The sequence below is a fragment of the Melitaea cinxia genome, chromosome 5 (genome assembly GCF_905220565.1).
Source record: "Melitaea cinxia chromosome 5, ilMelCinx1.1, whole genome shotgun sequence".
NCBI lineage: Eukaryota > Metazoa > Arthropoda > Insecta > Lepidoptera > Nymphalidae > Melitaea > Melitaea cinxia.
The window spans coordinates 8,864,266-8,936,354 of NC_059398.1; the positions used below are offsets into that span (position 1 = coordinate 8,864,266).

General features: G+C 33.7%; 2 protein-coding genes and 1 pseudogene across 2 annotated transcripts; 2 read left to right on the plus strand and 1 right to left on the minus strand.

The window, feature by feature from the left end:
• Positions 1–1,739: 1,739 nt before the first annotated feature.
• On the minus strand, positions 1,740–5,599 carry LOC123653528 (TAR DNA-binding protein 43-like). The gene has a single exon (XM_045589517.1). It carries the CDS (start codon positions 5,245–5,247, stop codon positions 4,012–4,014), a length of 1,236 nt encoding a protein of 411 aa, XP_045445473.1. The 5' UTR covers positions 5,248–5,599; the 3' UTR covers positions 1,740–4,011.
• A 1,600-nt stretch (positions 5,600–7,199) lies between these two features.
• LOC123653529 lies at positions 7,200–50,338 on the plus strand. The gene is made up of 24 exons (XM_045589518.1): positions 7,200–8,265; positions 8,494–8,639; positions 9,172–9,338; positions 9,566–9,835; positions 10,364–10,490; positions 11,304–11,581; positions 11,855–11,866; positions 14,746–14,865; positions 14,952–15,061; positions 15,903–16,068; positions 16,811–17,300; positions 17,381–17,491; positions 17,861–18,085; positions 19,155–19,216; positions 23,452–23,603; positions 36,546–36,703; positions 36,913–36,986; positions 37,070–37,167; positions 37,370–37,526; positions 41,004–41,121; positions 42,461–42,628; positions 44,926–45,076; positions 45,791–46,147; positions 49,126–50,338. Exons 1-24 carry the CDS (start codon positions 7,200–7,202, stop codon positions 49,203–49,205), a joined length of 4,863 nt encoding a protein of 1,620 aa, XP_045445474.1. The 3' UTR covers positions 49,206–50,338.
• Positions 50,339–66,240: 15,902 nt separating this feature from the next.
• LOC123653806 lies at positions 66,241–69,102 on the plus strand (annotated as a pseudogene).
• Positions 69,103–72,089: the final 2,987 nt, after the last annotated feature.

Consider the following 72,089-nt stretch of genomic DNA (forward strand, 5'->3'; position numbering starts at 1 on the left):
GATTTTGATAATTCTTTTTTTGTTGGAAAGGAGATATCCCCAGTGTAGTACCAATATAAGGAAACCAGGATCTGATGATAGAATCCCAGAGAAATCGAGGGAAACCCTCGAAAATCGTAGTGACGACTAGTGCGTTTGTTAATTTTATTCGTCTACTTACGTTGTATTACTTGTCGATTGTAATTGAAGTCGGTTTTTTCCGTTTCCGAGCAAACACAATTATATTTGGAATTTTCAGCAGGGAGTAGTCTATATAGTTTCCTACCTTAGAAAATGACAACCGCGTGTGTATGTTAAAGATATCTATTTATTTATAGCAATTTATAAAGAAAACATGATAATTCCACCATCTTTATGAACATTCGATTTATTTAATACTACTAACAATTCCAAATTCTTGTTTATGAATATGAATGATTTTATTTATTGATTCAGACACATAGAAAATCAAAATACGATTTTTGTGTCATGTTAATTGTTATTTTACAATTTTATACTGATAGTTACAATTATTTTATAAATAATAAGTGTAACAGTAATAACAGCAGATATATAATGCAATAAAACCGGTCTGGTGTAGTGGTGTGTGTAGGCACCAGAAACACCGGTGGTTTGCGGGTTCGCTTCCCGCTCGGGATGGATGTTGATGTGATGAGTTTGGATGTTCTTTTGATGTGGGTCACCCAATCGTGCCGCAGAGGGTACATTTAGCTGCCGATCCTGTTTATTATCATATACAGCTGATAGCGATCGTCATAGCAGGGAATATATCCGCCAACCCGCAGTCAGCATAATAGATTAAGCTCAAATCCTTCACATAAATGGAAAAAAGAGGCAGGTGTTACAGGCTGAATCGTGATCGTGGTAATAGCAGTTGACAGTAGTTGCCAATGATCCATGACTAACATGTTTTATGTAGTTACAAAAAAAAAAAATAATAATAATTTAGCATAGCTTTAGTTTTTTATTTTTTATCACTTAATTAATTGGTACTGTTGTGTATTCACTGCAATATTTTTTGTATAAAGCCAATGTCGTGATAATTTATTCTTCAGTTTCAAATTATTATAAATATTAAACATACAGAGAGAATTTAAATTGAAATCATGCCATAACATGCCATCGTGTTTTAAGTACTTTATTTAATCAACGCAGACACAAAAACTAATTCAATAGAATCAATGAAACTGGTGTGTAGACAAAGTTAAAGTAATAAAAAGCTAAAAAGAAAAGTAGCATATCTAACATCAATAATGTATAAATTAATTAAATACATAACATATTATAAGTATGATACTACGGTTTGTAAGACATGGAAGATTTACTAAACTAATGGAAGAAACAGAAAGAACAATAGGTACTTAATTATACATATCAAAAGTCGATTGGTAAAATTGAACATATAGGTATTGTATTTTATACATAAAATAAAATGTATATTTTGTTTTCGTAATATGTAAATACCTTTATGTATAATACTACATATATATATTCTCTTAGAGACGAGCTATATTAATGTCGTTCTGTTTAAACTCTACGTCGATAAGTATTTCATACGTCATTTTACACATTGTGTTTTCCTTTAAATTAATTAATATCGCAGATGCTTTGACATTTTTGTAGATAATATGTACTACAAATACAGTTTTATGAAAAATTAATTCAGTAGGTACTTGTAAAATTATAAGTATGAAAAAAATTGGGATGTATTTAATTTCCGAATTGAAAAAAAAAACAAATTTATCTTTCTTTTTTTATTCCATTTAGGTACATTACTAAATTTTATTTAGTAAAGTTTAAACTTAAGAAGTTGCCAAATGCCTTTTGAAACAAAAGATTATACCTATGTTATCGACATTTAGCACCGCGTTTGTTTGATCCTATTGAAGTCAATGGGATTGTAATAATAATGATGATATAATATAACCATGACTAAGCACACACGTGAAGAAGGGTGATAAACATTCGATAAGAACATGTATTTGATAGCACTGTAGCTTTAGATATTTAAAGGCAGCTATATACATAGAGCACTTGACACTTACTTATTGCACTTTTTAATTGAACTTATAAAAGTAAAATGATTGGTTGATTTAATTATTGGTTAGTACCCAATACACACAATGTTTCGAGTTATCATTTCATGATTTTAATCTACTCTAATAATCAAATTGACATTTTACATTACAAAAATTATATTCTTTCCAGATATTAATTATCAGACATTAAAATCTATTTTTATAACAGGCACTAATAAGAACCACATTTGGTCCATTTCAAATAAGTTATTAGAACAAAAAAAAAACCTATAAAAACAAATCAATCAAAGAACTATAAATAAAAACAAGCTTATTTAAACACTCCAGAATAATATATAATATGAATAGGTACCCATATTTGTGGTTTACAAGATGAAGTAGATGTTTATTTATACATATGTGTATGTTGAGACATAGAAAGTTAGTCTCCTAAAACAAAATGAAAAGTAACACTCAATTTTAATAACTAAGAATCCACTGACTAAATTAGTAGTCAAATTTAAAACCTTAAGTGCAGTAGGTAATTTGAATTATATAAGTGGGGAATTATTGTATTTTTAAGTGTACCTTCCCATCATAATGTTTTGTAATCAATTATTGTTGTTGCATATAAACAACTATTCATAGTATAATTTCATATATAACAGTTATTTTATAATATTGCAATGTTTCAATACACACATATTGTGTTTAATGTCAAAATATTTTAATTAAATTATTATCTTTACAGAACAATTCTCTACAATATTTGGTTTCAAGACTCACTACTTTTAATTTTTGTACCAAATTGTTTATATAGGGTACTCGATTCACTAAACTACTGCTTAGCTTGATATAATCTATCTCATTTATATAATTTATGGAAAATTATTTACAGTCTTAAAATTTGTACCAACATCATTTAGATCTGCTCTACAATTACGTACACTTTTTTACATAATGCCAGTGGATTCAATATATCTACAACTAGGTACCCATTCTTTGAACAATTCCACAATGCATAGTCACAAAAATATCTAGCCATTTATTTAGTCAAAAATAGACATTTACTCCCAATTTGCACATATCGTGAGGAAACACACATAATAAATTTATAATAATCAACATTATTTGATAAACAATGATAACAATCAATAGAGCTCTATCATTTACTATACAAGTATGAACTTTCAACAGTCTGTTGTAAAACATATATCTATTAATGTACAAAGCACAGTACACTTAACCTATGATAGGTACAACTTATTTTTGGATATATAAAATGTTGGATAAGAAAATATGCCAATACCAATGTATATAATTATAATTGTAGAACAAAATGAGCTCATAAATGTTTACATTAAAAAATGAATAATTAAATGAAGGTCAAAAAAATCATAATGACCTAAAACTTGAATTAATTTTAACTTTTTCAATTTAAAATAAAATAATGTGAAAAGCAAAACTTTCAAGATTTAAATTTTATGAACGGATTGGGCAAGTTAATGACATAGTAGAAACTCAGAAACTAACAATTATCGAAGAAAATAATAAGGCACATAAATTAAATAATCCACTTCATTTTTATGCAATAGGAAAATATTTTAGGTATTAATCCAACTTTCGTTTTATTCAAATAATATATTTGTAATAAATTACTTTGCTGCAAAATTTAAGATTTATGTTAGTGGGTTAAAGATCACTAAAAGTAAAAATCACTTGAAATTAAAAAGCACACAAACAATTACTAGATAATCCAAACAAAGATACTACCTACAACTTTATATGTATCCAACGCATTATTTATAGTTTTAACAGTAATAGTTTCAAGAAAACAACAAAACACAAGCAATTCCATAATAAATTAATAACATCAAACCACTCTTCACCGACAGAACAACCCATTTGTTTTGTAGATAATGACAAATAATAATTATCTAATTTTTGCTACAATCACAGAGATTATTGTGAGCTTATCAAATCAGACACTGGATCAAACTGAGTGGCCTTGGGATTGATGTCTTTGTCCCCACTGACTAGAAGGTCCCTGTGCAGAATTACCTTGTTGCATCCATGACAGAAAGTTGGGTGGAGCTGGAGGAGCTGAGGATGCTGGCCCCGCGAATGCACCTTGTTCCGAGCCTCCAGATGGTATATTGTTGATTAAACCCCATCCAGCTGCCTGATTTAAAGCAGCTGCTACTAGCGCTTGATTAACTGGTAAACCACCCATGCCAAGTGGCATACTGCCCCCTTGTCCCTGACCCCCGCCTCCAGCTACAGCAGTTTGGCCATGTTGCCCCGACAAGCCTAAAGCTTGCATGTTCACCATATCCATATTACGGCTACTCCAAGAGTTATTGTTTGAGGCATTATGAGGATGAGCTTCATCATAATTTCTACTAGGTAAGTTTCGTTGGTTTGAGCCACTTTTGTTTTGTTTTGGTGATGCATTTGATACATTAACAGATACTCCCTTTATAATATGATCTTGACCACATAGACTTTGTGCGACTTCAGGATCCAAAAATGTAATGAAACTGAATGCTCTAAAAGGTTTTGGAATAAAAACATCTGTCACTTCACCAAATTGAGAGAAATACTCTCTCAAATCATTTGCTGTTAAGTCTTCAGTGCAGCGACCCACAAAAACTTTACAAGGCATTGATGTTACCGAGCCTTCCTTAGAATTGGGTATCCGAACATCACACCAGCGACCATCAATCATATGTCTCTGAGCCAATACTCTCATTTGCGATGTGTACGACGAAAAACGTATGAAAGCAAAACCTTTCGACATGCCTGTTTTAGGATCACGCTTTAATTGTGCCATTAAAACTTCTCCAAATTTCGCAAAGTACTCACGTACAGTTTGCTCAGTAGCTTTCCATGGCAAGCCTAAAACTATTAAATCAGAACAAAGATTATCGTTTCTCTTACTTTTGATAGAAGATGTTTCCGAACTTTCGCCAGACTTTCGTTTATTTTCCTTCGGAAAGCTACAGATGTATAAGTAGTTGCCCCAACCTTCTGGAGGAGGATACAATCTGCCATCTCTTAATCTGATACCTCTAAATGTTTTAGTCTCCGGATGCCGATACTTAAGCCCACAACATCCAGGAAACTGCGCAGATACTGTTGTTAGCATCAACGTTCCATCTTCTTCGATTGGAAGTTCTATGGGTTCTTCATTTTCATCTTCGGCCACGGGCAAGTACTCGAAGGACATTATTTCTTAATCATGAACTATATTAAATAATATATGATAAAAACAAACACAGGTAATTTCCTTATATTTTAAATCTGTACAATTTCTATTTCTTATAAATATAAAATACGTCAGCTACGGGTTAGGAACCCATTGCAATTTGATGGTTGAAAACATAGCTGAAACAATAAATTTTGATCTTTCTTCTTATTATATTTCCTATAATTCCATAGAAATTCCAGTGTCAAAACTAAATAATCGCACTACACTACAATTCTAGACAACTTTCTAAACGAGACAGTCTCAAATCAATGTTACCCGAAAACATATTTAATGAATTATATAATATTGCATAAGGTTTACCTTTTGCGGTGAAAAAATGGGTAGTAGATACTAGCACTATGGTTATACGGTGTATGAGAAAAACAACTGGTATTATTATTAATGTATTAATAACTTCTTAGCGTGTTCAACTGTTTGTACTTTGTACAGTCAAGGAAAAAAAATTGCAATTTTTAAGTATACTTGTATTATGTGAAGTGTTGTATTGTGTTCAGTTCGGAGAAGTAACGATGCATGTTAAAAAAAAAAACTTCTAATGTGATTTCGTACTACAATTTAAAGTGAATATAAAAATATTATAAAATATAAATAAACATATTATATTATATATGCATAGTCAATTTTTATTATCAGTAACCATAGCTCATCTAGACAAAATGCCTAATTGAAAATTTATGACCTTTTAAGAAACCTTTCGACTCCAAACTATTGAAACTGTGAATTTTTCGGAAACATACTAAAACACAATTAAGTGTTACATTCGTATCGTTATAAGTCTTTCACTTTCTCGCATAATCTTAATATGAAGGGTAGTGGACTGGCGTACACGAAGGGAAAAAGTGTAAAAGAGCTATATTTTACTCGTTTAGCTCGTCAATGCATTTATGTGGCAATTTTTAAAAAAAATTGAACAAATCCTTGTTTGAGTTCAGTTTTGCTGAATTATAAGAGCAGATTGCAGTGACTCCATAGATATGTAATCCATAAATGTGTATTTAACTATATATAATTATGTAGGTGTTTATTGTAAAAATAATATTATAATTACACTATACATAATAAACTACATATAATTTTACGTACTTATGAGTTATGAGGTTTATTTCTTTCTTATGTCTTTATATTTTATTTTTTACCGACTTCAAAAAAGAATAAGATTGTCAATTCGACTGTTTTTTATGTGTTATCTTATAACACCAAAAATATTTATATCTTATATTTCAATTGGCCTTATTTATTTTCAGAAGAAGTGAAGTGGTAAACACGCTGAATCACGAGGATTGTAATGATATCCCGAAAATTGTTTACTTTTCTTTTTTAATTTTAAATAAAATCAACATAGTTTCCTGTGTGTATGTCGCGCTAATTATGATGTAAACGAATATGAAATCTTACAAAAAAATTAAGTCACTGTTTCAATTTCCTGCACCTCCGAAACTGAATAACATTAGTATGTTAACGTATGTATATATTTATACATAATTAGGAAATTTCTATTACAATAAGAAATTTCGAAAATTGATGATACTAATACTAACAGTCTAATAGTGTAAAACTGTAAATGTATTTCATGGCAGTTCTTTAATTCTGTTTTAAAAATATTTTAGATCTGTGGACAATGGACATAATACATACAAACGAAAACGTATATTATTTGACGCATTGTTTTCATTATAATTGTATTTATTTTTTGATAATAGATTTAAACGTGGCGAGCAACTACATTACAAAATCGTTAGTAAATTCAAAAGAAAGTGAAATATATAATTTCGATTATTGAGTTTCTTCAACATAACCTTAACGTCTGTGGTAAATTGTTGAATTTATAACAAGTATATCTCAAGTTAAATCACAATTTTAAATTAAGAAAATGTTATAATTTTTAAAGATTCCTTTAATGTGTCATTGATATGGATGATGATTGTAAAGATTATAAAAAAGTGAAACGTCAACAAAAACTTTATAAACCAGGTAGTGGACCTCTGAGACGATCTAGGTATGGTTTGGATGCTAAAATGGATTCTTACGATATAGATAACGGCTCGAAAGAAAGAGAACCTCATTACGGATCTCAGCACTCTGTTAATGGTGACGATGTCAATGTCACATGTAGAGAGGTAGCAAACCATCGAAACAGAAAGCCAGAACAACAGCTTTATGTGCCCAGGACAGGGGATTCGTACTCAGATATTGACAAGCAATCTAAAACATCTTATAAATGTGATAATTCTAGTCAATATAATAAAAGACGAATAACAACTGGCAAACAGGATAATCATACTTCTATCGGTAATTCAGGGTCTTATTCGAGAGATTCATCCGAGAAAGATTCGCATTATAAAGATGTAAGTTGTAACGATATTAACTATAATAGGCATTACAGACAAGGCTCAGAACCAAGATCAGCATCACCAAGTCAAAATTTAGACCAAAAATCTCTAGACAGAAATAGAGACAGTAGGAGTATGGAGACTTGGGCAGGACGACACAAATCTGGTTCTGGTGGGAAGCCTCCTTCGGGGAGAAGAAATTCAGCCGGATTTCCTTCTGACTCACGACCTAAACACATCAATTTAGATAATATACCACCTAGATTTAGAAAAAAATATTTAGAACAATCTGGTCATCAAAGTTTTGAAAGTGTAGACCAATTGAGTAATAAAGATCGTTACAGCAATAATGACATGAGCCACACATCATATGGTTCTGGGCCATTTTATAGCTCTAATAACACAAACTGGTCGCACACCTTACCATCCAGAGGAAGAGGCCGTTTAAAAGAAAATGAAAATTTTGATAGAGAGAAATTTATCAATTCATATTTAAAAAACTATGAAGTGCAAACTTCAAGAAGATCTACTCCGAGTAATTCGTATATGAATTTATATGAAACAGTTTCATTAGATAAGAGTGCCTGTGACAAATCTGACTCTCTAAACAGTGATTATCAAAATAAAAAAAATTCAAATGATAGGGGTAAGTAATTGCACTGTAGTTATTGGTTCAAAAATCAATCTCAAATAAATAAAAAATTTTTTAATTTCTGCATATTAAACTCTATCTCTATTATTAAACTAGTTTTTGTTGTAAGAATGGTGAAATGTTAATCAAAAGCTTATCCTTAGATTAAAATCTAATTTCACTTCTCATATATAAGTGTAAGGTAATTTGTTATTTGGTATATATAAAATATTGCAATTACAGGTTCAAAAAATGGTCTTAATGAAAATGATCAAAGATGTAATCATACTGATTCAGATGATAAACAGGTAGAAGAGAGTAGTGAAAATCATAATGATAGTGAATCTATCTCTCAGTTATCTACAAACCTATCAGATATGACTAATTTGGTAAGCTTAAAAAATTAACAGTTAGTTTATTTCCAATTTTATTGATGTTTGATGATTACAAGGTTTTATAATTCCACATATCCATCCACCATCCATATTCATATTTTTCAAAAGAATAATTTAAAAACTGAGATAAAAATAGCAGCTTATATTCGTTAAATAAACCTATCTGTAATCACTTTAATGTTTAGCGAGCTTGGCCTTAACTGACTTAGTAATTATTACTTAAATATGAATCTAATAAAATGTGGTTGGTCAATTATATTTATTAATCCTCACCTTGTTTTGCACAATTACATGTTAAGATTTGACAAGTAGTCCAGCATTAAACTGGTTTAAATTTTTATTGTTTTAAAATACATGTTTTGAGTAATATTTTAAATAATATTTAAAGGAATAGCCAATACCGTACACTTCCTATGCAGATCACTTGGATAATAAATAAATAACTTGCATGTTCTATTTTTGGTTAGGTTAGCTCTACAAAGCTCCCAATAAAAAGATAGACTTTTAATGGTTTATATGATTTTAGGATTGGACTGAAGAGGTTGAAAAGAATATAAAACTAGATGATCTCTGTGATTCCTCTGCTTCGTTTTCTCAAAATATGAAAAATTCAAATTCAAATTATCAAGAAAACAAATCAGTTGAAACACGTGATTCAAAAAGAAATGGCAGATCTCGTCGTAGAGACAGAAGGTATTTTTGTTTTCATATTACAATTTTATTTTTAATACATGAAATTGTAAAATGAATTATTTTATTATTATAAAACGTCTCTACAATGCTTATTCCCTTAAACTTGTTAAGTATGGAGAGATAAGTAGACATCTGATAACTGTACATAATGGGTTTAAAATCGATCCATCTGTGTTAAGATTTGGTATAATAACAGTAAACCATTTATTATTTAATAATTTTTACAGGAGTTCTAGTAGAGGGAATAGAAATTCGGAAAAGAAAGAAAGGAATAGAAAAGATAGCAATGTTAGTATACAGTACGAATCTGAACGCAGCAGAAAAGATAGTAATGTCAGTATACATCATGAGGCAATACCATATGGTCTTAAACAAAGAGAAAGAGAGAGACGTGATAGTCATAGAAGCAATCGGTCCTCTACAATTGGGAATAGCAGGGATGATTTAGACCGATGGAGATCTCTGCGATCTTACAGCCGGGAACAGAGTTCTGAAAGGTAATAGTTTATAACATCATATATTTATTTATTTATTTCCGTATTTACACAACATATTCAAGTAACAAGTGACAAAAAAGGAACAATCAGTTTCTAGGTTTAATTTGAAAGCAATTACTATTTTGATCTCTACTTCTCCTAGCTAGGTAGCTGAGCTATCTGTATTAAGGAGAAGAGATTGAATTGATTGATAATTGAACGAAGGCACAAAGAAATTATGTTGCTTAAGTTTGAAGCAGCCTGACTAGGAAAATATTAAGATTTACGCCAAAAACTACTGCTCTCAAATATTGTTGTGTTCCTGTATAAGTGAGGTAGCCAGAGCTCCTAGGGCAGGTAGGGAATATGGTCAGCACCAAACAGGCAATGCTACTGTAACCATTTACCATTTGACGGATCAAACACTTGTTTGCCATCCTTGTGGTATAAAAAAATAATTATAATGAACATAAATAAAAAGTACAATGAACCTAAATAAAAAAAAATCTTTAGTGAAAATATTTTTGATACTCTATTTTTGTTTTTTAGGATGATAGTGTCACAATGTAATAGTCGAGACACGTCAACAAATAGAGGCACAAGTCCAAAGGACATTGATGGTTTCAGAATTCCTTCAACAACCAGTAAATCTGCCACTTGGTCTTTAGCAAATCAGGTAATGTATAAAAACGGATAAATCCATAGGACATCTCATAAAATTCGTTTTATTTATACAATGTATATTTAAAACAGTGTATTTTTATCAGCTGTCTGTAGCAGAGGCGGCTCGTGACATTTTTGATGGGGGTTAACAAAAAATAAATAAAAGAATTTACCATTTATTTTATCCGCGAAATAACTGACGTAGCCGCTGCGTTTGCTTGTATACATAAGAACAGCAACGGCGCATAGGCAGGTTAATCCCAGGGCACTCGGCACCGCCGAATCCGCGGTTTAGAAAGACGCGCGTGAGCGACGCTTCTGATTATGCTACATTCTCATACGAAATCTTTAAATCGCGTGTTGGACTGTGTCGATATTTTCCTCTCGTATACATTGAATGTGATATTAGGAATCGTACTAAACTTTGTTTCATAGGCGCGCAATCGCTGGCGCTCCACTCGTTACAACTTGACGTCAAATGTACGCGTAGGTTTAGGTAATATGATAGACTATTTTATAGGCAAAGTAGAATAGGAAGAATGTAATATAGTAAGGATAGTAGTGTATTATAAAGATATATAGATTTAAGTTTAATTATGTAATTTTCATGGGAGTGCACTGCATCAGCGCTTTTTAGGATGAGCCGCCTCTGGTCTGTAGCCTTAAACAGATATTAAGTTGCCCGTGCCTTATATTGCTTACCACGACCGTAGCTAGCAACATAGACGTGTGTATGTTGAACATATTTTTTTAATCTGTGAGTCTATAGACTATCAGTTTAAGGACAGTACAGTAACAGTATTCGATGTTTTATTATTCATAGAAGAAGAATAACGCGGCGTATAATGGAGGACGCGCGGCTAGCACGGAGAGGAAGCGATCGCCTACGCCGACGACGGCCAGCGGGGAGGCGGGGGGCGGGGCGGGCGCGGGTGGCGCGGCGGCGGGCGGCAGGCGGGGCCGCAAGCGCGCGGGCCGGCGCCGCCGCAACGCGGACAGCGTGCAGCCGCCCGCGCCGCACCCGCCCGGCGCCACGCCCGCGCCCACCAACGTCAACTGGCGCGACGAGATCATCGAGGCCAAGAAGCACCACGCCGCCGATAGGTCTGCTTTGGTTCTCCTTCTCGCTTAAAGGCCTTCTAAGGTCTGTTTTTTTGGAATTGTCCTAATTGGTAAACAAATATGGCGTACTTATGACCACAGACAATTAGAGTATAGTGTAGCTTAGTGAAGTGACACAAAGAGCAAATGAATGAACAATATCAATAAGCCATAGACAAAGTAAAATTAATTTTACATCGAAATATTTAATGATACCATATTGCTAAAATTATTTCAAAACCTAATAATATATTGAATATTTTTGCTAAGAATTAGTAGAGGTACAGAATTACGAAAAAAAATATTAATCGAGCATCGAGCATAAAAGGCAACAAAGGGGACTGTCCATTTTGGCCCAAGGTGAACAAAATTCATACAAAAAAACAAATATACCAATAATTTTCATAAATTAAATCATGTTTATTCGTGAATTGCAGTTTTATCAATATAAACTGATAAAAAGTTTATTTAATAAGTATTTTAATTCATTAATTATATACTTCTAGTTTATTTTCGGTTGGTGATTTGATTACAACACGTTGCCAGTCTTAAAAAAACAATTATTATTAACGAACAATCGATTTTAAAATATTTTTAAATCAATTATTTGTTAAAATCGATTAAAAGTATTGTTAAATCGAATTAATAAGAAAAAAGTCTAAAAAAAGTCTATAAAAGTGTATTTAGTAAAAAAACATTTAACTTTGGTGAAAAATAAACTATTTTAGAAACATTGTTATTGACTAAATAAAAAGCAAGCAATTAATTATATTAAATTCGATTATCGATTTAATCGATTTATTTGTTTATTGAAAATATTATTTATTATGGAAACCCTAAACTACAGACTTTTGCTTCATACATTCATTTGACTTCGATGTTGCTTTCATGGTGATATAGCAACCTACTGTAAGGTTTTCCGTCAACCGAGAATTCATCACTACTGCGACGTAAAATACACAGTAGGCATATTCATAAGTAGGAAAATATATTTTGTATTTATTTTATATGTAAACAATAAAGGTCAGGCAGAGAAGCCATAAAAAAATATTATTGCAACTGCATGGTTGGTCAACGGACAGTAGTAGGTTGTTGTGTGTCATGAAATTATTTGGTTTTTGGGCTGAAAAAGGTTTCAAGATTTTATAAATCTACCTGCCTAGTTTTTAGATAACATTCTGTTAACGTACGAATCCGATTAGTAAAACAAAAATAACAAAACAATGATTTTTTATTTCAGAAACCTTCTTGTAATTATCCACAAAAAAAACAAAAAATGAAACACCTGGATACAAAACTATATCATTTTTCTAATTCATAATTGTTAGTACTACTAACTTAATATATAATTATTATTCTCAGTGACTGTCCACTCGGGGCCGAAACCCCCATACAAAGTGGACAGTCCCCTATATATTTCGTTTATGTGATATGGTCGGTAAAAAAAAAGCCAAAAATAAAATTTACAACAAAATAAAGGGGCCGCCTGTGTCTAAAATAAGTCGACCCTATTAATATTATTGTCACATTATTTGTATTTACTATGAATAAAAAACCTTGCGCCGGCGGCACACTCTCTCTAACATCTAAAAAAAGGACTAATAACATTGTACTCCACGAAGCTCTCATTGGGTAATCTTCAGTCTCATCCTAAAGTCTCAAAATTTTTTCCTGTGAACTACAGTAAACGTTTATGCCGTTGCTATGTGGTATACTTTAATATTATATGGGATAGCATTAAAAATGTTCAGGATGAAATTGATATTCAGAAATATTCATAATATAAAATAAAACCTTTACAATGAACACTTTACCATAAATGATTGACATTTGCAATATTTTGTAAGCATTTTCTTTGTGCGCTCAACATAAAAAAAAGAAGAAAAAAAAATTAATAACAAAATACAAATAAATAACAAATCGCTTTACTGTAATATTATTTAACAAGTTATAATTCGTGAAATTTTAAAATATAGTTAAAGAACATGGCCTATTTTATCGCTCATGCTGTTCATTCACTTATACTCATTCACTTCTAAAAATATTATGACCACATCCCTATTTGCCTTATAAAAAAAGATATTGAAATGTCATATTCGAAAATATTAGTTATCTGTACTCTCGGAATTCGTATTTTGTAGTTTTTATGTGTTTAAAATGATAAATTGATATTTGTTTTTAGTGAAATAAATAGTAAATGGAGTTTTACAAATGTCCGTAAGCTAATATTTTGTGAAAGTGAGTGATAAATGCGGAAAAAACGTGAATTACGATTGACAGCGGTTTGTTTACCAATTAGGACAATTCCAAAAAAACAAGATATACACGGTCGGGATCGACCGCCTACTATCGTGTCCTTGGTCGGGTTGATATAAAAATGGACAGTGTGGAAAACGGTTGACCCGACTAATATTTGGTTGATGTCAACGGCCTTGGTCGCAAGCGCATCTCATCAAAGAAGAACTGACAAGTTGAGTCAACCACCGACCGTGTAGAATGAATACAAAAATTGGTTGACCCGACCAAGAACACGACGGTCGGCGGTCGATCCCGACCGTGTAGAAGGCCTTTTACTCCATACACAACCTACACTATTAACGTGTGCTTCGTTCTGTCTGCGTTTGCGATTAGTGTTCCGTATCGCGCGCAACGGTCTCTAACTTGTATCGACAAGAAGGGTCTTTAAAGCAAAAAAGTAGTTAGTATATGATTTAAAAACAACCCTAGATGCACAGTCTCATACAATAGTAACACTTTAAAGCTGTCTCCAAATAAACATTAAACTAAAAGTTAAGTTATTAAACTAAATTAAATTAATAATCTTATGGTCATGATGTAGATATACTTTTTTGAAAATTCAACCTTACGTGCATACTTTAAAGTTGTATTTACAAAGCAGTGTACACAGAGCGATAAAATTTTATGATTGTAGTTTGGCGGTAGGACAAAGCATGAAGTGAAGTCGAGTATATTTTTACACTTTCTAATTTTTATACCTTTGTTAGTTAGCACTGAGTTCTAGCTTAAATAAGTTAAAAAAAATAGTTCCCTATAAGTATATATTTCTTGTATGTTAATCTTCAATGAAATGTTTGGTGCTGAGTATGCACAATCAGCAATGAAGTGAATGATTATTATGATTTTCATTTCAGGCCATCTGAAGGCACCAATCAGCGCAACAGATTAAACAGTGCCCTCTCGGAAAAATCTACGACAGAATCAACATCACATCCAGGCTTGATTATTTTACCGCAAAGCTCTATTACTCATATGCAAAAAGATCAAGGGTATTTTTTTAAAATATTTATTATATACAGTACATATTCATACACGAGTTTCATTGTAATATAATTTATTTGTATTTTATTTTCAGACGCGGTGGATCTTCAGAGACTCAAAAAACTTTGTTCGACCATCACAACCCTTCAAAACCAATAATAGTACAAACGAGTCCTACTAAACATGACATTAGAATGGAAAGAGGTAACAATAAATAAATATTTGTAAAATTATTCTAAATTGGCTTTCACATGATCAGAGTGACTGACTGTTTTATAAATGGGTCAGTTAAGGATGTATGGCAAAGAAGACCTTGTTATTGATCTCCCAAACATTTAAATATCATATTATTAGTTAAATGGTTCATTCAAATTTTTTTAAGCTTTATAAGTTACTCATATGTTTTTTAAGAATTGTTTGTCACGTTTCGTTTTTATTTCTGAAATATATCGAAACTAAAAAAATTGAAAATTGTAAAATGGCCCTCGTCTTACTAAATTTCACGGCACGAGTTGTGTCACAGATCACCTGGAAATTTGTAACAACGGCTTAAAAACTTGTAACATTGATAAATATTTGAATCAGTTAAATATGTTTATGAACCTTTGTCGTGGTATTGACATTTGTGTACAGTTTTGTGGCCGATCCCCCGACAATGGTAATGGTTAACTAATGGTAATGGTATATATGAGTACAATGGTATATGTAGTACATACAGGGATTCCGCTGTAAATTACGGTAAAAAAAGTTGAGGGGATAAAACAACTTAATGATAAACATTTTTCTGATTAGTTTTGTAATGTAGAAAATGTAGCAATAAATTTGTGGCTTCCTATATAGAGCATACTCTTAATTATTAACTGGATTGCATTATAAACAATTTGATTGAAATAAAGTTTTGCATGAATAAACAGCAGTTTAGTTGATCGTTAAGACTGCATGAATACTTTAATTGTTTCACATTTGAGAATGTTTTATAGACTGATAGTGAATGTCGGTTCCGATTTTTTGACTTTAGTGCCTCAATCGGTCCGCATTCCCGCAGGCGCGAAGGAGGGCCGCGCGGGCTACGAGGCGGGCGACGCGACGCGCGGCGCGCGCCACGTGGCGCTGCTGCAGAAGGTGGACCGCGCCGACGCCATCCTCAAGATGCACACGCTCCGCGGCCCGCGCGCGCTCGCCAGCGACTGGCCGGACGTCGTCGAGACCAGGTCCTTTTATACCTTCCATTGGCACCAACTTATCGACCAAATTCTAAAACAACTAATTCACAAACACCACTTAATAACCTATATGTATATAACTGTCACGCAATTTGGCGGGTTATTATTATTTATTTGAGGAGTTACCTTAACTTTCATAATGTTATTATTTAAATTAATTACTTATAGTCTATCTCCTGTCGTTTAAAGCAAGTTCCCTACACAAACTACTATTATGGTTAAAAACATACTATGTATGTTTTTTTATGCTAAACGTAGTCTTAATCCTTCTCTAAAATAATCAATCTCTAATAATGTCTCAAACCAATAAATCTGAATTGATTTAGAGATTTATCCGTGATTATTATTCATGTATAATAAATACTCCATGCTGTTGTTTTTATTAAAAACTACCTGACCAGACTTCTTCCACATGGATTTTACTAAAAAGTTATTTGATCAGGTTACAGAGTTATAAAATGAATAAATTTCTAAAATAACAGTACCCGAAGTTACTCCTTACTACATCAGCTATCTGCCAGTGAAAGTCCCGTCGAAATCGGTCCACCCGTTTCAGAGATTAGCCGGATCAAACAGACAGACAAAAATTGTAAAAAATATTATTTTAGTATATGTACCGTGTATACATCCATATGCATTTAGTAAAAAGCGGTTATTTTAATATTACAAACAGACACTCCAATTTTATTTATTTGTATAGATTTTCATATTTAAATAATTATTTTCGCAGGAAGTTTCTACAAAGTGCTCTTCAAAAATTATTGGTGTCGGATCTTAAATATTGCCAAGCTGATAACATTGAGCACCAGTTCTGGAAAATTTTATACTATCACTTCATTGAGAATTTGAGGAAAAGTATTTCTCAAGCGCCTCCAGAAGAGAAGCAGGAGATAGTGAAGTTGATAAATACCATCATAGAGGAGGGAAACGTTTTCTTTGAGAATCTCGTACAGTTGTTAGAGAAGACTTACAAATTCAACACAGAAGACTACATAAACGACAATCATGTGTTGCCACCGAAAGGCCTCGGTTACGTCGGCTTAGCTTTGATATCAGTCCAAAAACTTTACGTATTTCTCGGTGACCTAGCTAGATATAAGGAACAAGTAAATGAAACAAATAATTATGCTAAAAGTAAATTTTGGTATACAAAAGCTCAATTAATAAATCCTAAGAATGGTAGACCATATAATCAATTGGCTATTTTAGCAATATATGCAGTAAGTTGACGTCATTTCTTTTATATTTTTGATTATTACCTAGATATGTACTGTGATTTAAATTTGCGTAATTATTTTAGAGAAGAAAACTGGATGCTGTCTATTATTATATGCGAAGTTTAATGTCGTCGAATCCATTTCAATCTGCGCGTGAAAGTTTACTGTCCTTATTCGAAGAAAATAGAAAAAAGGTTTGTATACTAGTCTTAATATATCAATGTTTGTTATATGTACTTATTTTAGCAACTACAAGATAATGTTACAGATAAAATTTGTGATAGCTTTTGGTGTTGAGTACAAAATGTATGTAATGAAAGAGGTTGATAATAGATGTCTTTCAATAGAAATTATATAGTACATTCTGGTGAACCTAAAGTCGCATTACAAGTGTAGTTAACATTTGTTAATTATATTTTGTCATCAGTATATTTTAAGTATTAAAGTGTTTACCACGCCTCTATTACCTACCCCTATTCTAAATTATAATTGTAATGTATGTGAGCAGTATTTTCTCAATATTAATACCTTGATTAATGGGAGTATAATTTGGCCAAATGCAGTACGAGGCGGCGGAGCGGAAGCGTCTCGCGGCTGCGGACTCCCTACAGAGCGACAGTGCGAACGCACCTCGCTCAGAGAACGATGCGGGGGCGGGGCCTGGGCCGGGGGCGGGGCCGGGCGCGGGGCCGGGGGCGGGGCGGCGCGAGGTGTGGCTGAGGCCCGGCGCGCAGAGGGCGCCACCGCCCCGCGTGCCCGACGCGCTCTCCACCATGACACCCGTCGAGGTAAGTGCACTAGAGAATTAGGGATGAGCCTTGTTTATGAAAACTGATCGAAGAAATAGATATTTTAGAGGTTCCCGCACACTCAGCAATGTAATATCAATTGGCTTTCTATAATTTAGGTTATTTCTTGCGAAATTGCTCTTTTACCATACACCATTGACGTCCGTATTGCATCTATGACGTCTCTACTACTGCCTATATATACTTGCAACTAGCTGTGCCTGCGACTTCGTTGGCGTTTTGGGTATTTACTATTTACATGTTCAACGTGATTCTTTAAATTGGCATAACTTTTTTGTTCATGAACAAATTGACATAAAACAAACACTAAATGTTAACTGAAGCCTACTACAATATATTAGTGAAAACCACATCTAAATCGGATGAGGCGTTTCTGAGATTAGCGCGCACAAACGCACAGGCAAACAGGTCAAAATTCTAACAATCATTGTTTTAGTGCTATTTGCGTTCTTTCTTAGATCGACTTTCATTGGGTTGCGTTTACCTCATTAACCGTCCCTCGAATGTCGTCTCTCACTCAACTATCAACTGTATACAATCCGATATTATTAGTCCAAGATCCCAGGCCCCCCAGTCTTTACTTATTTTCTGATGACAAAACATATACAAGTGGCGCAAAACTACCCTTAGGGTTTGAATGTTTAATAACTTTTTTATTTTATTTAATAGTTAATTATTTCATTTTTTTGTTATAAAGTATATTAATGGGGGAATATTTTTGGCTTAACTATGAAAAATTATAACCCGTAAGTGGTGGCCATTTTCAGCTTCGCACATTCGTGCTCTTTCCAGTACATTTTGCATAACTTTTCGTAAAATTTCTGGTGTTATGGCTTGAATTGTTATTTTTTACGTGCACCTTTTAATTTGTATTCATCAGGTATAAGAAAATAAAATAGCGTTTGTAACTTTTAACATAGCAATGTGTCAAGTAACTTCTTAAGTTTAACAAGTTTTTAAGTCTTGTAATGTTGTGTTCATAAAATTTTCTACTGTATGGTTTTAAATGTTTTATATGTATATATATAATTATATTCTTTTGTTACAGTTAAACAAAAATTTCATCACAAGCTATTTACACGTACATGGAAAATTAATAACAAAAATCGAGTAAGTTTTTTTTTATTAATTTACATATGCACCATTTTGTAATATTTATACAAAATTGTATTAAAATATGTTTCAAAAGATGCCAAAATATAAGACGGTTTTAGAAGTTGCCAACTGTATCATCAAATAAATTTACGGTGTAGGCTTTGTATTCACAGGTCTATATGTTCTGCAAATTAGAACCTGTTATACAACGCTTCAGCCTGTAATATCCCACTACTGGGCATAGGTCTCTTTCCCCATGTAGGAGAAGGATCAGAGCTGCCACGCTGCTCCAAAGCGGGTTGGCGGATATATTCCCTACTATGAGTAACGATCGCTATCAGGTGTACATGATAACAACCGGGACCGACGGCTTAACGTGCTCTCCGAGGCACGGTGGGGAGACCCACGAGGACTGCACCAACACCCAGACCACGGCAAACACCTGTATGGCCAATACAAATGTTTGTCATGTGCGGGGATCGAACCCGCAACCGCCAGCGCAACAGTTACAATCCATGGCTGTGACCGTTGCGCCGACGCGGCGTCCTGTTATACAAATGTACAGTTAATTTACAGTTTATAAAAATTTGTTCAATTTGCGTTCAAGGTTACATAATTAAATAACGCGCACGAATTTTTCTTTTATGAGACGAGATCTCAGTTTAAGCTTCATTTCAGTACAATGTTATACGTAAACTTAATACCAATCGTCTCGTTACATCAGCAGTAGCTGTGCTCCGCGGTTTCGCATAGGAGAAAAATAGTCTTACACTCTTCGATAAATGGGTTATCCAACAAGAAAAGACTACATTCGAACCAGTAATAACTGTGATTAGCGCGTTTAACTAACCAAATCGTGCAATAAACTAACAAACTTTTCAGAATTTTTTAGTCTTCATATTCAGTATAGCCTTATTAGTTAATGCTTTCCTGACATAATAAAAAAACAGCACATATCTACTGTAAATCCAAAACTTTGACGAATAACATAATATTTTTTGAACAGATTCTTTTTACTATAATAGTATTCAAAAAATACTTCAAAACGAAATTTAAATTATAATTTGATGTTTATTGTGTATAAAAGTGTACATTTTACAACATATTAATTGTATTGCTATAAAAATATAAAAGTTTAGGAGTAGGCACCCCTTTCCCCTTATTTTCATGTTGTGAGAGTAAAGCACACCCGGATGCGTGCAAAAGTGATATTATACCTAGGTTTCTCCATTAAAGTTAAAGGAACTTTTCGTATTTAATATGTTTTTTCACGTATTTGTTAAATTAAAGAGAGAAACATTCGTAACTTCTGTAATTCCTAATCAACTATATGAATGTTTCAGTTTGCTCTAGTATATATAACGGAGGGAGAACAGCTTCAGTGTTTTTAAAAAGCCTGATGCCAGCATAGCTGACGCCACTCAGGGTTTCTTGGGTAACGCTCATCTTCTTAGAAATAAAACTTCAAAATAAATTCCGCAGACTCGTTTATTAAACTGACAGCGTAACGTCTCAGAGCGGTCCACACTTTCCAGTGGCTGAAGCCCGAATGATTTCAGCACATTTTTTTTTGGATTATCTACTGCTGTTGGCCCTAAAAGTCTTGACACCGTCACCCTTACTGAAAGCCAGCTGTGTTTTCAGCACATACGCGGCGGCCGTATTTATATACATCGTAAATGTGCATGTTAGGTATTTCAATAAATAAAACGTAAATTACAATATGTTATTTTAAGTAACAATTTTTACATTGGAACGATCAAACAACAGCTTATTAATTAATTATAAAACAATCAGATATAAAAGTGAATTAGTGTGACGAACTATTGTCACTGCGCCGACATATATTGTCCACAATGAAAATGCTGAACCAAGTTCATTTAAGCTTTAAGTTTTATATTATTTGTATTAAGTACACAGTAAGAAAGAAACCTGTCGAACTCGTTTGAAAACTGTTTATAAACTGTTTTATGGTCCCAGTATATATTTAGAATCTACAACTTAGAGCAGCTATCAACTTATGTAACGATATTGAACTTATTTATACGTAAATATTACTTATTTAATTCACCCTTCAATAAAAACTATTTACCAATGGGTACCATTTTAAAATGACCTCTTTTTAACTTTTTTGGCAACTTCTAAAACCTAAGTCGCTTTAGCCTGTAATATCCCACTACTGGGCATAGGCCTCTTTCCCCATGTAGGAAAAGGATCAGAGCTTAATCCACCACGCTGTTTCAATCCGGGTTGGCGGATATATTCCCTACTATGAGTAACGATCGCTATCAGGTGTACATGATAACAACCGAAAACTAAAACCTAAGTAACCCTTTATAATTATTAATATCAGTAGATTGTACTGTATACTATTTGATGTCATCGTTTCTAAGAATTTTAACTTTTGATGAACTTTACTTTGTTTATTATTTACGTACACAAGCAGTAAATAGTGTCAAACTAATCGTCCTCTAATTTTGAATGATTGTATTTGTGTATCGTTTGACGTCCCGTTGGCGCAACAGTCACAGCACAGGTTTGTGGCTGTTGCACTGGCGGTTGCGAATTCGATCCCCGCACATGACAAACATTGTCCATGCATGGTTGCCGCGGTCTGGGTGTTTGTGCAGTAGTCTTGGGTAGCACATGTACGATGTACTAAAAGGTCACGTTACTTAGTAAGGTACGATATGTATAATCAGACTGATAATCGTACACTGTAACAGTACTATCAACTATTACACTTCACCGCGGTCTGACGAGTTTGTATTGTACGTCTATGGGCCCGAGTATCACACTGTCCGACTGTCCGACTGTCCGACTGTCCGACTGTCCGACTGTCCGACTGTCCGACTGTCCGACTGTCCGATTGTCCGATTGTCCGACTGTCCGACTGTACGACTGTCCGACTGTCCGACTGTACGAGATGATTTAATTCGTACGGCGTTCGTTAGCTCTAAAATAAAACAGAGCTATACAGCAAACAGTACGAACGAATTAATGTTAAATTTGTTAAGACCGTCGAGTTACATCGCGTAGCGCATTCTATTCATTTCGCGTTTTAATGTCCTCCTCTTCCTTTTTAATCAGTTTTATGAACGTAACGTAAACTAATTCCTTTTACGTAAAAGTTTTTTTTTTTGTTATAGTTTTTGTTTAGCGTAGTTAAGTAAGAATTGAGAATTTTAGTGATTTCAAAAACCTTTTAAATACACTTTTACGTAAAAGGAACTTGTTTACGTTATATTAATGGAAATCAAATAATGTGTATAATGAGGTTAGTTATTTCACAATCGTATCTTTGGTGCTAGAAGACAAAATAATGAAAAAAAAAAGATATTTCGACCTATATGCACAAAATTTCATGAGAATCGGTCAAGCCATTTCGGAGGAGTTTAACTACAAACACCGCGACACGAGAATTTTATATATTAGATAACATTTATAGTTACAAAAACACATTTATACTAAGCTTAGCCAATTTTTGTTAAACAAAGTTTTGCGTCGTCTAACCCTACTTATAAAAAATAGCTTCTCCTTTATTAATTAAACAATACTATCATCGACGACATCATCGACTATGGTCACAAAGACGATTACAAAAAACATACGGGTGTAAGCGAGATAGTTAAGTTGTTTTTATTTGCTTAGAAATAGCGATCGTTACTAGCAGTAGGGAATATCCACCCCGCATCGAAGCAGCGTAGTGGATTTAAGCTCTGATCCTTCTTCTACATGGGGTAAGAGGCTTATGCCCAGCATTGGTATAGTACAGGGTGATTTTTGGTCGTTTCGTCTGTGACGGGGTTTTAATTTTAGAACCATAAAAAACACTACCAATTTTTACAGGATACAGCGGTTAACAAATAAAAATAAAATTGTACCTATTATAAATAAATACTCATACAAACTTGAATCGTTTTATCTTGAGTATCGAATATAGAGTCGTATGGTTACTTCGCTACGTCTCGATGACATGTCCAAACGGGCCTATTATTTTGTGACGACTATAACATAAGTATGTTTATACGTAGTGCAATATTTCTATCGGTTTGGATGTCAGTCCTCGTGGGTCTCCCCATTGTATCTCGTAGAGTACGTTAAGATGTCGGTCCCGGCTGTTATCATGTACACCTGGTTAACAATCGTTACCCATCGTAGAGATGACGTCTGCCTAGCGCGACTCATACTAGACGTGTTAAGACGTAGTTAAGCGGTACGTGTAGCTGAACGCCGCGTGTGCTTGCCAGCATGGAGAGCTTCCACGCGTGCGCGGCGCACATGCTGCGCCAGTTCCGCGCGCTGCTGCACCGCCAGCCGCTGCCCACGCCGGCCGCGCGCCTGCTGCAGCTCACCGCGCTCAACATGTTCGCCGTCGAGACCAACGCTGCCTCGCTCAAAGGTACGTCTCTAACTAAAGTCTGTTCAACGAGAAGAGATACCAAATGTAAACAAAGGCCATCATTCTTTCGTAGCGACGACGGAACAAACAAAATATAGTCTATCTCTTTCTCTCTTGTTTGTTTGCTATCTGCTGCACGTCTCTCTGCAAGGTCGAACGATATTTTAACAGACTTTGAAAACATTCGGATCTCGGACGGCCCTTTGATTTTGTATTATTTATTTTTATTTCATTTGGTGTCCTGAAGCGATCGGGATGATTTTTATATTTCAATAATTATTATTTAAGAAGCTACAAATCTTAAATACATAATTATATTTAATTAATTATATTTAATTCAGTAATTATCAAAATATAAATATATTTTACATTTAAAAAATTTGTGTAAGTAAAAAAAGGTTACAAATCCCTGCATAGTTTAATGAACTCGCATTTGGTTTGTTAACATTTGGTATCTCGGCTCGTTGAACGCACTATAGTCACTTATAGAGAGTGAGAAAGCGAGTGCTCTCTCTTCCTCCACTCTTTCAGTCCCTCTCTCTCTTACTTTCCCCCTTCTCCACACTGCTGTCTTACGACCTACCGACGATGGGAGTACTGCAGACGGCTAGTATCAACATAATTGTTACTTAACGTTCACTGGTCCGTAATTATAAATGATAAATCAATTGATATTTTTTTCAGTTTTATTTTTCGATTATATAAAGAACACGACTGCAATATTTATTCGAAAACTGCCAAGTGACTTCTGTTTTCCCTATCATCATCTCCCTGCCCTTATCCCACTTATGTAGGGTCGGCACAACATGTTTTCCTTCTTCCATTCCTCTCTTATTCGTCACTTAGGCGCTTACTCCTTTCTTTCTTATGTCCTCACACAATCCATCCATCGCTTTTTTGGCCTGCCGATCGCTCTTCGTCTTTATATGTGATTATTATAATTAAGAAAAAAAAGGCGGTACAAAGTTCGCCAGGTCAGCTAGTTACATATATAATAACACTAACATACTTATAAAGTATAAAAAAAATATTAAAATAAATACTGATGCATATACTTAAAAAGAAATAGGATTGTAATAGTAACGCCGTCATAGGAAAGTTATTAGTAAGAGTGAATTACTAGTTCTTCAGATGTCGTTTTCAAACTGCATAAAAAAGAACAATATTATCGTGCTGCAGTGCAAAACATTAAACCTTTATATATATTTTAGAAGCCTTTTTATGTTGTTTGTCAGTTTATATAAACGTTTTTACATTTTTATTTTGTTGATCTGGTATGTCGTTTATAGCCCTGGTTCCATGAAGTATCGGTATTAAATTTTGGGTTCTGGGAACACATACATATTAATTAAATGAAATTTGTTTTATGGATAAAAACAATTTAGCGACGTTTAGGATTCGATTTCCGCTCGTAATTTGTACGTCGTACATTTATTTATAGCGGTTTGAGTGTATTGTCCTTGTGTCGGTCATGTGCGTGCATTGGATAGCATGTTGTGCCGTTATTATCACATTGAGAGGTGGAACCCTGTTATTATCATTAGCTTTGCTAAATTAATGTTATCTGCAGGGAGGAAGATGAGAATTAATAAATACGTGTCAATACGCCCTGACTGGGAGTACTAAATTACACAGTTTTTAGAAAAAAAAACTCGTAGTTTTTTTTAATTATAAATCGAGTTGTTTATGTAGTCATAAACATATGTTAACAAATAAATCATTGATAGTAATTATATGTTTATTACAATATAAAAATGAATACATGTATAATATGCAAATAAAAAATAGTGGTACCTATACTTCAAAAATTAAAATATAAGAATATTCAATAATTAATATATCAAGATTTCTTTAGATTCAATTTTGTTTTTAACCGACGCCAAAAAAGGAGGAGGTTACTCAATTCGACCGTATATATATATACACCAGCATATTTTTTTTTTTTTTTAATTCTTTAAATTTTTTTTTAGGGACTTTTGTCTACACAGACATGCCAGCCCCATCATACCCTAATTCTCACTATGTCTAAGAAATGGAGAGAGAATCATTGATGATGTAAGATCATATTAACTAGCAAATTTGCTGCATCAGACAAAGGTTCTGTTAACACAGAAAAAAAAGTACCCATATCAAATTTATTTATACTAAATCGTTTCATCAATAATTCTCTCTCCGTTTCGTATTTACAACATTCACTTAATATGTGGTGTACATCGTCTAGCAGGCCGCATGTGTCACAATAAGGGGATTCAGCTTTTTTCATTAAAAAGGCAAACTTTTTGGATGGAAAATGGCCTGAACGTAATTTGAATGCTGTAGTGATGTACTTCCTACTAATCCTTGCTTTTATAAACCAAGGTAAACGAGGGGGCTGATTTTGAATAATTTTGTACCATATACCCTTTTCTTTACTTCTTTGGTCGAAATATTCTTTAAATTTTTGATAACAATCAATTCTAAATTTAGTCAAACTTTCTGAAAAAGTAGGTAAAACATGAAGTTCCAATCCTTCATTTATAGCTATTTTTGCTAGATAGTCAGCCTTCTCGTTACCACTAAGACCTATATGCGATGGAACCCACTGCAGCTTCACATTTATATTCCTAATCCGGAGTTCGTTTAAAATGTTGACAATTGTGTAGGCTATCGATACACCTCTGCTATATCCAGAGGCGCATCGAGCCAAATGTTGTAAACTACTTTTACTATCCGTGAAAATGACAATATTTTGGTTATTCAGTGTACTGAGATATTTTAAAGCCTCTGAAACTGCAATGAGTTCTGCCGTCATTATACAAATATTTGATAAAATTCTAAATTGACCAAAAATATCCCCTTTCTGGCTACAATAAGCACATCCAAGTCCAGCTTCGCTCCTCGACCCATCTGTAAATATTTGTGTCCAACCAGAATACTTTTCGTACAATTCTTTCACGACACTAATTTTCAGAGATGCGCTTTCATAGCTTCTTTTAGATAATTTAATACAATTCAAATTAGTTTCTATGACATTACTTAAATCAATACTACTGATCCATGAATTCAATTTAAACATTTCTAACAGGTTCGAGGAGTGAATCTGGACCTGTTTACATTCACGATATACTAATAAAAGTAACGGGTTTTTAATATTTTGCCAGTATCTCTCATATCTTGATGAACTTAAATCATCCAAAAGTTTAATTGTTGCATTATTTGACCAAGATCTACATTTCATACAATATTTATATGCTAAATACAATCTCCTAATAAACAATGGTTGAATACACAATTCACTCTCCATTACATGTATAGGAGTACTTCTAATGAATCCACCTATTATTCGAAGGGCTTGGTTTTGAACCTTGTCAATTTTATAAAGATGTGTTTTTGCACTGTTATCGTAAAAATAGCAACCATAATCAAACCTGCTTCTAATCAAAGACAAGTACAAGGATCGAATATGGCCTGGATGGATACCCCAACCAGACCCAGCCATCACTTTTAATAAATTTAAAAATTTTGTAGATTTCTCAACAATCTCATTGATATGTTTACTCCAACGCAACGATCGATCTAGCCAGAGGCCTAAATATTTAATATTTTCATTCAATAGCAAAACATCATTATTAATTTTTAACTTAACTTTTCCTCTACGGCGACTTCTACTAAATATACACACCTTAGATTTACTTCCAGATATTTGAAGGCCAATATTATCCAACATTTTAACAACCGAGTTCAAAGCTATTTGTAATTCCGTTTCACAGTGCTTTAAATCGTTATGGCAAATGTAGAAAATAAAATCATCTGCATACTGTGCAACACATACATTTTTTATTTTAGTACATATTTCAAAAGTTGCTATATTAAAAAGTAACGGAGAAATTGGGTCGCCTTGGGCTAGACCCCTATTAGTATACCTAGTTAACTGATCCATTGTACTATCTTTGATCATTAGCTGTCTGTTGCTCAGAAATGACCAGATGTAGTTGCATATTCTCTTACCAACTCCTAATTTATCCAATGTCGTAACCATTCTATCTATCGAAATATTATTGTATGCATTTTCAATATCTATGCAACACGCCACTGTTGATATTTTATTTGCAAAGCCTAATTGAATGTAAGAAACAAGACGTGACAAACAGTCTGAACAAGATTGTGTCTTTCTAAAACCACAAGTAAGAGGTGATAAAATCAACTTGTTTTCTATAAACCATTCCAACCGTTTTCCTATCATGTTATGAAATATTTTACACAAACACGATATAAGTGAGATAGGTCTTAAATTGATTTCTGAATTTAATCTATTATGTGATTTGGGAATGGGAACTATCAAAATTGTACGCCATTGCTTTGGCACAGTAGCCGAATTAAATATATCATTAAATATTGTTAGAAGTGCTTTTTTACCAGCCAATGGTAAATTAAAAATCATGGAATACGTAATACCATCAGTACCAGGAGCCGTATCCTTCTTTTTTAAACAGGCCTCTAATTCTTGAATAGTGAAACTTGACTCTAGTAAAACATTATTGGATTGGACAAAAGGCTGACAGTTCGAGGCATAATCGGGGGTAAGGGATCGAAGCAACTCGTTTAGTTTCTCTTTGGGTGGTGAAATAATAGTTTTTTGATACCCTTTAAACCATCTCATTTTATTCCACATATCTGTTACGGATGTAGACTCATTAATATCCGTACAAAATTTTTTCCAGCTGTTTAATTTAGCCTTGAGCAGCATTGTTCTTGCTTGCTTAGTTTTATCTTCTAATTTTCGAAGATTATCTGGAGTAGGGTTTTTTCTAAATCTACTGAGAGCTAGTCTACGCTCGGCAATCGCTTTTGATAACGTTGGTGACCAGTAATGTTTAGGTTTGAAATTTTTGATAGGACTTATAAAAATTTTACTTATAGGTATGTTTTTGTTAGCTGAAAAATTGATTTGATTGATAAAATAATCATATAAATCTTGTATACTAGTAATAGAACGGTTGAAACTATCTACCGAGACAAATGAATCAGTAAGGTCCTTTTTGTATGATTCCCAATTAGCTTTTAAAAAATTACGTTTTTCAATATAGACTATTTCGTTAGTAAAATTCAATTTAACTTTAATAACCAGATGGTCACTCCCGAGGTTCTCATTAATTACCCGCCAGTCAAAACTAACAGCTACATCAGACGACACAAATGTTATATCTGGAGATGACATCTGCAAAATGCCATTTACTAATTTAACTCTTGTTGCATCTCCATTGTTAAGTGACACAAAACCTTGCTCTAAAGAAGAATCCAGTAATTGAACACCCCTGTTATCTGTTTTGTAGGACCAATTGGAATGATGTCCGTTGAAGTCCCCCCCAATTAAAGTTTTCCTAGATGCTATTGAAAAGATACTATCCCAGTCACACTGACGTGTTGTAACAGATGAAGGACAATAAACAGAAATTATATTTTCTAAGTACTTACAATTAATTATTTTAATATGAACTACCTCTATGCCAGAATTAATACTACTGCTAGAGCAAACAAACGACTTTAAAGATTTATGGATCATAACCGCTACTCCTCCATAAGAGTCATAACGATCCTTTCTATACACATTATACTCACTCAGATAGAGAGTAGTGTCCGTATTCAACCACGTCTCAGAGATAATAGCAATATGAATTTTTTCTTGATACAATAAATTTTCAAAACTAATTAATTTTGGTTTCAAACTTTGTGAGTTCCATTGCAATATATTAATGTTACAGTTCTTATCCATTGAAATAATTAAACAAATTTTCACCCATTCGCGTACCAGATATTATATTAAACACAAACAATTGAAATTCTTCACACACTACCTTCACAAACGCTGATACTTTATCTTTAAATTCATCATTAGACGTTACTATATTCTTAATTTTAATTATAAAACTCCAAATGTCAAATTTTTGCATTCTACTTCTCTCGCGTTTTTTTGTATGGGGATTTTCTATATTAGGGTTTTCTGCCACTGAGTCTGAATTGCTGTTGTCATCTTCTGAAATTTGTAATTCCATTTCGTCTTCTTGTAATTCTGTTTGTGAGTTTACATATGATTCTTTATTTTTCTTTTTAAAACTTTTTCTAAATTGTTGTGATTGATTTGTTATCTTTCTTATTTTAGACTGTTTGTTATGAGTGTCTTGTACTTTATTCTTTTGTAGAACAGAACTATACGTTTTTCTTGAATTTAGGGAGGTTCCCGGCAAAGCTTTATGAGGTTCCTTATCAATCCAGTGCGATATAACCGGTAATAAATTTTCTTCTCCTCTTTGCTCATCCAAATAAACTTGTAAAGCTTTTTTATATGTTAAATTTTGTTCACTCATAATTAATCGGATTTTCTTTTCTTTTAAAAACCACGGACAAATCTTGTCTATAGCCATGTGTTGACCCTTACAATTTGGACAGCAAAATATTTCCACTTCACAGTTATGATGATCCTTACCGCACTTTGGGCATGTCGGTTTGTTAATGGAGCATACTTTCTTTGAATGACCGAATTTCCAACAGTTGGAACATTGTGTTACTGGGAAAACATATTTTTCTATATCCATTTTACATCCATACGCAGATACATACTGTGGTGGAGAAGAGCACTTAAAACATACCCGAATCGATTGACTATCAATCCATTTTCCATCTTCATTGATTCTTTTCAATCTCTTAATAGATACTATCTCATGTACGGAACTCAAATTATCTAATAATTCTTCATCTTTTATGTCAAAATCTACTCCCCTAATTACACCGTAAGATAAATTTCCTTCATCAGTAAATTGAGCCCTTATATCCATCTCTGAAATCTTCTGACTTTGTATGAGTTTTTCAGCTTGTTTTTTATCATCAAACTGAATAAATAATTTATACGCACTCTTATATTTTATTTTTGTAATATTAGTTATATTTTCATTTTTCAGAAATTTGGCCATAGCCATTTGTTTAGGCAAAACTTTTAATGAAAACAAACATACTTCATACTGAACAGGTCCGTTTCCATTTCCTTCTTTATTCAAATGCTGCTCCATCATATAATTACTATTACTTGTCGAATCACTACGAATCAATCTCTTGGATCTTCTCCTTGTGACAGTCGTAAATCCTTCTTCGCTACTATCTTCGGCCTCACGTAATCTTTTTTCACTTTTTTTAGCATTCTCGGTTTGCTCCGTTAGATCCAAGCTCATATCCTTCAACAAATGTTCACGCTGCTTTAAAGTTGTTGAATGACCCTCATCAGGATCATCCTCATCACTCAAAGAAAATTCATCCATATTCATTAATTATTTTGAAAGTGGGTAGATTGATAATATTTTTACAATGTAAATACAGTCGCAATCGTTACGTGCGCTCGTCGCAGACTATCGCGCGACACTGACCAGCATATTTAGCGGAACATAAAATAAAGGTTTGATATCAGTATCATATAAGGTGACTGGCTGGTTTATACGTCATTTAATTTAAAAAGAAATATTTTCAAATTAAGAAAACAACTGAACATCACATTTTATGCAATTGTTTTAATTTTATTCAAATACACCTTATCTGGAGCGAACTTCGAGTAGATCGTCGAGTTTCTTCCTTCTGAGTTTGATTTAAAATTTCATTGAAATACTGTTTTTTGTTAGTTTTTTTTTTAATCGCGTATCTTTTTGGAGTTGAAGACTGAATTATGCCTGACTTAGCCCCAACGGAGATTGCCAGGACACTCGAAATACGAAGAAATGGTAAAACCTTCAGAGTGATATCCAGAAATCTTCGTCGACCAGTTTCAACGATCCATCGCAGTATCCAACGGTTCAGGGAAACCGGTACTTATGTGAGAAGAGCAGGACAAGGCAGAAAAAGACGCACTTCGAGTAGGGATGATCGTTTTACTCGGCTTCGTGTACGTAGGAACCCCCGTTTGACAGCTGTCCAAGCCCGACATGAGTTAGAAGCAGTGCGGGGTGTAGCCGTAAGTGAGCGTACGGTACGAAGAAGGTTCGAAGAAGCTGTTTTGGGTTCATTTGTGCCCGCCAAGGCTCCAATGCTCGAGGTAAATCATCGTAGAAACAGGTTAATTTTTGCTTAGAAACATCGACTTTTGAACGCGGACCAATGGAGTAAGCTCCAAGGTATTGTTAGTGATGAGTGCAGAATTCTCTTAAATCAAATTGACGGCAGGCAAAAAATATACAGACGCAAAGGAGAACGATACATTCAGACAAATTTTGAAACTACAGTTGCATACGGTGGTGGATCAATAATGGTTTGGGCGGGCATTTGTTTGGGAGCTCGCACAGACTTGGTAGTGATTGACAGAGGGAGTCTGACTGCAGACCGCTATATCAGAGAAGTTTTAGAAGAAAATGTCGTACCGTTTGCCCCATATATCGGTGACGATTTTGTTTTTATGCAGGATAATGCTCGGCCGCATACCACTCGGGTAACTCAAGATTATCTTAATGATATGAATATCACTGTTATGGAGTGGCCGGCGAGATCACCAGATATGAACCCAATAGAGCACGTTTGGGACTTGCTGAAAAGAAAAGTTAAGTCCAGAATTCCAGCTCCTGCCAACGTGGGTGAACTGCGAATCGCCGTAGTTGAGGAATGGCGGAGACTATCCCAGGAGACCATCGATAACATCATTTTCAATATGCCTAGACGGGTAGAAACTTTAATAAGAGCACGTGGAGGAAATACGCGATATTAATCATCATTTTTCTAATTTAATTAATTGTTATTTTAATATTAATTTTCACTTTTCCCGGTTACATGAAAAGTTCAAAAATGTACCATTTTTTACAAATAGCCTTTACTCGCAAAATCTGTTCTTAATGTGATCTCATTTTAAGAAAAACAAATGAAACTTTAAATAACAAAAGAAGTGTAGTAAGTAGATTTTAAAATAAAACCATATTTTTTTATTATAGACCTTTTTTATGTGTTCCGCTAAATATGCCGGTGTGTATATGTATGTAATTTATATGTATGTCCGTGGATAACTTCGTCATTTAGGAACCGATTATGATAATTCTTTTTTTGTTGAAAAGGAGATATCCCAAGTGTGGTACCATGATAAGTAAACCAGAATCTGATGATGAAATCTCAGGTAAATCCTCCCGAGGTAAATCCTCGAAAATCGTAGTGACGACTAGTGCGTTTCTAATTTTTTTTCGTCTACTTACGTTGTATTACTTGTCGATGTAATTGAGTCGGTTATTTTCGTTTGCGAGCAAACATTTCTCTATCTATTTTGGAAAAAATAATCTGTCACAGCAATGTGAAAAGTAATGACTTTCTGAAACTAACAATTATTGCTAAACAAAGTAAACATTGATTGAATAAATAAATAACATCTCGTGGAATATATGCGTTATTTACCCTTCTTCTGTACTTAACATTTATATATAATGCAAGCTACTTACGTAGTGGTTAAGAGCTATTTAATATGTTAAGGTTTAATAGTTGGAATACAAGTTTTTGTGACCTTCTCAGACAAGCGAACCGAAACGAATACAATTGCTGCGAGAAATTATTCAATCGATAAAAAATGTTATTTTCTAGACTCATGTAATTAGCTATGGTAGACTATGAGGACTGCGATAATAGGTAACGAGTTAATAAAAACGGAACAAAAACTTATTACGTTGACGCCGTTCATTTGAATGATGTATTTATTGCTGGTCTGTTTAAAAATACTTCATAAATAAATAAACATTAGCGTTTGTGTTTCCTGCAGTTTTGTGTGCAACAAAAGCTTGTAATTACAAGGTTGTTGCACTGTAGGGTCAGCGCCGTCGCTGCGTCCGCACGCTTTGGAAACATTGCAGACACATGACGAGGGCAGGTTCAACAAACCGATTTCGCTAAGACACCGTTCCTTTATTTTTACAGCCGAACGATGATTACTCCTTAGAAAATTACTTTATTTACTTTTGCGAATCTTTTCAACTTAATTTGTTAAAAATTATATTCCCTCGTGTTTGCTATGCCTTTGTTAAACGTGAATCTATAGTATATTTTTTGCGTTCTACAAAGAATATCCGAAGTCTAAATAACTTTAATGGTAATAAAATGTCTATTAAAGTTTACAGTTGTAATGATTCCGTAACGATAGTTAAATCATTTATTATTATATTATAATCTAAAATAGAAGTTGTAAATTCTAGTAACAGTGAATACCATTTTAAGTCTTCAAATGACTATCGTAATAACGACATCACCAATGTAACCGCTATTGCGACTAGATTTTAATTTATACTTAACGTTATGCGTCTAGTTAAGCAAGTTTCCAGATAGTAAGCGTCTCACGTTCGCAGGTGTAATCCGTGCTTGAGTATTTTTAGCCGTCTATTTCTATTTATATCTAGCCGGCTCGCAGATTCTGACATGTTGTCCGTCATTTTCAACGCTATCGCGATGCTTTTTCTAAAAATATTTACTTATTCTAAATGAAAAATTTAACATTATTGTACGTGTTACAGTGCATTGTAATTTTTTTTTCATAACTTTAATTTTTTTAAATTATAAACTTATAAATTAAAAATATATTGAAAAAAAAATGTTTAATTTGGTCTTGAAATTAAATTTTTAGCACTACAAAACTTACCGCCCAGTTTCTGAAACGTTTGTCAAAATGTAGGTCTACTAAGCGGCTGTTAGATTTAACACGGCTGTCAAATCAATTTGAGTTGCTGAAACGTCACAGCAAAATTAGCTAGTCCTCGATTAGTTTGATTTGACATTCGGTTGGTAACATGTAACATTATAATTAAATATTATTTTATATATTTGTGATGTATCAAAACCTACAGAAACTGTTAGTTGTGATGTTATTTAATACATCTGATAATACTGATACATCCAATAAAGCATTTAAACATCTAAGGAAGATACAAAAAAAGAAAATAGTTCCTTAAAAAAAAATTTACTAGCCCGTTGGCGCAGTTTTTGCTTTCTGTTCCGCGGGTTGCGGGTTCGATTCCCGTCTGAGTCTGGGTGTAATATTTGTATTTATATATCTATTATTTCTATGTATATTTATATAAAAAAAATAGTTATAACAGTCTGCTGTTACCTGTAACGCAAAGATTAAGTTGCTTACCATAGGAACAGACGACCGTGTGTATATAAGATATTTATTTATTATTAAAAAAAAAATATTATGAAAATAAGATGAAAAGTGCAACTTTAGAAGAAAAAATTAAATTTAAAGAATATAGACTAATTAAAAAAACAACTAGTTATTAGATAGATTAGATTATAAAAATAGTAGTATGAAAATATTATAAAGTAATTATAATTATAATAGCTTGTTTTAAATACTAGTTATTAAATAAAAAATATAAAATATTTTTTTTAAGTAATTATAAGTCTTTTTAATAATTACTATAAATGTATATTTGATATATATATTTATGACTGAAAATTAAACAAATTATTTTTATGACCTTTTCTTTTAAATTCCCTATTATTTATATATTGTTACTAATAAAATTTAAAACTTAACAATTAAAATGTGTCAATAATAGAGATAACTGCACAGAAGTGCTTTCATTTATTATTGAACTTTGACCGGTATCTTCTTGGTGATAATAATAGACATCTGTGTAACCTACAACATAGAACAAAATTTTTTAGTTTAACAAGACCAAAATGTAGACTTTTATAAGAAAAAAACATATATTACATTTATAACACTTATAACACATATATTACGTTTATAAATATGCTTTACATACCTTTAAAGAAACAAAATGTAGTTTCACCATAGTTTCACGTCGAAAATAATTGTTTTCCTTAAGTTAATTCGCCGATATACATCGATTAGTTGACCGAGTATTTGACAGACGTTTGATCAATGATTCTAGCTTAATTCGCGTTTCAGAAACCCAAAATGGCGGTTAACATATAATTCCAGAGTCAAATTTGACAGCTATGTCAACTGACCGTATGATCAAATTAAGTAGTTTAACCATGCTTTTAGCAACTCATTTCATTCTTAACAAGAAATTTGACAGATGATTTGTTAATTTCTGCGTTGATCAGCCTTTCGGAAACCGTACCGCGTAAGTCGTTTTGACGTGGCTAATAACACAATTTTTGATGATAGATATTTTTATTATTTATTTAGATTATGTAATACGTAGAGCTTTTGTGACAAAGAGCTTGTGAAGAGCCTGTGATAAGAGTCACTGAATCTTTTTTTTTACTACAAAAATATTAAAATACTAGCTTTTCTCCCGCGGCTTCGCTAACATTTTTTTTTTAAATAAAAAGTATCCTGTGTTACTTTTGATACCGCCAAGAATATGCGTACAAGATTTCATGATGATCGGTTAAGTAGTTTTCGCGTAAAAGCGTAACAAACTTACATTCACATTTATAATATTAGTAGGGATGATAAAAAATGCACTTAATATCAAAGATTAAAGAGAAAGATAAAGCCTAAAGTACATAATATCTTTATGATATATGTATCGTGGGATCTCATCTGAGGTAGGTGACAAAAATACACAATTTATAGGACGTATTTTTCTTTTTTATAAGAATTAAAAAAAAATAAGCATCTAAATCTTTATTTCATTTTTATTAGTACATTTTTACCACTTAATTTCGAACAAGTAATCGAAACTGAACGGTTCGTAAGCGAATCGTTTTTTGAATATACGTAGAAACCGGGCCTTAGAGCTACCCAGGAACGAATATTTTCTACTATGGAAGGATGTTATCTGCATAAAGCGATAGGTTTGAGTTAGTGATGTTCCGGATATCTGTATCCGTATCCGTATCCGCGAATATCCGCGGGAAAAATGAAATCCGTATCCGCGGATCTTGACACTAAATACAGCACCACTAAATCCACACATCTTTAATTGTAAAACTTATAAAGGAATTTAATATTTCGCTATAAAACAGTAATAATCTTGTATCTAGACAACAATGGCGGTGAAAGATCAGCATGGCTCGATTGCGCTCTGGGAGTATCGCTACTCATGTTCGGGGCATTGCTGGAACGCTGTTGCGCGTTGTTGCCGGAACCGCAGCACACTCAGCAACATGCCGACGCGCTCTTGTTATTACCCGCTATAAAGGTAACTAATGAGATTACGGTCTCGACATGGTCGAATTAAACTAATTGCATAGATTATGTTTATTTAATTTGTCATAATATGATGTATACTATTGCTTAGAACATCTATAATGAACTAGTCATAATAGGTAATAATTGCTTTCTTAATTGTATTTCATTTTCAATTATCTATGCTTTTTCTTGATGTCAAAGAATAATAATTTTTTTCAGGTGTGGTCAGATTGGATGTTATGTCACAGTAGCATATGGAATCCACCACCATCGTTTGACAATTTCGAAATAGAGTAAGTATAGTTTGAATAAATTTGTACAGTTCCAATAAAATAATTTTGTACTGTTAGTTTAATGTTGTTATTCTTTTGCTTAGCAACGACAACGACCCGTGGGATTGGCTCGCAAAACTTATGAACATTCTCGAAGCCCTCGATGATAAATCTATCGAATTCGAAAGCGAAATGAAAGAAGGTAAAGTATTTATATAACATGCACTAATAACTTCGTGTAAATTTTTTTTTTTTTTTGATTAATTACAAACAAAAAATTATTTTGTTAAAATTATATAGGGGTAGAGTGGAAGAGATCTCTAATCTCTATCAGAGATATGTCTACCTTTGCCTTATTATTAGGTTATGTTTTAACATGATACAATAACAAACATGCGGCGCAGGCTGCGCGTGCGTGCGCCTGCCGGAGGACGCGTCGCTGGCGGGCTTCACGCCGCTCATGTACATGGAGCCGGCGGCGGCGTGGCTGCGGCCCTCCTCCGCGCCGCACAGCGCCGAGCACGCGCTGCGGACTCGGAAGCTGCTGTTCTTCGGCACCGAGTCAGTATCTACTCGTATACATTAACACGTCGCTGGCGGGCTTCACGCCGCTCATGTACATGGAGCCGGCGGCGGCGTGGCTGCGGCCCTCCTCCGCGCCGCACAGCGCCGAGCACGCGCTGCGGACTCGGAAGCTGCTGTTCTTCGGCACCGAGTCAGTATCTACTCGTATTATATATTAACACGTCGAGCAAACACTTTGTACAGCTTCGCGCGGACGGAGGACTAACGCACACTTATAGTCTATATAGAGAAGGAGTGTAGAATGCTATTTTTTTTTAATTATGCATAAATATACATTAAATCAATAGAAAAAAAATACACTAACATCTATTTGACATACATACGCATATATTATAATATACTCTTTTGTTTATTACTAGAAGTACAGTCTTTGACAACAGAACCTTTATAATTTTGCCACTGGGCGACCACTAGTCACGATAAATAAACGCCTTACACTAAACTACGACGTCCAGGCCACGACAACACGAGAAGTACCCGTATGGCCTATACAAGGGGAGGGAAAAGGCGACTGTGCTATCGTTATCAGTAGTTAGTACTTGGTACTAACTACGCCCTGCATATCGCACACTGATTAGCAGTCAGGGATAAAAACTTTAAGGTTCTTTATAGTTTATAAAAAAATATGCCTCGTTGGAAATAAGTACTATCGTTTGGTGATGCCTATTACATCATAGAATTGGTTCCTCATTCTTCTGCTAGTGAAATTATTATATTTAGTATTGATTAATCACCTAACTTGGTTCTTATTCCCGCGTAGGGATGTGAGTAAAGGCTTCAAAAATCGATTTTTACGTAATCGATTTTTTTAGTTTTGGTAATAATCTATTTTTGAGCAATCGATTTTTAAAAGAATAATAACCGATTTTTTTGTAAAAATCGATTTTTAAGAGGCAAATTGTTTTGCCATCATTAATCACAAAGATTAGATTAATGTCATTTACAGAAATAATAATACAAATAAATTAAAAAAAAAAAAACAACTCGACAATAATAAAAGAAAGTTAAGGCAGCAAAAAAATCAAACAATAAAATAAAAATTTATATCTTAACATTGGGTACACTACAAACTTAGGTAATATACCCAGTGTTATATGTTATATGCAACCTTAACTTAGTCAAAATAATCAACATATTAAGTGACTTAAAATTTCTAATGTCTCGGTAGACATTAACTTCCTATTGTGTCCTCGGCTTAATAAGAATATAAATATTACAATAAATAAGATAAACTAATGTCCCTAGTTTAGGCCGAGAGAAAAAAAAAGCCAGAGGAAAAAAACTCTCGGGACTCTTTTAAAAATTTAAAGTCATATACAAAACAAAAAGTAACACTATGACCATGAAATGATCAGGACAAACACGAGACAGCCAATCGTGTGTGTCGAAACCACCACACGTCACCTGCTCACAATATTTTAACTATATCTATTTACAGATTAAGTTCAAAGACATAGCCTAGTCGAGTTTTATTCAATCCCATGCCTTTTCATCATTAAGATATTCATTGATGTTTTAATAGGCGCTACTACATAAAGTTCGCTTAATATTTTTTTTAAACTTCAGTAAAGGCAGAGATTGAAGCGCAGCCGGAATCTTATTGTATAATAAGATAGACATCCCTATGAAGGAACTACTTTTTTCTTGAGCCGGCATTTATAGAAGAATGTTTCCTTTCCATGTGCTCCATGAAATTTGTTGTGTTACTGCAAGTTTTTAACTGCTTTGGGCAGAAGTTGCACTTCGCAATGCCACCACTTTTAATCTCAAAATACAGACGCCAATTACTTTTTGGTTTCTTGCTTGTCATTGTCGTTGAAAACAAAAACAGCCACTTAAAATCTCGGAACAAAATATCAGAAAATAAATTTATTACACTTACTCAAACAAAAAATAACAACGCAACGGAATACGATTGACATCTGCTGATGACTGACAACTTAACAAGAACAACATGAGACGGAGGGAGGGATCTAGATCTGAGGGGATTCCCCATATTAGTGTTGCCATTATGGTATTATTGTTTGCACTAAATTGATACTTTGGGCGAATTTAGTATTCCTGCTAGTTGATTAAATTTTGTCTCGTAGTTCAATGTTTGAGCAAAAAATCGATTTTTTCTTAGATGTGAAAAGATAAAAATCGATTAATAATCAATTTATTTAAAAAAATAATCGGTCACATTTAATCGATTTTTTTTTGTAGAAATAACCGATTATCAAAAAATCGATTATTTTTTAACATCCCTATTCCCGCGTAAAGAAGCAGATTTTTAAAAATCTTATTGTGTAATTTTAAAGCCATCAAGACCCACCTCATTAATTAATAACTTTTTAATTACATAATAATAAAAAAATGCGAGATATACGAGTAACAAATATAAATAACGATAAACAAAACGTTAAAATATATGCGAGAAGTATGTTTGTTTCGTTAGAAGTATCGATTTTGAGATAAATTCACAAATATACCGTATATATTCGTAACTGAGACGAATCGTTTAGCTCGCTTCCAAAGGAGTTTAAATAGCGAGTAAGTCGTGCGAGCTGTCGCGATCCATTCGTAAATTGGATTAAATACGTTCAGATTTGACGTCATTCAAATTGTGATTCTCACGACGCATACGCATAAATTGAAGCTGATCTTGAATACGAGGAATACGTTTTGATGCAAACGACTCGGTTAAACGGTCGACGATGTCGTACTCATAAGAAATAATAAAAGAGCGTACTTTTACATAATCGTTCTAAGTGAAAAATAAGAAATGTCGAATTTAAAAAATTTAGTCGAACTTCTTAAAATAAAATTTAGAAAGTTATTTTCTGTATCGTCTTCGTCTTGTTCACTTTGCTACAATTGCACTAAAGGCAACATTTGACAGTAACTCGTTTGTTTTCAAAATATATGGGCTCACTTGAAATTACTCTATAAAAATGTACGTTGTATTTATACTCCGTACACGTCTGATATAATTTTTTTTTTTTTTTTAAATTTGGTGTTGACTCTGTTCTTCGTTATTATCTTCAGAATAATCTGCATCTATAAATGGTAGAGTAGTTTTTGATTTGATTGTTTCTTACACACGTATTTTTAAATCCGTAAAAATATTATAATCTGAAAAGTAAAAATTTGCAAAATTAAATTTAGAAGAATTGGCCACGTTTGTTTTTATTTCACACTAAAACAACATGACTATTTATAATTTTATCTATATACTCCATGTGTATTACTTTTCGGTTGAAATTCTCAGAAATCACCACCGCCTTTGCATACGTTATTTGTTTCTGTATCTAATCGTTCTAAAATGTATCTTCTTTTTTGTGTATGGAATAAAGTTTAATAAATAAAAAAATAAAATAAAAAATCACTGATATATTTGTGCCTTCTGTTGGCAATTAGTGATATATTCGTGTATCTTCTCGGGTCGCCGCTAGTAACACGTGTGTGGAACAGGTACCTGGTGGGTGTGGAGCCGCCGGTGCTGAAGCTGGAGTACCCCGCGGGCGCTCAGCCTCGCTACGTCAGCGCTGTACAGCGGGCGGCACAGCACCGCGCGCCCGCTCCACCACTGGTAATTTTCTTTATATAAATTTAAATAAATATCTTGAACGTACACACATGGTCGTCTATTCCTAGGGTAAGAAACTTAATGATTGGTTTACAGACAACAGACGATTGATATAGCTACATATGATTTTTATAAACATAAATAATACAACCGAGGTACTTATAGGGTACGGCAGGAAATTTCCTGCTCAAAATATGGAGCAGCCCGACTGAGGTAGTACCTTCTAGAAGATCACTGTTAAATAATACTGTTTTCAAGCATTGTTGGGTTCTTGTTGGTAAGTAAAAGGTGATCCTACAGAGCTCCTGGGGGGAATTAGGGATGGGGTCGGCAACGCGCTTGCGATGCTTCTGTGTATTCTATGTATATTACACCCAGACTCGGGGTAGGAATCCCCGGAGTAGAAAGCAGGGTCTATGTTAACTGTGCCAACGGGCTAGTCAAGGTTATCAATTCAAAATTATATATAGTCAAATCTCAACTTGACGGTATTGTATTTTTATTCTTTTCTTCTCAAAATAAACTAATGAAGAACTAAAATTTGTCTGATAATTCCATTATATTTATAATCTATTCGCGTCCAGAAAATAATGATTCATAGCTGTCACAATGCTTAGTTACGATCCTTGTTCATATTGACGAAAATAGACTTTTCAAACATAGTCAGTAAATAGAAGTAACAAAATTAAAAAAATAGTCACTATTTTCTTAACGCGAATATGTAGCATATATGATTATGCGTTTTTAATAACTGTAATTGTAAAACGTGAATTTCACTCATTATAAAAAACAACTTTTTTCGGATTTCATCACGGTTTATTAAATTTATTAGATGACCGACGTTTCGGATACTTTACAGCAACTATGCGGTCACGGGAGGAGTGTCCTCCCGTGACCATGGAAAAGTTGTTTGTTTTTTTTTTTTTTTTTTTTTTTTTTTTTCCCTTACTAAATACTGTTTATGCATAAGTATACACATAATTGCTTTCTAATTTCTAACATTATTATTTTTCTTATCTATGTCTATATTTACACTTATTTGCCTAGTTATCATATATGTACACTTATATTCTACTTACAATGTACACTTAACCTATGTTACTGTTAGTAACGATTTTTTTTTTTTTTTTTTTTTTTTTTCTTATATATATATTATTTTTTATATAGTTATTATTTGTTTATCTATGTATAAGTTATCTATTTCTGTTATTTACTTAAATTTCACTACATAACTATTTATTTATCTATTTTTTTATTTTATTTTATAGGTACATCCACAGTATTGTGGATGTATGGAAAAGTTGTTTAATATAGCGTTTTTCACAAATCGCGTATATTTAAGTCGGAGGTATCGGGAGACGAGGAGGGCGCGGGCGCCCGCAGCGGACCGGCGAGCCCCAACGAGGAGCTGCCCGCGGGCGCGGACGAGGCCACGAGGAAGCTGCTCCGGAGGAAGGAGCTACTCGAATCTCGCAAAGCGACGCTCGAGCAGCGCCGGCAACGAGTGCAGGTTTGTGAGATATTTGAGACACTTGAGATCCCTACTCCATGAAAATATCCTTGTACTTCGTTGAATTCGTATTATAAATCTTTAAAACAAATTTTTGTGTTGCTAATTGTAAATGTGTTTGCTTGAAAAGCCAACTTCAATTTGATAGTCAAGTAAATACGCATTTATTAGAGATTATTCAAAGAGTAAAAATGTAACAGTCCGATCTCGACTAAATTTAAATGGGACCACATGTCAAATACCGTCTATTGATTAAAAAAAGAATCATCAAAATCGGTACACCCAGTAAAAAATTGCACACATTAAAGAAAATACAGTCGAATTGAGATCGTGCTCTTTTTTTAAGTCTGTTAAAAAGTGTAGAAAATCGTTTATTTTTGACGTTTTTACTTTATATATTTGATTTGTATTTATAACATAAAATATTTATATCCTGTACAATAAACGTGATTTTTTTAAGCTTCTTTTTATAGATAATGGTACGGAACCCTTCGTGCGCGAGTCCGACTTTCACTTGGCCGGTTTTTTATATTTTTTTCTTAAAAGCAAGTTCAACTTGTTATTGCACATGTAATATATCGAATACGTAAACGTGTATAACTTGTTCGTTTCGTATAATATTACCGTTTTACATACATTATGTAAAAATAAAACGTTTACGGTTTTTTTTAAACATTTTTGGTAAATTTCTTTATAAAGTGATTCGTTCGCGATAGCAGATTTTTTAAATGGACTTCGAATATTAAATTCTCTACACACTTTAATATTCTGGTATAAATATAGTAATATAAATACTTGTGTATGAGGTGTGTGAATGTGCTATTAATGATTAAGGAATAAAGAGTTACTTATATTATTTCCTTAACAAAATGCCGGGTAAATAAGCCTCCTATCCTTCTTGATCTAACGCAGAAGATATTTGAACATGTTAGAACGTTCAGTCAATGTATTGACTCATAAAACGACGTCCAAGGTGGTCATTTATGATTATAAAGATTGATTGTCGTAATTAATACTGTAGTTGGCCGCTGATAAAACGTCGAGTGTGCGAACTCTGTTTACGACCAATGTTTATATCGCCTTGTATCCGGCACAGGCCATAAGAAAGTCATTGCCGTTCATGGGGGCAATCGAACAAGAGCCAGTACTGACTCTTGTCTGATACATTTAGAATGTTTAACGAAGATATCTCCATCACATTATTATCGAAATATTTTAATGTAGATCTTGAAGGATTAATGACGTGTTTTTACTACATACTGCATGCTTACATCTATTGTGTTTTCGATTACTAAATTAATTTGATCGTCATAATGAATTATGATACGCCTGGAAGCCTTAATTAGGGAATAGTAATTTAGATAAGGCTTTTATATACAATATATCATATTAAGTTCTGGCATTAAAGGTAATCATTTTAATAGCGAATTTTAATAACGGAGGTATCAAATATCGGTATTCAATCCTGATGTGAGTATCGTTGGTTAAATTCATTAGTCTGTAATAAAGTACAGATGCCTATCTCCGTGCATTTATTATATTTCATTTAATTAAATGGCGTTTCGTTTTCTGATGGAGATAGCTTTTAAAAAATATATAGAAACACAACTTTTAGTCCTATCTTTAAATTTCTCAATTGCATTACTGTGCTCATCGGTAACATCACATCTCACCACCATCAGTTGACTGGTAGAGATGAGATGAGTCTTTCAGAGAGATGTTCGCCTTTGTCAACTTTTTTATAATGGAAAACTGTAACTATATTTTAAAGTGCAATAAAGAATATATCATATTAATTTCTTATTCTTTGGATTGGTAATCGACTTCACCGAAAAGAGGTGCGTGCTACCTCCTAACTTTTTAGTAGTTGGACCGATTTTTTATTATTTTGTAATTGAAAGCTGAAGCGATCTGCTTGCCATGTAGTGCCGTTCAAATTTCATCGAGATCTGACGAATACTTTTTGAGTAATCTCTAATAATGCGCATTTACTTAACTTATTTATCGTCTACTACTTGCCGATGTAATTGAAGTTAGGTTTTGTTTCGTATATGCTTCATCCTGTAATATCCCACTACTGGGCATTGGCCTCTTTCCCCATGTAAGGAGAAGGATCAGACCACGGCAAACACCTGTATGACCAATACAAACGTTTGTCATGTGCGGGGATCGAACCCGCAACCGCCAGCGCAACGGGTACAATCCATGGCTGTGACCGTTGCGCCAACGCGTTTGTTTCGTTTGCGAGCTAACAATTATTTAATTATCGCTCAACTAATTTTCGGTCCGTTCGACAGGAGATGGTGAGCAGCAGCTGGGCGAGTGTGGAGGTGGAGGTGCGACCTCGCTGGCTGGTGCCCGACACCAACTGCTTCATCGACCACCTGCCGCTACTGCAGGCCGTGGCGGCGCCCGACCAGCCTTACCAGCTCGCCGTGCCTGTCGTGGGTCGGTACTCTTTTAACTTCTTTTTCTCTACTAGCCTGTTGGCGTCATTTTTGCTTCGCTGGTTGTGGGTTTTTCCTGTTCGATTCTGGGTATTAGTATGAAGAATTATATTATATTTATTAGTATGTGTATCTCTAAAAAAAAATATAGCTCTATCAGTCTGCTGTTAGCTATAACGCAAACATTCATATACTTATTTTCAATTTTTAGAATCGATAAATAAGGTTGTGCTCTAAATAGTGCATGATGAATCATATGAATTTAAATCCTATTTCAGAAAAACTCATGCTATTCACTAAAGTCGAATCGTGAATCATGTGTGCTGATGTACTTGTTGTTAGCGACATCGTACATAGCAACGAGTCGAATCTAGTTCGCTATCTGATAATCATACATATCTTTTAATTGAAATCGGCCGACGAATTAGTACCTATCTGGGCTGACTTCCACAACTATATTAATATCGAACCTGAATGAATGAATCTCGAACTTGAAGTGGTAGATAAAATAAAATAATTTTTTTATTTTACTTTGTGTACAATTCGACGACGCGTTACGGTCACAGCAATGGCCTTTGGCTATTGCATTGGCGGGTGCATGTTTGATTCCCGCACACGGCATACATTTGTGTTGGCCGTAAATATAATATATAAATCCTCGATGGGAGGACGTTGAGTGTGAGTTGTTTATTGAATTTTTAACATGCATATACAGTTGTGTCAGAGCTGGAAGGACTGCGGCGGTGCGCGCGCGTGGGCGGCAATGCTCGCGACGCGCTGGCGTGGCTGACGGGCGGCGGGACGGGCGGCGGGGCGGGCGGCGGGGCGGGCGGCGGGGCGGGCGGCGCGGGGGCGGCCAGCGTGAGGCTGGTGACGACGCGGGGCACGCTGCTGGCGGCGCGCGTGGCCTTCGCGGCCGAGCACGACGTGGCGCGCGGCACCAACGACGACCGCGTGCTGGCCACGGCGCTCAACCTGCACCTCAACCTCTCGGCCAATACTGCCACCAACACTGCCGCCAACACCACCAACACTGCCGCAGCTGACTCCGCCGATGCCTCCGTTGACAACGGTTTGTTTGTACCTTTCATAGATATAGTAAAAAAAGTAGATAATGCGCGGCCTTTGTTGTTAGTGAAGCCACAAAACTCGGCTCCTTCAAGTAAATACACGCGTTCACGCACACATATGCATCAAACTACGCTCATTTTCGTTAGTATGTCACGAGGCTTCATACAGTAACTTTGCTTATAAAACGCCGTCTTGTGTGATTAAATGGTGCAAAAACAATACCAAAGTAAACAAAAAATCTGAAGGAATATCGTTTCACACGTAAGTACATATAAAACTTTAAATTTATTGTTATTCCAAAATAATATTGAGGTTATTCGGAACTTATAATTTCAATGTCACGAAATGACGTACCACGGGAGTGTTGCCAGTAGTTCTTTTTTTCAATACCCCAAAATGTGGGTAAGTAAATTGTACGCAATCAGAAAAATAATTAAGTAAAAAGTAGACATAGTTATTGTTTTTTTTTCTCGTGTTATTTTATGTTACATAAATTGAAAATAAAAAAATCAAAATATATTTATGAATTATTAACTCGTTTGTTTTATGTTTTAACTTTTTACAATTTTTGAGTAAACTAGGTACCCATAATTTACTATCAAATTTCATGGTTTTAGGTTTCCAACGAATATTTTAATAAGAGGTGAATGGGTAGCGGCTGTAAGACTGAGAAAATGACCACGATTATGCTGGCCATGCGCATAAAGTCAATTTAATACGATTAGTGATTGAAAAATATTTGAACATAAGACTACATCATATTAGTAAAATGCAAACAATGACGATGACTCTGAGTTCTAAGCGACAAAAAATTTAAAAAACTTATACAACATAAAGGATTCTAGGTTTAAGAAAAATAGTTAAAAAAAAATCCGACTGCAAACTGAAAAGAGATAAAGTGAGGGGATAGAAAGTGTCCATTCATACGATTATCTTACGAATATATTTTTTTTATTATTCTACCGATTTTTTATTTTATTTTTAGTAAATTTATTTAAAACTATAAACAGGTTTTTATTTTCACATACCCATTTTACCTATATTAAATTAATTGTTTAATAAAAAATTTAGGGACTTTTTTTAAAAGGTGTCAACACTTCACTCACCCACACATCTTTAAAAAAGTGGCTTCAGTTTTCTGTTCTAGGTGCGTTATCTACCTTTTTTTACTTGATCTATGGTACCTTTATGATAAAAATGTATTTATGTATACAACTCGATCTGCACGCTAATCTAGCCGCCGACACTGTCGCCACCGACTCCGCGGATGCGTCCGCCGACAACGGTTTGTATCTCCCTAATAAGGTTTAGTAGTTAAGAAAATCTGAAGTTCTTTTAAGACAAAACTGTTCTGGAGTAGTGGCGCGTGTGCGTGCGCGGCGCTATAACATCGGATCATAATAAATAGAGGTAAATTTCTTCTAAATGGAGAAAGAGGTTTATTTCCAGCTGCGGAAAGTTGACAGTCTGAATCGATAATATACTGCATTTATGAAAGATAAGAAAATTCAAGCTTAGCTTTGAACCATTTTATTTTCTGGATAAGTTTTGAATTATTTGGTTTGGAATACAAAAAAAAAAAAAATTGAAACATCATTATATCAAAGTATCAATAAAGCGTGACGTTCTGATATTATTGAAAATTATTTGAAACTAGCAACAGAAGATGTACAATTTAAACTGTTGTATTTATAGACCTGTTGTCATGAAATATGTTAAAAATTTTGCTTTTATTACAAAAAAATTAAAAAAAATTATGTGGTTGTCATGAGACACCAGGCGGGGACGAAGTTTCTTCGGATAGTATAGAAGCAACACAATTAGAAGAAAAAAAAATTGTTGAATTTTATATATTTTTTCTAGTTCCTGATTTTTTTTAATTTTGTTGATTGGTTTTTAATTAAGTACATAAAAGTAGGGTATTTAGGAAATTTAGTATTTTAGAAAAGAACAAATACCGTAAAATAAAATAAATCAAACAAAATAATAATTCAAACTATTAAGTGAAATAAAAAAACATGTCTTTATTTATTTTTGTCGACAGTATAAAATTACATAAATAATTTAAAAAAAGTTTACTAGTAATGTTTTAGTTTTACAAACGTCACATTATACAGTCGTGTGACCGATATTACGTCACTTCCGTTATATATTTTTCTTACGGTTTGAGTATCACATTTTTATCAGTTCGGTCGCCCAGCCAAATGTCAAGCCTACCGTAAGGAACTTCGTTCCAATAAATGAACGCAGTTCGTCTAGTCTATGGTTGTGTAAACATTGTTTATTTTATCAGTCGGCTATCTACAATTTGTGTATATGTATGTATAAAAAAAAAAAAAAAAATAAAAAAATAACAATAACATTGCGGCTGTCGCAGGCGCGCGGCGCGTGCGCGCGGTGGTGCTGCTGACGGACGACCGCAACCTGCGCGTCAAGGCGCTGGCGGCCGAGCTGCCGGCGCGCGACCTGCCCTCCTTCGCGCTGTGGGCCGGCCTGCGGGTATGACGGCACCGCTCCACTCTGCCTCTGCCTCGCCGCTCGCTCTAGTCTATGTCCGCAACAAGCGAGCGGCTCGCCGCACTGGTATGCGATTACCGCAGATTAAAGACGCCTGCAACATTAATTATTGTATCACAAACGCGTCGTTGATCCCGCCCCCACTGCCCCCCAGGAGCTCCGGTAACCTTACTCAGCACAGGAATACTAACATTGCCTGAAAGCACTACAACACGAGGTACTTTCCCAGTCGGGCTGCTCCAGATTTTGAGCAGAATATTTTCTGCTGTGCCCTACCACACTACTACAAACTCTTTACTCTCACCTATGTAATACATTCTTACCTTCTCATGTAATACATTCTTACCTTCTCATATAAAAAATTGGTTCGTAATTAAATTAGGTTTGTGTCCACAATTAAGTAAGTTTCGTATCCCAGGATATATTTAATAAAACGGTAATGAAGTTTTATTTGTTTTACAGAATGCAAATGCGGAAAGCACTACTACGACTTCCGATGTTTGACTTTTCAGTTGCAACCCCAAAAACTACGCCTGTTTTAATTGAAATCTGTTACGGTTTAATGTTTGTGATGCGAATTTGTTACGTCACACGAGTTAGATTTAGAATCGAAATGAATTTTTCGTCGCCAATGTTCGTGTTCTGCAGCGAGAAGGCGACGTTCTGAACGTGTCACTTTAGTATAGGAATTGAATAGTTTAAGTAAAAATAATACACCAATAGAGAGATGTAACAATAATAAATTTGTTAAGAGCTTTAGGATTCCACCTCCGTGTTCCTGGGCCACATTTCATCGTTGGTTTATATTTTGGTCTCTTTTTTTTTTGTTAATTTTAAGCTATTGATTAATTGCATCTACAAAATGGTGTCACTGAGCTATTTTTATTTACTTTTTAAATATGTATATTAAGTATATTTTTTAATATTTTAAAAATGCTACGTTTAATAAATGAATTGTATTTCTTTACTACTGTTTATCTCTTATTCTTAACTACGTCTATTATACCTTGTTAACAACACTAGTAAAAATTTAGCTAACAAAATTTCTGCTTACCTTGTTGCTAGCTATTTTAAAAATATAGAGCACCTTAACACACCTAACATATTTATGAATTTCCGATTTCCTTTCGTATAATTTTAACGCGGCCTCAATATGTATGATGCCATTTAAAAAATTTCACTTTGCTCGGCAATTTATAACATTTTCAAAATCCATTTTATATTTTTACAAACATTGAAACGACTGCAGAGTAGATGAGTTTTAGAAATAAGAAATAAACACTGAACAAAGATAGTCCATCACGACTTTATATCGCACTATAAATATACATATACAAACATATACTTTGTTAAATGTTTAAAATATACACACTTTTACTATCTGATTTTATTGTGACGAATTCCAATGAAAATTTAATATAATATCATATATTCTTCTATTAGTTTGTTTTGCCTAACGCAGAACACGTTTTGATGGTACACTAAAATAGGGTTTTATTTTAGTAGATAATGTAAAGTGTTTATATTGAAATGCAGAATATAATGATTGACTACTATATAGATAAGAGTATTATTGTAACAAATACTTTTTTTTTTTAATTTTTGAAACAAATTTGATGCTGTTACATTTTTTTTTTGTCTTAATCATGATGTTAAATAAACATTGGTACTTGTATAAGGCTGTATTATTTCAAGAATGATTTCTTCTTATTGTTTTTAAACAATCGAAATTGATGCTATTTCAAGTTCTCTCTGCATCACATTTTTTTAATTCTGCAAACTCGAAATTCAAAGGACTCTTAACCAGTATTATAAAACGTTACTCTATACAGAAAATGAATAGTGAATCTATTTATGGTCGTAGAAGTGAGAAATTCCGATGTTAAGACTTGAGCAATGGGAATTGGCAATGTTCCGAGGCGAGGCAGCGCACCGGTGAGGAGGTTGTAAAAGCACCGTTATTCTTATTTACCGTGCGCATCTTGCTTTGGGCGCTCTGTGTTACTTTATTGTATATAAAGTATATAATATAAATATGTTTTGCGACGTTGCATCGTATAAACAGGTTATAAGTAACAAACAATCAAAAAAATTGATTTTATTTTATTATAATATTTGAACACAGTAGTATTAAAAAGATATCTGATAAAGTGCTTTCAATGACATATTTTTGTTGTGTTATTCTACAGAAGTATGGTCTTGTACCTAATACTTGAAAATAACTCTTACGATATGATTAAAATTGTGTCTATATTTACTAATTATACAACGTCTTATTCGACTGATGTCCTTCCGTTTAGGGCCATATAGAGATACATGAAGGTACCATAGCCGAAATTATACGTTAAATAATTGTGTTTGCTCGCAAACGAAAAAAAAAACCGACTTCAATTACATCGACAAGTAATACAACGTAGATCGACGAAAAAATAGTCAAGCAACTACGCGTTATCAAAGATTACTCAAAAAGTAGTAATCAGATCTCGATAAAATTTATATGTGACCACATGATAAACACCAGCTTTCGATTAAATTAAAAATTATCAAAATCGGTCCACCCAGTAAAAAGTTATTGCGGATTTTCGAGAGATTCCCTCGATTTCTCTGGGATCCCATCATCAGATCCTGGTTTCCTTATCACGGTATCAAACTACGGATATCCCCTTTCCAACAAAAAAAGAATTATCAAAATCGGTACATCCAGTAGAAAGTTATGCGGTATAATACAACGTAGGTCGACGAAAAAAGCGTCAAGTAAAAACGCATTATTAGATATAACTCGAAAAGTAGTTGTTTGATCTCAAATAAATTTAAATGGGACCAATTGGCACACACCACCTTTCGATTAAAACAAAATTTGTCGAAATCGGTTTACCCGGTCAAAAGTTCTGATGTAACATACATAAAAAAAAATACAGTCGAATTGAGAACCTCCTCCTTTTTTGGAAGTCGGTTAAAAATAAAACAGTAGTCTGTAGTATGCATGTATGTATCGAACCCAACCATTTGACATAAAAAGGTTTTAAATGACATTTAACTATAATCACTATTTACAAATTAAAGAAAACTTTATTCAGCTTTGTTTAACATTAATATCTTTTGAAATAAATTTAAATTGCTTAGAAATGTTACATAGGCGTTTTTTCGTCCATCTGTCTAGTTTAGTTGCGCTCGTATGGCTCTTAAAATCCCCTCATCATATCATAAAGAGTAATAAAGAGTAACTCAAAGTGGTGAGTGTCATGTGGTCCATTTAAATTTAATTAAGATCTAACAAGTAATTTTTGAGTTATATCTAATAATGCGTATTTACTTGATTTGATGCGTATTTACTATTTTTTCGTCTACTTACATTGTGTTATACCGCATAAATTGTCACTGGGTGTACCGATTTTGATGATTCTTGTTTTAGTCAAAAGCTGATGTTTGTCATGTGGTTTTCTTTAAATTTGATCGATATCTGATCGACACTTGACTATTTTTTTCTTCTTATTACGTTGTATTACTTCCATTGTTGTTGGTTCCATTAAAATTGAATGGAAATTTTATAAGTGCTTTTTGAGTTATGTTTCATCATCACCATCATTATCATTTCAGCCTATCACAGTCCACTGCTGGACATAGGCCTCCACAAGTTCACGCCAAAAATAGTGTAAACTCATGTGTGTTGCCCATAGTCACCACGCTGGGCAGGCGGGTGAGTTATGTTTAAAAATGCGTATTTTATTTTTTTATAGTATACTACCTGACACTGCAAACGTTCTTTTGCCATATATGTTATTAACCTCCCTTAATTCCCCCCCCCCCCTTTATAACTTAGCTGTATGAAAAATAAATGTTGGCCGATTCTCAGACCTTCCCGATATGCACACAAATTTCATAAAAATTATTCCAGCCGTTTCGGAGGAGTATTGTAACTAACATTGTGACACGAGAATTTTATATATAAAAATTTTCACTGAATTTTTTGTTCAATCATAATAAAATATAGCCTATATCACTCCTGAATAGTGTAGTTTTCTGTTAGTGAAAGAATTTTCGTGATCGGATCAGTGTTTGCGAAGATTACTCCCTACAAACAAACAAAGTTAGAAATTTTACCTCTTTATAATATTAGTATAGATATAGTAACAAAAACTTTTGACATCTTATCGCAGCAACAAATTCAGTTTAGAAATGACCTTGCTGACCTTTTTAAATCACTGACCTTTCATACCAAATCATTCGACGATCTCAAAATTAAAACGCATGCAATGTCTAAAGATTTTACTGAAAATAAAAAATTAAAATTATGTGGTGTTGACACCAGGTAGGAACGAAGTTCCTTCAGCTAGTATAGAAGCAACACAATTTGAAAAAAAATTATTTAATTTTATATATATTTTCTAGTTCTTGATTTTTTTAATTGTATTGATTGGGTTTTAATTAAGTACTTAAAAGTAATTAGGAAATTTAGTATTTTAGAAAAGAACAAATACCGTAAAATAAAATAAATCAAACAAAAAATAATAATTCAAAGTATTAAGTGAAATAAAAAAACATGTGTCTTTATTTATTTTTGTTACAATATTTAATTTTCTGTGGTCGAACTTTCGTACTTACGCTATATTTGTTTACCATTTAGGAGACTTTAAAAAAAATGGACTATACAAATAGACAGTGCACCCCAACGAAAGCTATTTTAATTCATTATTTTACCAAAAAACGCCAAACATAGCGTTAATGTTAAATGAGTTCGGTTTTACATACGTCATATTATACAGTCGTGTGACTGATATTACGTCACTAACGTTATATATTTTTCTTACGGTTTTAGTCTCATATTTTTCTCAGTTCGGTCGCCCAGCCAAATGTCAAGCCTACCGTAAGGAACTTCGTTCCAAAAAGGTAGAAAAAAGATGTTGCGACATACAAATGCCGTCTCTTAAATGTTTTACTAGATTTAAATATTCAACAGCAGCGTAACTGATTGTGTAATATAGAAATATCTGGATTTCTAGAAAGAAAGAAAAAACGACGACCTTCCTCAGATACTTTTATCCATAAGGCTTTAGGTGTTTAGCCGACTAAACATATATCATAAGCAAGTTCTTCGAAAGTGTTTTTTTTTTCAGACCTTAGGGAGCAAGCCACAAAACACCCATTACCTTCACTAACTCAAGTAGTGATAAACACTATAGATATAAGAAAACGTGCAGGATGTGATATCCCCGCCTTTATTTTTCGTTTCTTGTGCTGATAGTCTTTGTTAAAAAAGCTCAAATTGTTCCCATCTGTAAAAATAGTTCAATGTTTTTAATTGCTAACTATCGTCCAATATCCATCCTCAATACTATAGATAAGTTGTTCGAAAAAGTGGTGTATGAAAATATATACTCATACTCAATTATTGTTAAAGACATCCAACAGACACAGCACGGATTCCTATGCGATAGGTACATCTGTAATTTAACTTTATTTTCTGATTTTGTCTTGATAGCAATGGAGAAGGGTGGACAGGTTAACGTAGTCTCTACGGGTTTTGAGAAAGCTTTTGACCGTTTCGATCATGACATCCTTCTTCGAAAGTTACACGGTCTCGGAATTTATGATAATTTGTTACGTTAGGTGCGGTCATATGTTACTAACCTAATAAATTTAACCTAATAAATTTGTTCATCACCTTAAATTTAAGTGTAAAAAAGATGATATAGGCGATAAATATATAGATATCTGCCGAGCTTATAATCTTCTGACGTTAACGGCACGCAGAAAGGTATTAACTGAGGTAGGGCACAGCAAGAAATTTCCTGCTCAAAATATGAAGCAGCCTAACTGGGGTAGTACCTCGACCTTACAGAAGACCACAGCTGAATAATACTGTTTTCAAGCAGTATTGTGTTCCTGTTGGTGAGTAAAGTGACTAGAGCTCCTGGGGGGATTGGGGATAGGGTCGGTAACGTGCTTGTGATGTTTCTGGTATTGTATGTGTCTATAAACTACAGTAATCGCTTACAATCAGGTAAGACGTACACTTGTTTACCGACCTAGTCATATACAAGAAAAATGGTATTAGATATGGGGCTATTGTATGATATAATTCATGGGCGCCTAGACTACCAGGAACTCGCTGAACGCATTATGCTGAACCACCCTTCACGGCGCACAAGACACACTCCCTTATTTTGTGTTCCGAACTGCTCCACCAACTATGTACAGAATTCTATACTTAAAAGAATACTAACACTTATAATACAGTTTGAAATTTCAAGACGTAGATATTTTGAATGGTTCCAAAAGTATATTAAAAATAAAATCAAACGACAGTAGTTTAAAAAAATAATCAAAATAAAAACTAGAATATACATTATTATTATACAGGATTACTTGTAATATGTCACGATCCCTTTAAGGAGTTGTCAAGAGGGGTATGGGCAATCACTGAAAAATATTTTAAAAAACCCATGTTCACCTATTTTAGATTTTTTTAAATTTAATTATTATTGACCTTCCTGACAACCCATTAAAGGGATCGTGACATATTACAAGTAATCCTGTATATATATTTCATAAATATTTATATAATATTTACTATTATTATTATCCTCTTTATTTATGTTAGAATACCTTCCAAATATAACGTTAATTGTTTGTAATTTGAACTTCCCAAGGTGTTTATTTATTTTAATATGTAAATAAGGTTTTTTTTTTGTTTGCTTTTATCGTCTGATTGTTTTGTTTCCTTCTTTTATTTTCACGTTTGTTAATTTAATTTTAAACGGTTGGATGGTCGAAATTGGCCTTTATGATTATATTGCATTCTTTTTTTTATTATAAATTTTTCGTTTTAATCGAAACTTAATGCTTGTATTATGGTCCCATTTAAATTTGATCAATATCTGATGACTACGTTTTGAGTAATCTTTGATAGCGCGTATTTACTTGCCTATTTTTTTGTCTTCCTACGTTGTGTTACTTGTGGATGTAATTGAAGTCGTTTTTTTTCGTTTGCGAGCAAACACAAATTAACAGTAAAAAGTCTACAATATATGGATGTACTGTAGTCTATGAAACGTTACTCTTCGTACCGGAACAGCTACAAATGCTGGAATGAGGAAAGCAACGAATGAACAAGCAACTTCTAAAATATTATGAAAACTACTAGGTAGGAACTACCTTATAGTTTAGACAGAGCAATTTATAATGTTTGTATTTATTTATTTCTTCTACCCAAATTCTTTATTGTCATCATCATCATGTGTGAAGAAGGAACTGCGCCATAGCAAGTAATACACTTCCTTAAGAGCCATTTCACAAAAATCGGTAACAATCCGCGAAATTGTAATATTTTGACGTTGTTAATCTCAGTGTTGGATGCAATAATGTAATTTATATTCTTGAAATATAATAGAGCAACCTTTGTTGTAGTCCATAGTCAGATCAGAATTTTGATTTATATTATGTGTATAAAATTATTAACCTTTTCATCAGCCTCCTCCCTGGGTAAACGGTCGCAATGTATACTTTGAAGTCCTACTTTTCAATAACCTCTACGTTGAAACCATTTTAAAAAAATATCATAATATGTGGAATATAATTTTGTTGTCCACTATCATAGATTTTTATTCCATTTGTATCTCTATGAAACGATAAAAAAAATTTAAAGTTACGAATATTTTCCAAATAAGTACAATTTTAAAAGCGATATTTCTCTTAGAAAACTAAGAAATTTTAACGAACTATCTTCATCAAAGTAAACTTACATCATTAAGGAATACAAAAAAAATAATTAAAAGATGTAATTATTTTTAATACATTTTATATTAAATAATAAAAAGATAGTATATATTGCCACGCATCAAGCCCGGTAAATCAGTCGAGTGCTAGCGCTCTTAGAGGTAAGGTCCACGCCAAATTCTGCGCAGCCGTCTCTTTCGCTCACACGCGCCAAGCGCCTGTTGTTATAGCGGATAAAACGCATTTGATACTTTCATAATAAAATATAAATAAAATAAACATATTACGAAAATGACTGTAAAATAATATAATGATAATTTCTGTAAACAAATGTATAATTTAATTTTCTTTTCTCACACTATCAATACAAATAGGCATTTCAATCTGTTTGTCTTGTTATTTGTTAATTAATATGTTTGTCGGTGTCGATGTCATTAAATGCTTTTTTATTCATATCGTAAATATTAGATTCATTCGCAAACTGAAAAAAATAAATCAATTTAAAAAAAATTGTTTCATAAAATTGATTTTTTTAATTTTATTTTAAATTTATTGACTGTTGTTATATAACATACTTGAAATTTTTAACAAATTAATTATGTAAAAAACATTTTATACCATAGTTATAATTTTTATTATACATCAGAAAATGATCACGATGGTCTTTTGGTTGTCACACTATACGTACTAGCACAAAGATCGCGCGGCTCGTACGACTCGCGCGATGCGACCAAATTTACCTAAACTTGCAGAGCGTAAAATTGTGAAATGGCTCTTAAGTACGAATATATTAAAATGTCAACGTCATCCATGACTCAGTGATAAAGAGCGGCGAGGGGTTGCCCGTGTGTGTAGATTCCTAGAAAGTAATATTCATGAACCTTAAAGCTGGTAGATATTTCAATCCTGCCGCAGTAGCCTTAAGTAAAAGTTTTGAAAAAATTATACTAAATCGACTTTTTCGTTTTAAAGTTCACGGAATTATTCATAGTGAATAATATTTTTTCACTAGATGTCGCTCTACGACAGATGGCTCTTTTCAAGCATTTATGTGACGCTTGAGAAAGGTTACAAAATGCTGATGGTGTATTTTGTGACTTATTAATTCTAACTAGTGGTCGCTCAGAGGTCGAAATTCGACCATAATTAAAAATTTATATTAAAGAAAACCAAAAAATTATGAAAATAAAGAACCCTTTTTTAAAACTTTCGATTTGACTACAGACTTTGGCAATCAACAAAAGAGTGTGCGACAATATGCGTGTCTGTGTCAAATACATGGTAGTGTGTGTAACGTTTTTTTTTTTATTGATTTAATATATTTTAATGCATAATAAAAAAATATTAGTATTCTGCACTCCTTTTCTATATAAACTATGTGTGCGAAATTTCATATTTCTCCGTCTACGCAATTTTCGTAAAAAGGGGTACAAAGTTTTTGCTACCCGTATTAATATATAGATAATTAAACTTGAGGATTATAGTGTTAATAATATAGCTCTTAATCTTATTGCTTTGGCTCTGTGCTAAAAATGGGCGTTCCAGAGGGATCGATTTTAGGTCATTTTCTTTTTTTAAATATATATAAATGAGTGTATTTGCTGATGACAAGTCGCTTATTTTTAAAGTTAATAAAAAAAATATGAAGGCGTGAACAGTTCTTTGTCGCTAATTCAAGGTTGGTTTATTAAAACAAACAACTAGGGTTTGATCGCCAAGAAAATCAAGTGTGTTGTGTTTTCGTTGCCCAATGTTAAGCACCCGAATTATCTGACCAACGTTGCTACTGCACGTTTAATATATTTTAGCTATTTCCATAGTGTTATCTTTTACGGCAGTGTTTCCCAAAGTGGGCGATAGCTCCCTTGTGGGCGCTGCAGTAATAAAGGGGGTAAGAGGCCTAGAAAAAAATGGTAGCGTTGTGTAGAGACTTGAGGGACGATTTGTTATTTAATTTATAAGAACTCTCGACTACAACTTGTAAACATCAACTAACATTAATTAAAAGATTGCTCAAAACGGGCACTATAAAATAATTTATTCTCTTGGTGGGCAGTAGACAAAATAAGTTTGGGAACCCCTGTCTTACGGCCTGTTACTGTGGGGTAATGCTACAGATATTGAGACCCTATTTATCTCGGAAAAAAGGGCTATTCGCGGCATTTACGACTCCGGACTTTGGAGCTCGAGTCTACGGGATGTTTTTGAAAAGGTAGACATATTAACAATTGCTTCGCAATATATGTATATATTATGTATATATTATGTATATAAGTAAGTAATAATCGCAGTGTAAACACGAAAGGGAATAACAAAATTGTAACTCCAAGTTTCCGTCTGCGCAAAGTAAACGTTTCCTTTCTGGGTTATGGTATACGCATGTATAATAAAAGCCCACAAACACTTTTTGAATTATCTCAACATAAATTTAAAGTATTTATTAAAAAGACATTAATAGATAAAGCGTATTATTAGTCGGTGCAGGATTACATAGTTGATAAAGATTGTGTGGACTTAGTGACGCTGTCCTTCATGCAATAAGATTTTGTACTAAAATACAGTTTATATATTATTTTCTAAAGGGCGCGGAACTACTAACTGCGCAGTTTCTCGCCAATTTTTCTCTGCAGAATCTACATTCCTAATCAGTGGTAGTTTCACTTTTAAAATAATAATCACTTTTAAAATTTTAATTTGTAATTTGAAGCCTACTTGAATAAAATTAATTTTGATTTCGAATTTATGAGCTGTAAGTGTAGCTAGGATAAAGGTGCCGGTGCTCAATTTATAATCATATTTATCTACCCTAGAAACTCGAAGAAAAGCGTTGTAGAATAAGTTTTTAGCCGTCAATATTTAACTCTCAAATTATCGTACACATATAAGTTACTACACGTATATCTGCAAGACTGTCTTACCTAAGACAGCTTCTAAAGTTTCGTTGTATAAAACATAAAAATATAGCGTGTAATTTTTTATTCGATAAATTAAGTTAATCGTCGTAAAATTTAAGAGCGAATTGGCTCGATGTTTTTTTTTTAATTATTTTAAAGAATTTTGTCAATAACCTGCAAAAAATTTAATGTTTAAACTTTTTAATCGACGGAAATATAATTAAATACAAGATACTCTGCCGATAATTCTGTTGGAATGTAATAAATACGTATTCTATTTGTCCGTTGGTATTAATTACTATTATTGCGCAGTTTTAGTGTGTGCATGTTTGAGAGATGAGTTTTGTATTTCATCCGAATACGATCGTTTTTAATCGAATTATCTACCTAAATTTAACTTTATTGCGCATTTATACTACAAAAAACACCAATACTAATATTTTTACAAGTTTTCCAATGACTTCCGTTGGAATTCGCAAGGTCGCACGGTGGGATTCTTTAAGATCATGAAGGAATGAACTCATTTATTTAGTAATAATTGGAATGTGATGTCGTATTTCATTTTTAAATGTAAAAAACAGTCTATTTGAATTTATTTGATTAATAACATTCTTTACACATATAGAATAAAGACTGATTCCTTGTATCAATACACTTAATCTTCATCTTAATTGAAGCCCATTTTTCATTTAACCGATTATCTTAATTACTACAAGTGTATTATTTTATTCTCACAGTTCATTATCCTATGAAGGTAATATCTATACAAATAAATAAAATTGGGAGTGTCTGTTTGTAATATTAAAATGATCCCTTTTTACCAAATGCATACGGATGTTATACACGGTACATATACCAAAATAATATTTTTTCCAATTTTTGTCTGTCTGTCTGTCTGTTTGTTCCGGTTAATTTCTGAAACGGCTGGACCGATTTTAGCGGGACTTTCACTGGCAAATAGCTGATGTAATAAGGAGTAACTTGGGCTACTTTTATTTTAGCAATTTATTTATTTTATAACTCTGCGAACTTCAGTTCAGAACTTATCAATAAAAAAATATCTAACGAGTACAAATGTTTATAAATTTTTAGAACTATTTTAGAGATTTTATATTAGAAATGTCAAAATAAGAAAAAATTATGTGGTGTCATGGAATACTAGGTAGGAACGAAGTTCCTTCGGATAGTATAGAAAAAAAATATGTTGATTTTTATATATATTTTCTAGTTCTTGATTTTTTTAAATTTTGTCGATTGGTTTTTATTAAGTACGTAAAAGTATTTAGGAAATTTAGTATTTTAGAAAATTACAAATATCCTAAAATAAAATAAATCAAACAAAATAATAATTAAAATAATAATAATAACTCAAACTATTAAGTGAAATAAAAAAACATGTCTTTATTTATTTTTGTCGACAGTATAAAATTACATAAATAACTTAAAAAAAAGTTTACTAGTAATATTTTAGTTTTACAAACGTTATATTATACAGTCGTGTGACTGATATTACATCACTCCATTATATGTTTTTCTTACGGTTTTAGTCTCATATTTTTCTCAGTTCGATCGCCTAGCCAAATGTCAAGCTGGCAAGCTTAAGCTGTAAGGAACTTCGTTCCAATAGCAAATATCTTCATATATAAATTTATACTTATAAAAGAACGCGTCCTGATTTACAGAATGACTGATTCATCACCGTCGAGCGTAAACTATTTAAGATAAATACTTAAATTTTGAAAATTAGGGTACTTTATTGAGTAGGTACCATGGATGCACCCACAGTGGGGCGCTTGCCTTCTTAGCCTGACTCGTAGCTACTAAAAGAATTTTCAGAAAATTCAATATAAATTTAGAAAAATAAAAATAAAATAAGCCCCATGATCTGGATATTTTACTTATAGTTTCTACATTCCTACAAGTTGTGTTATACTTAAATATCGTCAACAATAGTACTCGTTTGTACTAATTTGGCATTGGTTTTTTTTGCTAAAACCTATGCGATGGTTGTCCTTGATACAGAATGAGGGAAGCTGCGGGGTCGATTACGCATGCGTATCTGCTTCCCTTCCAGTGCCTCGCTCCACTCGTTATTTGCGTCTCATGAGAGCAAGTATATTTTTACGTTCTCAGGGCCATATATATACAACAGGTCGTGACACAGCCAGAGGTTTGCAATATTTATTGTACTTACTACAGGCTTGGTTAGAGCAAGGCGGCCAAGAGGACGACGTCTTCGTCATCAACGTTGAGATGGTTTGGCCCTATCCCAATCCCTCTCAGCCATCTCATTTCATGCCGAATCCCTGAGAAGTATTGCTGACACGACTGCTCGCAGAGCTAAATCTTGCCTAATCTCACGGACCAGGATCCACCACTCAGTTTCCTAAGCCGGAAGCACGTTCTATTTTATACATTTACTCTCCAAAAAAATTTTTTCAGATCATTTAACGTTGAACATTATCTCTAGTTCAGAGGTAAGTGACTTTAGATCCGTAGCCATGTTATCAGCGTTTGGTAAGTTATTTTAGACAGTGTCACATGGATTAATAAGTGTTCAAGTAGAGAGCCAACTATCGGATGTAGAGCACGGCTTTCGGGCTTGTCGATCTACAACTAGTAACATGTTAACATTTTACACGCATACCGCTCAGGCGATGGATGGTGATTAACAAGGTGACGCAGTCTATTTTGAGTACCGGAGGGCATTTGATACGGTCTGATATAGTTAGCGCGGCTTATTTGCAGATGACTTAAAGTTATTATTGGCAGTTGTTAGTTTCTCGGATTGTGAATTGTTGCAGCGGGACATTCCAAACACCATGGAATGAAGCGTCCAGAATAAACTAAGATTAAACAAAAGCAAGTGTTCTGTAATATCTTTTACGTGCCCGCACCACCCTATGTGGACGATTATCTGTTAGACGATTGTACATTAAATAGATAAACTAAAAGTGGCTTGGGAATTTTAATGCGTCCAAATCATAGTTTTGCCGATCATATTACAAATCTTGCTACTAAAGCCTACAAATCGTTAGGGTTTGTATTGAGGCAATCTTTTGACATTGAAAGTGCTGCGGTTTTGAAAATATTATACAATAGCTTCGTAGGAAGCGTTCTAGAACGTAACGCAGTTATTTGGAGTCCACATGAGGCAAAATAGAAACACAGTTGGCAAAACTCCAAAAGGAATTTTTAAGATGGCTTTGATTTAAGAAATATGAGTATTTTGTAGGCTATCCTTGAGGATATGCCTTTTTATTTTTGCAGGAAATACTAGGATATGATTCTCTTGAAGTAAGAAGAGATGTTTCTTAACAACATAGTTTCATTCGTTTGAACAAAATAACAGAAAACTGGAACAAAAAATTAAAGAGAGATACTATTCCTTACTATTTCAAAATGTTCAATTCTAAGAAAATAATTAATAGCTTTGATGGAGCTTTTTTATGCCTAATGGGAAAAAAATACTCAATTTCATCAAAATATTGCTGGGGAATTAAATAAACTCGAGACATACCTACCTATAAACCAATTTAATGATAACAAAATAGAAATCGATGCTATTTGTTACACAGAAACATTTCTAAGACCTGTTTCGAAACCAAATCTAAAACTAAATAACTGCTAATTAGCGTCGTTTTTTTCGAGAAAGAACAAACGTAGGGGAGGTTCATGCATATTGTTGAATAATAGTTATTATTACAAAACCCTTGAGATAACAAATACAAAATCCTAGGTTTTCGAATGTTGTGGAGTTGAAATTTTAAACACTAATGTCTTAATTATAATACATTAATATCTCAATTATAGTAATATGTAAAAACCAATCATCAAACGTAACTGTCATTTTAGATCATCTCGAAAATTCACTAGAAGGTATTACCAGAAAACATAAGAAAAAATATTGACATGCTAAAAGCCAAGCTTCCGGTGAACTGTCTGCATTACTACGTAACAATAATTTTGAAAACAATATCATTAAACTTACACGAAAAAATGAAAACTTAGACCTTATTATTAGCAACTTTATTTCTGTAAATGCCGGTATACATGCGCTGTCATTATCTGATCACGATACAAATCAAACTTTGACAGTTACTATAGAAGTTAAAACTAAACGTAAACCACTCCACCGATTAACTGGTTCCAATTTAAAAGAGATTTTGGTTCCGATAATTTTTTGTCAGTTTTTTATGGCAATGTTTTGAAATAATCGGATTTAGACACTGCATTTAAGGAATTTCACAAACTACTCATTTTTTTATTTATGCAACCCAATGTATACTTCAGGTACAAAAAATTAGTTCTATTATATAAAATATGTTAAAGACCCTCATAACAAATGCCAAGCATCATGGTAGGTTATAAAATACATTTGCCAAAGCCACAAAAAAAGAACAAAATCGCTGACATTCGAATAAATAATAAAAACTGTAGTAATTTGTGAATATTTTAATGACTGTTTTATAAAATTGAAAAATTGTAATTTGACATATTGTAATAAATTTTCATCTTTACATCTATACAAATAAATAAAATTGGAGTGTCTGCATGTAATAATAAAATAACCGCTTTTTACTAAATGCATATCGATGTATACACGGTACATATACCAAAATAACATTTTTTACAATTTTTGTCGGTGTGTTTGTCAGTCTGTTTGTCTGTTTGTTCCAGCTAATCTCTAAAACGGTTGGACGGATTTTGACGGGTCTTTCACTGGCAGATAGCTGATGTAATAAGGAGTAACATAGGCTTTTATTGTAGTTTTTTTTTATAACTCTGTGAACTGAACAATAACTATTTTGTTAAATTCCACGCGGACGAAGTAACGGGCATACGCTTCAGCCGGTAATGTCCCACTATTGGGCATAGGCCCCCATGTAAGAGAAGGATCAGAGCTTAATCCACCACGCTACACGCTGCACGTGCTGTAGCGGGCATAGGTAGTTTTATAATAATATTCCATTTAATAATTTGACATTAAGCTCTGAATCTTCTCCTACATTGGGAAAGAGGCCTATGCCCAGCAGTGGGATATTATAGGCTTAAGCGAATTTGACAAACAATAATAAAATTCCATTTCATAACGTGACGTAAAATAATTAAAGTCTATTTAATAATAATGGTATTAACACCGGTAAATGAATATGACATTTTGAAAATAATATCATCTTTAAAAAACACAATTTGAACAGGATATGATTTGATAAATACAAAAGTTATAAAGATATGCGCACCTCTCGACAATTACCCTGACGCATTTAATTTATACCTTGTTTATACGAGGAAAATTCCCATTGTGTTTAAAGAAATCATCATTAAAAATGTTGAAATTTCTGCCTACTGTACTTCTGCCAGTACTTTTAAAAATATTTGAAATAAATTTATCATTACACTAGTTGTGCCCGTGACTTCGTCCGCGTAGAATTTAACAAACAGTTATTGTTCAGTTCGCAGAGTTATAAAATAAATGAATTAAAAGTAGCTCAAGTTACTCCTTATTACATCAGCTATCTGCCAATGAAAGTTTCGTCAAAATCGATCCAGCCGTTTCAGAGATTAGCCGGAACAAACAGACCGGCAGACAGACAGACAGACAGACAAAAATTATAAAAAATGTTATTTTGGTATATTTACCGTGTATACATATATATGAATTTAGTAAAAATTGGTTATTTTAATATTACAAACAGACTCTTCAATTTTATTTATTTGTAAAAATATAATAAAAATGTAACGGGTCGCTGTCTGTACATTTAAGATATGTGTGAAAAATATTATTGGGACCTTTATCGACACAAATAGCATCCAAAACAATGATTGTCAGCATTTTTGTCTGCTTGTCTTTGCGTTTGTGCACGCTAATCTCAGAAACGGCTTATTCGATATATATGTTGCTTTTACTAATATATTGTGATAAGCTTAGCTTAACATTGGTGTTTCTTTCATGTCAATTGGTTCATAAATAAAAAAGTTATGCCAATTTAAAGAATCACGTTGAACATTTAAAGTCACTATTTCACGTGGACGAAGTCGCGAGCACAGCTTGTCGAAAATAAAGTTTATACAATTTCAAACTACTAATAATACTGTTTCGATAATTGATATTACCTACAATAACTCGCCCATTGATAATGTGGATTCTACTATATTTTAAGTATAATTTTGGATAAATACTGTAACTGGGAAGAACATATCCTAAAATTGTGCAATAAATTAAACATGTTCATTTATGTTTTGAAACGTAGGTCAAATAGCAACTTTGACGTAACTGGGTATGTGGCATCAAATTTTAGATATGGTCTAATCTTCTGGGTTAATTCTGTAGACGTTCATAGAGCTTTGAAAATCCAAAAAAATGTATAGGTATGCCGCATATTTAGACAGCTGCAAACCGTTATTTAATCTTTGAAAATACTACCATTGGTTCATTGCCATCATCAATCAAGATTTATAACATTGCCCGATAACTTAAAAGATCTTACAATTGCAATGTTTAAAAAAAATGTTTGATCTACAGTTGTAGAAAATATATTATTATGATGTTGGTGACTTTTTACTACACGGAATTTCGAATATTAATTTAATGATATTAAACATAATTATTTTATCGTAATAAGCATTTCAATATTTGTAATGTCATGACTTGGTTTTAGTAGGAAATTCTATTATATATCAACTAGCTGGAGCCCGCGGTCTCAAGCTCGTTGATTTGAGGAAAAATAGCATTTCTTCTTCTGAAAACATACCTAACCTTCCTTTTTAAATATTTTAAATTTTTAGTTATGCATGCCGATAGAGCAAGCAATTATTTATAAAATGATATGTAATTTACTAGCGATCCGCCCTGGCTTCGCACGGTTTCAAAAACTATCAGTGTTCCTCTACTATATTATGCATGTATTGTAAATATAAACCTTTCTCTGGATTCACTCTATTTACTAAAGAAAACCGCATCAAAATGGGTTGCGTCGTTTTAAAGGTCTAAGCATACGGACAGCGGGAAGCGACTTTGATTTAAACTATGTAATGATGTGTAGTAATTGTGAGGATTTTTCTAAAAAGGGTGGCAAACTACTTAGACTTAGCGTATATATGATACTATATGACTAATTCAATGAAGAATCTATTGTTAATAATGTCAAATTTATTTTAGCGTAACTCATTAATCTTATTCTTTTATATAAATAAAAATGAATGTTGCTAAGCGCATAACTCAAGAATGGCTGGACCAATTCGGCTAATTTATTTTTTTGTATGTTATTTTAGGCCTCCATCCTAATACCCTATATAATCCTAACATCTTAAGATAATTTTGCTTGACTGTTAGATCAATTCAGTTAGGTCGAATTCAAAAGGCAGTGTTTCCTCTGCCACAGGGCAGAAGGTTCCTCAGCCAGTCAGTTGGAGGGTTAACTACCGGCGGCTTTGGCCTCAACCTGCCACCAGAAGAGCATTATTTTTTATATTATTAAATATGTTTGTTTGTGAGGGAGTAAAGAAATAAAAAGTATAATTATAACAACAACCCTTTACTTGCAAGAATGTGGTATTTTAGTTATACAAGGTCAAAATTAGTATAATCTAAACATATTCCACCTTACGGTGTACAAATCTATATAAATAAAAATGAATGTTGTTAACCGCATAACTTGAGAATGGCTCGACCAATTCGGCTAATTTATTTTTTGTATGTTTCTTAAAGCCCACGGAAGGTTTCAATACAAAAAAAAAAAAAAATTACCCACAGCTGGCTAGATGGCTCTTTTTTATGAACTCCTTTTTTGAGAAGAAGCTCCTAAGGCGGTGGACATGACAGATCCCGGGTACTGTGACGAGGAACGAGATAGATTTCATCATAGCGGATAAAATGCATATATTTCAGAGTTTTCTCAGTGGTTAATAGGTTTAACACCAGCAGCGACCACCGGCTACTACGGGACACTGAATTTAAGCCTACGCAAAGAGCGGGCCCGTTTGATGAAATCTATTCTCCAACCTATGCTGCCCAAATACTATATGGCTCCGAACAGTTTCAAATGGAACTCCAGAATCGTTTCGATTCGCTGGAAACTACTAGCGACGTGGACGAGAGGACCGACAACGTAGTGAAGACGGTGTGTACACGACGGTGGGATATGATGCGGCGTAGGCGCGAAATGCCCGCTACTCAAGCAGCTTCACCGAAACAGAAGGCTCTTTCCAAGAGGATACGGAAATTTGTACGCAGAGATCTCCACTGCTCTAATACGAGACATATTACAACTATTAATAGAGCAGAATAGGGGGTCAAAGGTTTTTCAAAGACCATCGGGGGGAAGCTTTCTTGCGAAGCTCAAAATAATGGACGGCAGAACTGTATTGCACTCGCCCTCAGATCCGAGAAGAGGTCGAGAAATTCTACGGACAGCTGAATTCGTCGTGCGCATACAAGCTTGAAACTCGAGATACCGAAGATCCACGTGCACCATTGTTGCGTCATTTTTCGGAAGACATCCCGGATATCGAAGTTGACGAGATTAGTGTGGCATTCGAGCATCTTAAAAACTAAAGCGTCCCGGGGGATGATAGAGTTATCCTCCTTATGGCCGCAGGTCGACCTGTACTAAAAGCCTTGGCGAAACTCTTTAACGCCGTTGTCTATTGGAGTTCCACGCCTATAATTATAAGTCTCTCGTGAAGAATTACAGACCGATCTCACTTCTGAGCCAGATATATAAGTTTTTTGTGAGGATCGGTATGAAACGTCTCGCCACAATATTCAACATATCCTAATCACCGGTGCTGGTTGGGTTTCGAAATGGTTATAGCACCGTAGACAACATCCATATTGTTCGGCAGAATAAACAAAAGACAGAAGAATGTAATCAGCCGCTGTGTATGGCATTTGTGGACTACGAGAAAGCCTGTGACTCTGTTGAGACCTGGGCTGTTCTCTACAAAGATCGACTGGCGATATATCGAGGTACTGAGATGTGTTTACGATGCGGCGACCCTACCCGTACTACTACTACTATACCCTGGATCAGAGAACAAGACTCATTTACCTAAGCCAAGCAGATATAATATCACCAAAACTATTTGCCACTGCCCTGGAGGATGTCTTTAAGACCTTGGATCGAGCGAAACGAGGCAACAACATCAATGGTGATTACATCTCTCACCTTCGTTTTGCCGACGATATCTTCATCTTTACGGAGACGTTGAATGAGCTAGGCCAAATGCTGGGTGGGCTAAACGAGTCCTTCCGACGACTCGGTCTCGGTATTAACTTGGCAAAAACGAAATTTATGTTTAACAACCAAGTCATACCAAGATCTGTATCGGTCGATGGGTACCCTTCTCGAAGTTGTTGAGGATTATATTTACCTAGGCTATACCTTTCAGCTAGGCCGCAACAACTTCGAGAAGGAGTCCGATAGGAGGATTCGGTTGGACTGGTCGGCATTTGGCAGGCTTCGTCGAGTCTTTACTTCGAAGATTCTGCAATGCTTCTTCTTCGAGCAATACATCCTGCCTGTTTTAACAGACGGAGACGAAACGTGGACACTGTCGAAGGGACTGGTCCATAAGCTTAAAATCAGAATAGGCTATGTTTAGGGTTTCTCTCTATCGGTGTCGCGGGACCGATGGCCGTTAGAGCAGACGTGTCCTGGAGTGGAGACCGCGTCTTGCCAATTGCAGTGTGGGACGTGCCCCGGCCCGCAGCACCGAAGATTTACGTAAGATTGCCGGTGTAGGCTGGATGAGGATTGTGGAAAATCGGGATATCTAGCGCGAACTTGGTGAGGCCTATGTCCAGCAGTGGACTGCAATAGGCTGAACTAAAATTGAGCTATTAGTACTATGGTATGAGTGTATAATCACTAAAACAGCAATTGTAGAAATATGTGTGCATTAAATAAAAAAGTAAATAAGGAGTCATAAAACCTTATAAGCATAGGTGAATCTTGATTTGTAATGACATTTGAGTTAAACGAAGCAATTATTTATCGGGATGCCTTAGTATTAACTATGATGTTTTTTTCTCAGTGCTGATGTCATTAATCTGACTAACTAACGTACGTATTTTACTTTGTATACCATTTCCGTAACACGCATACCTAATTAATTATATTTTCAACAGATTATTAGTGTTAAACTTTGCTTATTTATTATTACTTCATTTTTTGTGTTCTTAATAAAAAGAATATATTTTAATTCACAAATACGTTTCTTTTACTGGTAATACTTAATACGTACGTAGTAAGTGTACGTACGTAGGTACAGTTATGTACAAATAAACTTATGGGGTTTAAGGTTGGACCTTAACCTCGACGTTATGTTCAAAACTAGAAGCTTTTGAAATGTGGATATACAGATGTATGCTCCGAATATCCTGGACTATGCGTCGAATGAATAAAAAGATGGAAATAATGAGGACTGTGAAGGAGAGGAAGCTGCAGTATTTTGGTCATATAATGAGAGGACACACATATCGGATTCTTCACCTTGTGATTCAAGGAAAAATCGAGGGAAAACGCCGACCTGGTAGAAGGAAACCATCCTAGCCGAAGAACTTCCGTGAATGGTTTAAGCTAAGTACTCACTCTCTCTTCCGTGCTGCAGCTTCGAAGATTAAGGTAGCCATGATGGTCGCCAACCTTCGTAGAGAAGAGGCACCGTGAGAAGAAAAACAAACAAAAAACAACATGTTCTTTTAAATGCGCTAAAAAGTAAACTTTTACTATAAACATATGCGTAACGTAACGACTTATGAGATAAAAAAGCTTGTTGCGAGATTTACCTATGTAGGTAAAAAAGTAAAATTATGATCAATTAAATAACTTGATTTAATTGATTATAATTTTTATAATTTTTTAAGTCAATGTGAGTACCTACATAAATGTAACTTCTTAAAATAAAGCTTTGTTTATAAAGAGTTTTTTTTACTGTTAGTTTATTTGTTACTTTTGATGTGATAACGTCTTATAAATCGATGAACAACGGTTGCACGCACGAAAAAGTGTCACGTTCCGCCTGAGCCCAAGCGTTGGTTTGTGACATACTTGCCTCTCTTCTTCAATGTAATTCAAAAAATATTAATTTTTTCATTAGTGTTTCTTTATGACGTTATCAAGTAAAACTATCTTCCGTAAACCGACTTTACAGACATTTTTTAGTTATTGCTGGTTAGGTTTCTTATTTTGGTATTCTCATCAAATCCTTTCATTTTCATTCCTACACATCATTACAAAAACATTAAAAATTATTCCGCTTTACTTAGAAGTCTGCCATATTAGATTTAGAGTAACAGCACTTTATTTTTCAAGTAATTCTCGTCAAACCCTTTCATTTGATATCCATAATGTAGGAAAACATAAAAACTTAGACCGCCATCTTTAGATGTCTGCCATATAATATCACATTATTTTCAAGTTACTATCAGCAAGCCCTTTCATTTAATAATAATAATAAATATCTACACAATACACACACGGTCGTCTGTTCCTAAAGTAGGCAACAATGCTTGTGTTATAAGGTAACAGCCGACTGGTATAGCTACATATTTTTTTTTCTATAAACTTACTTATAAATAATACATATATACATAAACAAACAAATATTTATATTACACCCATACTCGGGGTGGGAATCGAACCCACAACCGTTGGAGCAGAAAGCAGGGTCACTACAAACTGCGCCAACGGGCTAGTCAATTTAATATGCATACTATAGGAAAGCTTAAAAAACTGAGTCCGACATATTTACAAGTCCACCACATTGGATTTAGAGTAACGTTACTTTGGTTTTCGAGTTACTCTCAGCAAGTCTTTTTTTATATTACAATTCAATATTTATTAAACATTATACATATTTACAATTCACAACTTAAGAACTAAATATTTACAGATACATAGTTTTGGTACCAATCATGTCCGCGTGGAATTATGCAAGTCTTTTCATTTAATATGAATATTGTAGGAAAGCATCAGAAACTTAGTCTGTCTTTTTATATGTCCACCATATTTAATTTAGATTAATATCACCCTATTTTTCGAATTAATCTCAGTAAGCCCTTTTATTTGGTACCCATATTGCAGAAGTGTATGAAGAATAACTAGTCCGCCATCTTTAAAAGTCCGCCATATTGTATTTAGAGTAACGTCACTTTGTCTTTCGAGTTACTGTCCATATTGTGGGAGTGCGTTAAAAATAAGATTATTAAGAATAACCTACTCCGCCATCTTTGGTATGGACGCTGTGTTGGATTTAGAATTACGTCACATAGCTAAAAATACATTGACATCCAAACTAAACGTGTATTCAAAATTTCAGCTCAATCGGTTAAAGATATATGCTTAAAAATTGAGTTGCAAGATTCCAGCCTAACAAACATACAAACATGTATGTATGTAAATAAATACATACATACACATTTACATACATACGTACATACACATATACATACATACATACACGTACACGTAAGTATATTTTATTTAAAAAAATAATATGTTTCAATAAAATAATTTCAACATTGTATTATGACACAATAAATTATTTTCAAATTGAAATTCTTGTGACACTCGTCTCACGTACGTATTATGTATATCGTGTACGTAAACAAAGCTATTACAATTACATGCTAGCTTTTGTTCTGCGGTTTTAACTCTTTTTACATAAATTTCCTGTGATGGTTCTTACTAATTTACACTCTTAATAAAATTAATCAACAATAATAAAAAAGTAGCTTCTTGACACTTTTTAATGCACTTTTAAGATTGATTGACGTATTCGGTTATTGCTCCATTACTGTAAGTGGAGACA

Coding starts and splice junctions, on each gene's coding strand:
- LOC123653528 (XM_045589517.1), bottom strand. CDS start 5,247: ATGTCCTTCGAGTACTTGCCCGTGGCCGAAGATGAAAATGAAGAACCC.
- LOC123653529 (XM_045589518.1), top strand. CDS start 7,200: ATGGATGATGATTGTAAAGATTATAAAAAAGTGAAACGTCAACAAAAA. Junction 17,492..17,860: donor TCGAAGAAAATAGAAAAAAG/GTTTGTATACTA, acceptor GGCCAAATGCAG/TACGAGGCGGCGGAGCGGAA. Junction 42,629..44,925: donor AGCGCCGGCAACGAGTGCAG/GTTTGTGAGATA, acceptor TCCGTTCGACAG/GAGATGGTGAGCAGCAGCTG.